Source organism: Scatophagus argus, chromosome 11 (assembly GCF_020382885.2).
Source record: "Scatophagus argus isolate fScaArg1 chromosome 11, fScaArg1.pri, whole genome shotgun sequence".
NCBI classification, from domain to species: Eukaryota; Metazoa; Chordata; class Actinopteri; family Scatophagidae; genus Scatophagus; species Scatophagus argus.
Genome location: NC_058503.1, coordinates 10,088,242 through 10,149,189, shown reverse-complemented (window position 1 = coordinate 10,149,189; position 60,948 = coordinate 10,088,242). Strand labels below are relative to the sequence as shown.

At 42.3% G+C, this 60,948-nt stretch overlaps 3 protein-coding genes across 8 annotated transcripts; 1 reads left to right on the top strand and 2 right to left on the bottom strand.

Moving 5' to 3' along the window:
- The first annotated feature begins 892 nt into the window (after window positions 1-892).
- On the top strand, window positions 893-25,048 carry bcl9 (BCL9 transcription coactivator). Of its 3 annotated transcripts, none has more exons than XM_046403296.1 (10): window positions 893-1,071; window positions 3,065-3,230; window positions 14,903-15,384; window positions 17,619-17,932; window positions 18,615-18,722; window positions 18,869-19,055; window positions 19,874-19,970; window positions 20,081-22,268; window positions 22,739-23,011; window positions 23,163-25,048. In XM_046403296.1, the coding sequence occupies exons 3-10, from the start codon at window positions 15,059-15,061 to the stop codon at window positions 24,200-24,202; spliced, it is 4,533 nt and encodes a 1,510-aa protein (XP_046259252.1). In that variant the 5' UTR covers window positions 893-1,071; window positions 3,065-3,230; window positions 14,903-15,058; the 3' UTR covers window positions 24,203-25,048. The 3 variants fall into 3 exon arrangements, with proteins under 3 accessions (XP_046259252.1, XP_046259251.1, XP_046259254.1); XM_046403295.1 differs by lacking the exon at window positions 893-1,071 and adding an exon at window positions 1,081-1,453; XM_046403298.1 differs by lacking the exon at window positions 893-1,071 and adding an exon at window positions 2,747-2,901.
- Window positions 25,049-26,337: 1,289 nt separating this feature from the next.
- Window positions 26,338-32,586, bottom strand: acp6 (acid phosphatase 6, lysophosphatidic). 4 transcript variants are annotated; one of them, XM_046403301.1, is made up of 12 exons: window positions 32,324-32,560; window positions 31,711-31,867; window positions 30,716-30,941; window positions 30,475-30,603; window positions 29,609-29,739; window positions 29,377-29,456; window positions 29,207-29,294; window positions 28,897-29,029; window positions 27,931-28,031; window positions 27,746-27,838; window positions 27,487-27,652; window positions 26,338-27,402 (listed from the first exon to the last, which is right to left on the bottom strand). In XM_046403301.1, exons 3-12 carry the CDS (start codon window positions 30,932-30,934, stop codon window positions 27,268-27,270), a joined length of 1,275 nt encoding a protein of 424 aa, XP_046259257.1. In that variant the 5' UTR covers window positions 30,935-30,941; window positions 31,711-31,867; window positions 32,324-32,560; the 3' UTR covers window positions 26,338-27,267. The 4 variants fall into 4 exon arrangements, with proteins under 4 accessions (XP_046259257.1, XP_046259258.1, XP_046259256.1 ...); XM_046403302.1 differs by having other exon boundaries at window positions 31,711-31,844; XM_046403300.1 differs by lacking the exon at window positions 31,711-31,867 and having other exon boundaries at window positions 32,324-32,586.
- A 1,382-nt stretch (window positions 32,587-33,968) lies between these two features.
- On the bottom strand, window positions 33,969-44,765 carry LOC124067441 (gap junction alpha-5 protein-like). Its single transcript, XM_046404770.1, has 3 exons — window positions 44,369-44,765; window positions 43,605-44,153; window positions 33,969-36,466 (listed from the first exon to the last, which is right to left on the bottom strand). Exon 3 carries the CDS (start codon window positions 36,386-36,388, stop codon window positions 35,237-35,239), a length of 1,152 nt encoding a protein of 383 aa, XP_046260726.1. The 5' UTR covers window positions 36,389-36,466; window positions 43,605-44,153; window positions 44,369-44,765; the 3' UTR covers window positions 33,969-35,236.
- Window positions 44,766-60,948: the final 16,183 nt, after the last annotated feature.

Here is a 60,948-nt window from a genome sequence, read left to right as displayed (position 1 = left end):
TTTTGTGTATGTTTTTGTTGCTGCTGTTTTTTAATATAGGGCCACATGGAGGACTTCACTACTACTAGAGCACAACTTACTCAAAATGTTAATATTTTATATATTAAAAAAAGTATAAAAAGACACTTTAATAAACCTGCTGCTAATTTCACAGCTTCATTAAAGCAGAAAAAATATCTGGATAAAAAAAAGAGAATGTTAATTCCACCCATGACAAATTATCAGCACAGTAAACCAGGCTGCAACTTTTCATTATTGATTCATCTGTCATTTTTTTTTATTGATGTTTATTGATACTTTGATCTTTATTATCAGAAGACATTGAAACATATCAGTCACAAATTCCATGACAGATGACCAATGACCAACACCAGCTCACTATCACATAATGCAAAGAAAAAGCAAAAAAGTGGCATTATTGAGAAAGTGAAAGTAGAGATGTTTGACATTTTTCTTAAAATAATATTTCCAATGGTTAATCTAGTACCAAAATAGCTGCTGATTATTTTCGTGTTGATCAAAAAATAAATTAAATTACCAGAGTAGTTTTTTTTGTTTATACGCTGGACTCGTATTGCCATAACTGCCTTATTTGCACTTCATCCTGTGAGAACTTCCACAAGTTTGATGCTCTACTACTTCCCAAGTTCTTTCATGAGAGGAAGTACTATGTTACCACAAAGACGAGGGTTTAACTCCGCAAAATAAAAACATAGCTGAGATGTATTTGTCCTCTGTGTAGCTGTATCTTGCATAGTGTTTACCGTGTTACGTGGAATGGACACTGGCGTCTCGATGCTGTCCGGCAGTAACATTCACACTGGCACACAGACCTGACCTAGAATTGCTACTTAGAATTCGGGCTAAACCATCGCGCTGGAACGGAGGGGGGGGGGAGACGACAGGAAATCTTGACTGGGATGTAATGGAGTAGGACCACTGGAAAGCTCGGGCGAAAGGGGGGGAGACACATTTCTATTTTATAATGTTACCGTGATAATGTTGTGATTTGATAAGTGTACGGTATGAATCAGTCGTTTGAGGAAAACGGAAGTTAAACTAGCATTCCAGGTGAGTGTTCTTTTTTTCCAATCCAGGTGGAAAGTGTAGGTTCCAGAGCTCGCCTCCTGGCAACGGGCACACGCGGGTCCTCCTCCCGGGGACATCTCACTCCGGTATCCGTTCTTCTCTGCCTCTGTCCCCGAAGGCTGGCTAGCAAACCCACGTCGTGTCTGGCCTGGCAGACAGTGAGCACCCTTTCAACCGTGAATGCCGATTTTTCGAGCGCACCAAAAGCGGATTATTCACGATGTTTTCAGCATGGTGTAAAACCCGCGGAGAAATATTGGTTTTTACCCCATTATACTGGAGGACCGCCCGTGCTTCGTGAAAATGAAAAAAGGATACAATGCAGCATGCATGTTCTGCATTCTTCGGGAGTACCACACCGCTGGTATTGTATTTCCTTCATTAAAAATGTGTGTGATATGTTTTATAAACGCGTAGCGAGATTATAGGCCTCGGCTGCTGATTGTGTCGGCCAGCCCTATCATCTGCCGAGCGATTTAATTGTTACATTGTTAACGAAGCTAGCACAACTTGAAAATGATCGTTTGCCTTGGCAGAGCCTGTATTGTTTTATTAACAGACAAATCACTTAAAATGAATCGCATTTTGTGTGTGTGTGTGTGTGTTTTTTTGTGTGTGTATGTGTGTGCTTGTGGCCGACGTCGTTGTTCTCGCTCTCAGCCGCCGTCCAGTGCCTCCCTCTTCGGGGAAGACTTTGTTTGCGCTGGCCGACGCTCCATGAATGCAAGTGCTGAAGTCCTCCCTTCCCCCCCCCAGCTCTCTGGCGAAACAGGAACAACTTCTTTTAGGAAAAAGAAAAAAAAAAGTTCCTGGAGTTTCAAGCGCCATGGAATTACTTTGTCCGCCAAGAGTTGTCCAGTGAGGCGCTGAGATTTCAGGGGGGAAGCCTAGTCTCTGTAGTCGCTGTGTGCTTTACGCTTAAGTTTTTTTTGTAGGTTTGCAGATGTCTGTATATATTTCAGGACGACTTCCTCGAGTAGGCCCGTTTGTGAGAAACTTGTGTGGCATTGTGCCGTGTTACCTTGGCAAGTCCAGGGAGCTAAACGTAGCAAAGAATATGTTCAGTCCCTTTTTTAAAAAAAATCATTTTTTCTTTTTAACTTAACTTGTGAGTGAAAGAAATCCACAGGTCTTTTGGTGGAAGTTTAGTTTAGTAAAATGCATCTGGTAGCTCCGAATTTTGTGAAGTTGCACCCATAATGAATAGAGAACTTTTTGTTTATTTAAATGCCCCTGTTTATTTTGCTTCTTTTTTTAGTGAAGCTATTCAGATCAAATTTTCAATAAATGTTTGCCCAACATCATATTAGCTTAATACTAATGCTTTTTTTCCCTCTCCCTTATAATTGTAAGGTGAAAATCGCCGTAGTTTTTGTGCTTTGTTGCAGTTTGCCTTGTAGCTCTTTAACTTATGCTGTTATCGAGAGCGACTTTTGAGCTCACAGGTAGGAGTTTGGTGTCTTGTTTGAGGATCGTTTCGAAGCATACCTGCCAGTTGCTGAGATTGAACTGCAGACCTTCCTGTTACAGGACTCTGGTCTCTTCAATTGCTAGGCAACACTGCTGTGTGCCATGAATGTGTATCTGTTGCACAGTCTTGAGGCTGTTCCATATTTATCTTTTCTATGTTCGCCACTTCTGCTTCATTTTCTTTGCATTGTTGAGGAGCAGGGGGTCATTTTTCGCTCCCGCGGTTGACATTTGGAGGGAGAAACAAGGAAGCTCTTAATAGAGTATCACACACTGTCTTGTAGTCCCTCATGTGTACATCCGTCGATAACCAAAGTATAACTGAGTGTTTGGGTTAAAAAGGTGAGTGTACACTGCTCCTGTAGCCCCTAATGACCAAAGCTTTGCACAGGTTATGTGTTTGCTACACGCTGGTCTTGTCAACATGAACAACTGAGTGCTTTTCCTTGCCTTTTGCTTGTTTGAGTTTCACCCGCTGAGCAAAGTTCTTCTTCCTCTGTTCCAGGTGTGAATGACTTGTGGCTGTAGGGTGTCGTGAGTGGGCCAGGTTCCTGCACAGCCTCTGTGGCTGACTGGGAGGAGTCGAGTGGACAGCAGACATCAGTGCCCAGGGGACCTGAGACCTGGTTCTCCATATGAGGCCCTGCTGAAAGGGCAGGGGGGCTTCTGAGGTAACCCAGCTCAACTCTGGCTCAATCTTTCTCTGTGTGTGTGTGTGTCATATCTAATCACACCGTTTCTTTCATACGCACACATCTCAGCTCTTCTCAAAAACAAACATCCGTAACAGACTGCTCGTGAAGACGATTCTCTCATCCTAATTGCTGTCCGTGAGCATGACTAGAAGAATCAAGTAGCATAAGACACAGCAGTAACATGTGAGCTGTGTATGAAATCGCTCCGTTTGCCATATTGTGCACTACATTTGCTGTCAGCCATTTTATTTAAGTGTCCATCAAGTGTCCAAATTGTGTGCGTGTTTGTGTTGCGCTTACAAACTTAACGAAGAAAGTAGTGTCCTAGCACATACAGTATGTTCTGCTAGCAATCCCACAGTGCATCGCGTCAGTTTATATACAGAGTAGTGATTTCAGACGCGGTCGAGGTGTAGCAGTAAAAGAAGCATGAGGGCTAAGTAATGCAAAATGACCACCTTTCCAGTCTTTTCTCACTAGCATTTCATACATTTTCCCGACTAAAATGTTTATTTTTCAGCCTAAGCCAATATATTTATTAAGCATGGCAGCGAGCACTTCTTTCTTGCACTCAATGACTAACTGCTTGATAGCTTAACACCGCTCTAGTGCAACTGTAACAAACCAGGCTCACGCTCTTCCTAACACTGGTCCCTATCTCTTTGACATTTATCTGCGGAGGTGCCCACATTGATAGCCGCATTCTGATGAGAGAGGCCTTCAGTTGTAGAGTAGATACCCATTCTTGATGCTCAGGGATGCGGCTCGAGGAGAAAGACCTCAGAGCTGCATTGCTTCGGACTATCAGCACAATATTTGGTCTTGCTCTCTGATCTGCGCATGCTGAGGACGCAACATGGTCAGGGTGCTCTTCCTGAGAATGCTGTCCACACTGTTTATTTATCTGCTATCTAATCCAAAGCGTGTTAACCAAAAACCACAGTGAGGTGAAGGACGCAGGGAAATGGATATTGATGTAAAGTGGCAAAGGATTTATTTTCTCCTCTGTGTATTGCCCTCTCATGTTTCCATGCGTTTGTTTGCTTCATGAGTTTTCTAATTAAAACTCGCAAGGCTTGTGTTGTGTATGACATGGAGGGATGTGCTGGAGGGGCGGTATGTCTCATCGCCTGACTGTGAAGTCGATGGCAATGGACTCTCCCCTCCTCATTCATACAGGAGGTTAGACCTAAGTCTGTATTTCTATTGCTTAAAATGTTTATTTTCACTCTGTTTGCTCATAAACTAAGGAGAAGTGACATTTAGCCAGTGTTCTAATAGGTCCATTCACAATTAATTAAAGAATTTAGTTCATCTGCTGAATGATTGTTACAATAGTCAGGTCCTCATTGTACTGTAATTATGTAGTGTCCCCAGGGAGCAAGAAAAGTACTATTTGGTTTTTAATCAATTTAGGTCCACAATCAACCTGTTTGGAAGTTTTGAGTGATGTTTGACATTCCCCGCAGTGCATGAAAATATGTTAGTGTTTTCACAAATTTGACTTATCGAGAGGATTTTCTTTTTTTCTTTTCTTTTCTTTTTTTTTTTCCAAAATGTGAATTTGTTTCTCAGTTCTAAGAAACTGTGACTTGACAGGAGGCACATTTTGTGTCTTCAGTTTGCAGAAGATAGTTTTAAACTGCTTTAATTTGCCATTTGTGGGCATAATAATATCATGTAAAGTCGATGACCAGGTATGAAGTGCGGAAACAAGTTAGAAACTGTAACGTAACATAAAACAAGATCAAATGGGAGGAGATTCATGAGAAATGTCATTACAGTTTCGAAAGCAGTGTTCAGTAAAAAATGTCCTGTTGTTTAAGGAGCACTAACACCAGTTATTTAGAACCTAATCTAGTCTCTCAGTTTTTAGTCATTCATGCCACGCAGACCTTTCAGCAAGAACAAAAATAAGTGTATCAGTTGTTTCCTTCAATTATTAATTTGGTCAAATTATACGCTGACCAATATAGAGAAATCTTCACTCAGAAACATAATACAGACAGCCTATTGTAATAACGCTAATAAATAAAGCAAGGCTGTAGAACGTAATTTTAAAACAAATCTTATAGGGCTCTGAGCTTCTAGTAAGTTTTACAGCTTAGTGCATCCATGCAAACATTCACAGCTATAAATATGAACGTGTTTTTCTCAGAGCTGCATTTTGTATCTTTTTTAGTGGAGGAGGTCTCAGTCTCACATGTGTGGGTGTGTGGTGGGATTGTTGCCCATACAGGATCCTCAGGGATGTGTCTGACTGAGCCAGACTGTACCCATAATTCTGCTCTCATGTTTCTCTACTGTGAGTGACAGTTATTGCACAGACGGACTGCTCCACCCCTGCTGCGAGGGGTGGGGTCCTCTCAAACAGGGCTGCTCTCAGGTAGAACCTGGATGACCTGCAGACACCTCAGCCATGCATGCTAAAAAGCCATCAGCCAAGGTGCCGCTGTTGTCACTAGTTAGTCTCGTCTAATGTATTAGCAGATGTTTGGAGAGCCGACGACATTTTAAAATCAGGTTTTCGGATTCCACTAAATTAGCAGTGATGGCACTCAGGAGTAATTCATATTTGTCCATCATGATCAGACTGAAGATTTAAAGGTGGAGATTTTGGCTGCTACACCTGTAGGGATTTTCATTTATATTTTCTTTATAAGAAGAAGAAAATTAAATTCCTGAAATTCTGGTCATGCACAGTGTGCATGACTCAATTCAGAGAACTTAGGTTTGATATAAAATCTGTTTGTTACATCCATCGGTCATGTCAAATCTTCATTATCAAATGTTCTTTGATTATACAGTCAGTTTAAATGAGAGCAAACTTCTGGTAGGCTGGTATGCTCTTTGGTTGAGCTCCTGCTTCGTGATGCTTTGTTTGTGTCGGTGCTTTGCCGAAAATCTTTGGTAGTGTTTCATATTAGTGTGGGTGAAAATAAGCCCAGCTTTACTGAGCTGAATGTTGGGGAAAAACAGGACCACCTCCTGTTCCAATTTAATGCTTTATTCCAAGGTAGGTTCAATCAGTCTTGATTTCACACTGTTTAAAAAGTCTAAATTAACAAATTTTAGTGTGTTACATAATTGGTGGTGGTTGTGGCTCTTCAGCCATTTTGACACCAGTTTGACACTTCTGTAGTTCTTCTCACTAAGAGAACTACAAAACTGTGTGATGCATATGTGATGATCACCACTCAGCTGCTTATATTAACAGTGTAATCAATATGATGTGAACAAGGCACAAATTACATGCAATTTATTGTGTAATATCAGTCCATCACTACAGGTAACAGTCAGCAGGGACCTCCCAATAAAATAGGATACTGAAAGTACTGCTGCTAACCAACTAACATCTATTGTGATCCCTTGTGTGCTGTGCTTTTTTGTGATTTGATAAGAATTTTCATGTTTTCTTAAATATCTGGGTTAAATAAAGTTGGTTGTGTTTTTGGAATCTGTTTGGCAGGCAAATCAACAGGTCATTTCTCATTTCTGCTTCTACTGTGTGGGTCTGGGTGGTGTTTAGCAGGATGCATCTGCATGTTGGTTGTTTAACTGCCATAATTTAATTTGTGCGCAAACGACTGTAGTCTTATCACGCCATATGTCATTTTAAAAAATCGTGACATCCGAAATAGTGCCACACCTTGGATTTCGACTGCTCAAATCTCATCCTCATCCTCCCTGTTTGTTTTTGCTCCCTGTCTAGTAATTTGAGACATCTGCTTATGCTCATAAACAACGGACGTGACTGTGTTTTTTGTGCCTCTGAATGCATCAGTTTTACCCACTTTGAATGCAGTGAAAAAAGAAATCTAGTGGAAATTTATTCTAAAGTCAGAGCAAAAAATGTTTGAAAATTTAAAATATGTAACATTATCATATCATCTTTATCGAAAAGTTGGAAGGAAGGAAGGAAGGAAGGAAGTTCATTGTGTCAGGAGTAATTGGAAAATATACTTTATGCTATCAGTATATCATGTTGTTAATGGCAGGCTGGACATGTCTTGTTGGAGAGAATTCATAGAGGGACTTGACTGAGGCTCATCTAAGCAAGCTGAGACTCATGGGAACAACAGATGCCCTTAACTTGTAGCACAATTTTCAGTCCATCTCAGACATTAGGACAGGCTTTTGTATGTGCACGTATATTGCTCTGCATCTGTATATTTAATTGGACAGGTCTTAGCCAGTGTGTTTGAAATTCCATGGGAATGACCCAAAAGCACAAACTGGGGTAATTCAGGGACACAATCTGGCTCATATTCTCTCCAGAGTCCTATTTTTGTTGTATGATAGCAGTGAGAGGAGACGGCACATGTATTGCGTACCCTGTGTGTTTGTGAGTGCTCTGCTTTGTGAAATACATGTTTTTGCCCGTTTGTTGTCATGCCAGGCCAGTAGAGATGCCTGAACTGTGTCACATGGTCTGACAGGTTGAGATGTCACTTTGTGTTTCTGTTACAGTGATTTGTAATGCAAAAAAAAAAAAAAAGACGACTCCATGGAAAAAATATTTTGAGCAGCACATCTTAAAATTACATTTCAGCCTAATGTTCTTAGTGATATAAAGTGAGGTTCTGCTCAGTGTGGGTTGTATTGACTTCAAATGCTGCTGCTTTGCCGTCTGTTGTGGGGCTTACCATCAAGACACTAGTGACAGACATGTTTGTTTTTTTAATATATTTTTAATATATCTCTACATTTTTGTTAGTTCAGACAGACAAGCGAGGAACATAAGCCGCCTTTACACTTTTACGTCTGCATGTCCTCTAAAAGGCCTGGCCGTTGGGATTTCCCACAATGCTTTTAGCCACAGGGAGACGTCCTCCCAGCATGAGCAAGGGAGGAATGTGGCCCAAGTGTGGGAGCGACCGTCAGGATGGAGGGAGGGAGTCACGGACCAGAGAGCATGGTCAAGGGAAGGGAGGAAAGAAGGGGTCTGCACAGAGGGCAGCGGAGTCTCTCTTAAGCAAATGGAGTTTCTGTTTGGCTTTTCATTTGAGCTACAAGGGAGAGAAACCTGCTGTAGGCAAAATCGTAGAGTGGGAGTGTGTTTTACTATGTACTAACTGATTTCAGTCAGAACTATTAACACAACACATTGTTTTTGCCTTAATTGGCAGGTTGATCTCGCTCAGAAACAAGAAAGTGTTCTGTTTTCAGAATTGTGATCCTATGGAAAACCTGCCATAATGCGATATACATAAATTAATGTAAAGGGTCCTGTCCAAAAGGGATCTTAAAGGATTCAGACTCGATCTGAACTAGGCCAGAGGGTAATTAGGACTAGATGTAAAATGTGGTTGGCCCCAATGGACCCCAAAAGACCCACAGACAGTTCGTTGGTCACTGGCAACATGATGAGCCACCAGTCAAAAAGCAGCTGTGGTTTAACTTTATATAAGTTTTCACTGTTTCGTATATCCTTCTGCAGTTTGACAGATAAACACAGATGATTGTAAATTTGGTAGGATCCATTCGTGCTTTAGACCCTGTAATTCAAAAACCCAAGACCAAACGTGGGCCAGATCCGACTGAACATGATTTGAACCTTGCCCAACTTGCATCCAGGATCAGGTCTCATTTATTACTATATCTGAATGGACCTATGAAGAACATCAGTTTCAGTAAAACATGCTGACTCTGAACCACCAGGGCCTGCCATCAGCCTATTGAAGAACAACCAGTTTTCCAGTTTTCAGGTGAAAAGTTCTAAAAGTAAAGAGATGTTCAGCAAAAGGGTCTCAGGGTCTTTATAGCATTTGTCACACACACCTAGTGGTGTACACTTTTACCTTTTACATCCAAGGTAGACATGGTGCTTACCTTGCGCTTATACCATTCATTATTACATCTATACTGTAAGAATTTGATACTGTCACACCCATAATTTGCACCCACGCTTGTTGTGTCAGCCAAAGAAAGGCACGTTGTTATGTTAGTTTGCTGGTCTCTTTGTCTCGTACTAAGTAGAAAGGTGAGTCTGTGTGTGTAAGTAAGACACACCCACTCGGCCAGAGATGCAGAGACTGAGGGCAGATTGACAGAGATGGAAGCGCAGGGTGAAGTGTGTGAGGCACAGCCGGCCGGAGTGCTGAGCGCCAGTCCTGCTGCTGGAGCTGGCCGCCACACATGGCACCGTGCCCAGGCTACGCCAGCAGATGTGTCACTAGTGAGTCAGCTGTGTGTGTGCGCGTGTGTGTGTCTGAGACACAGACACCCACCCGCACACTCTGCGAAGAGAGCAACTCATCTAGTACCCCCCCTCCTCCTATGGGTATATCTGTATCGCACCCCTCTTCATCCTCCTGTTTTCATTGCCACTTCCATCATTGTGATGGACATGGTGATGCTTCTGTCACCACGATATGATATGACAGAATGTGACATTACACACATGTCGCCTCCCCGGGGACGAAGGGGCATCATCCCCGACCAGAGGAAAGGATGAACCCAGGCTGGTGGAATGAGACTTTGTAGAAAGGCAGGACGGACACACCAGTGGAGACACAGCTTATGACGGGGCTAACACAGTCAGTGAGAGGGAAAGACTAAAGACGCACTCAGGTGAACAGAAGAGAAAACCTGGGTGGAGAAGGATGGAGATATGCAGCTGTTGTACTTTGCAAGCAGTTGAGAGTTTGGAGAACATGCAATGATTTCAGAGTTCATTGTAAATACTTGCGCAACTTGGTTTCAGCAGAACAGCAGCTCAGTCATACTTGCGTGGGTTGCCCTTGTTACTGGTAGATGCATTATGTCAAATGTTACGTTGGTGGTGTTGCAGCTCTGTCTTTAGTGACGGTCGGCATTCCTGGCATTCTGTATGTTCTCGAGCGTGAGTCACAAGTGCTTTCTGCAGGGTGTGGCATGTTGGGACGGTGCTCTCAGGAAGCCACCTCAACAGGTGAGCAGATGTTTCCTCAGCTCGGGTTCTGTGGGATGTCCAACAGGTCTTTGCTTGGAGATCAGTAGAAGCTGTAGCTGTTTTAGGCCTTCTTTAAGTAGCATTAGTGCTGTGTGTTCTCTCTACAGGTAGTTACTGGAGCTAATTAGTGTAAATAAAACCGGTTATATGCAAGGAAATGCTGAGTTCTTCAAATCGATTTCAAGTTTGCAAAATAAGATAAGAACTTTATTGATCCCGCAAGAAATTGTTGTGGCAAGGTTGTAATACAAAGAATGTTATCATCATATTGGCCTGTTGCTAAAATGTTTTTAGTAACAAAAAAAAAAAAAAAAAAAGAAGAAGAAGAAATTGTTCTAGAAAAAGTTAGGTTTCGGTTTTGGTTAGGTTTAATGGTTAATAAGCATCTAAAGAGTGAAGAAGTAACGCATTAATTTTCATACCAGTGAGAAGTTTTAAAGATGGTTATTTACTGATTTTATGATTTTGCTCTCTTAAAAAGAAGAAGAAAAAAACTTTATATTGTTCTATCGTAAGAATTACTACAAAGATGTTCCACACAGGAATGTTTTACACACAGGTGTCTTTGTGAAACAACCACAGTATCCTTCACACAGTCTATTGCTTGTACTCACTAAATTTATGACATCTCAGTTCTTAGTCCATCTGGGAAATAATGATAATTTATTTCACAAGAGTAAAACAGTAGTAAACACACACTGTCGTACGTTGTGGGAACCCCTCACTGTTTCCTGCTTGTGGTCCCATTACACTTCCGTCTTTCAATGCACAGATAGTAGTGTCAGTGTGACGACATTAAAGTATTGACTGGGGAGGTTTTTGGGGTTTTTTTTGTGGGGGGGGGTTATTTTTTGAAAAGTACTAAATTTAATGTGCCTTTATCCCATAATTACCACCTGTAGCTGTTTTCTTTTGAAAATTACTCTGCTCACTTTTCAGGGCTTTTTTATTCCTCATTTTGAAATCCTTGCCTTTTACATAGTTTGATTTAAAATGCAGATACTTGTCAATTAGACCATCTGACCTATCGGATTCTAAAATCCTCCTTTTCCTCTCTCTCTTTTTTTTTTCTTTTGCAAAACGTTGACTTGAGACTTAATATTTGTCATCATGATTTGAATGAATGTTGGGTATGTATAAATTGCAGCCTTTTCGTTTGAGAGAGCCAGCTGCTGCATCTTCACACTGCACGTTTCCTTGCTTACAGCTGTGTGTTTTTGCATATTCTTGAGGAGAAAACTATGAGGAGACGTGGAAATAATGTTTTGGATATTACCCTAAACAAATAACGGACTGAAGAAATTCTTGAGATGGAGGCCGAGCAGACGGAGGGGAGCTAGGGAGCGAAAAGGAGAGAGCAATACTCCATTGTGACTGAACTGCAAAATGGGATTTGCATAAATAAAGCTGAAACATCAGCAGGCCTTTTTACAGCCAACAGCAGGACTGAGATGAGGGAAGAGAGTTGGTGTGAGTGTGTGTTTGCACTTGAGTGCCCCCCCCCCATTTTAAAGTAATGTCTTGGTAGCATTGTTGTGTTTAAAAATTGAAGCCAGTGGACTAGGTTGGCAGCGAGGTCATGGTTCTTCTCCTGTTGTTGGTCCCAGTGGATACTCCTTTGGCATAGAGCCCCTCCATCTCCCCTTCAGAGGAATTTTGATGACGTAGCAGGGAAGGGTCTACTCTTGACACTGCACTCAGCAAGCGTACGATGATTGTTACATAAGCGTGAAATGAAATGCTCCCTTTTAGTGCCACCCGCATTTGAAAACCCAAATCTAATTGAATTGAACTATTTTCTGCCCTCTTTTCATGTGGAACCGCATATTTATATGAGAGGCAAAAAGCTCATTTTTAGAGCCTCATTATACTGTTTTCCCATTAACTTGCATGCACTGCAGCTCCTCGCGTGTGCTGTGATAGACAGTTCAGCATCTTTAGTGGAGATGGAGGAAGAGAAATCTCTGTGATTACCTCTAAGGTGCTTTGTTGTGCGTGTGTGGTCGGCTGCAGTGTGCACGCTCGATGTACGAGTATACGTGTCAGTGTACCCTTTATGACAGTCATGTTAGCAAGCGTCCCAATTAGTGTCTCATTAGCGTGAGATTGGAGGGAACAGGTGATTGACAGGTCCTGCTGTTTGTGTGTGTGTATGCATGCACATGCTCACATTACGGCCATTTGTGTATGATTGGAGTTTAGATTTAGATGACGCCCCTTGAGGAAATACATGCTAGTTAGGGCTGAATGAGGTACGAGGTTGGTTCTTTGATATAGTAAAATGAGAGCTCCCTTGGCAAAAAATTTTTTCCAATGGCCGATTGGCTGTCTCTCTGAGGCCCCTGTGCGGGCAATGCTCTTCTCTTTCCTTGCCCCACCATGGAGAAATAATCTCTCCACTTGAGTCAGGACAGCAGAGTCACTGCCTGTTCACATCTAACCATGCCAGGCCAAAAACCAACCTTTTTTAAACTACACCTAGACACCCAGGTGCTTTGTGTTCAGACATCGTCTTAAAACCCCCTCCCACAACACCGCTCTAATGTTTGAATAGAGGGGATTTTTGCAACTATGTGAAACTGAAAATCCAACATTCGCACCCACTTCATGCACTGCAGAGCTGAGAAAGCAAGCACGATTTCAATTTCTCTCACATGCTCTTTTTTTTTAAATGGTTCACACATGCTACTGCCTTCCTTTTTTGCGTGGAAAATCAAGTAAAACATCCTGAACGCCTTTGAATAAAAATAGAAATTATTTGCCCTTGGACCTTTATATACACTTACTGATGTCCGATTATAGAAAAATATAAGACTATAACCTGTTGTACGGTATCAGCATTTATTCTAAGTCACATCAGACAAAAGCATCTGCCTGTTGTCTGCTTCACTTTGACTAGCAGATAACATTCAACAGCAATACCAAACTGCATCTGTGTTTTTGCCACTTTTTCCATCTCGTACCCCAGACACATTGTTTTCCTGCCTTTCATGCAAACTCTGCCCCAGCCAAACCCCACTTCAAGAAATGACTGCCAATCTGAAAGTATCACTGTTACTTAGACACAGAATTTAAACTGTGAGCACAAATTCAACTCTTGTGTGAAATTCCTGTTCATTTCTGTGTGCTGTACCTCACTGTTGCATACTCTCATACTCACTCATGTATAATCGTGTGCTGCGGTCCTTGTTTCCAAAGTAACATATCCAAGTGTGTTGCATTGCAAAATGGAAACATGGAAACACTTAGAATAGAGTTTCGGGATTGTTCTGTTGTAAGTTCAGTCAAATCACTCCTTCAGTAATTACACCACTTCTCTGAAGAGCCCCCACTTCTGTGTTACAGAGTGTATTTTTGTATTTAAAAGGTTAGACTAATCAGTGTTGTTTGGATGCATGAGGCACCTCTGTGCTCCCCCCTCCTCTGTGTCCATGTGGAGAAGCCAGCCTCTGCTCGTGCGCAGTAGTGATTTGTGATGCTGATAGTTGTAAATCTCTTCTCCTGTAGACCAGCAAGAGATGAGCGTTGCTGCTGTAGCAGGAGTCGGTGTATTTGTCTGGTTCCCAGTGACACCCACCCCTCCCCCCCAAACACTCCACCTCCTTCTCCCCAGGGGAACTCTGGAGCCAGTTACAGTGTTGAGTGTTTTGGAAGAACTCCTAAATATTTTCAGGATGACAATGTAATCTGACTGACTGGGCTGCTCGCTCTCTCTCGAACAGGATTCTCATGCAATTCCCATGCTCACTCACTAACACAGACACACACATGCACACACACACACCAGCAGAAACCCACAATGGCTGGTTTGGACCACAATACTCCCTCTCCCACTGCACCACCACACTACGCTGTTGGCTGCCGTTGAAATGTTTTGCTGGTATTTATTTAGTTAACATGATACTCCCCCCTCCCGAAAATCTTTATGGTGTCAGAGACTAACCTGATAGATATGACTTTTTAAGCCAGTACTAGTATCGGTATTTTAGGTTGTAGAGGTTAAAAATCCAACAATGATCCGGACAAATAGTCTGCTTTTACTCAAATATTTTAGGGGTCCCTTAAATTTCTGTGTTTGACAATAAACCACAGTATATACCAAGTGGGGCCGCTGAAATGTAAAGTTGAAAAATGGTCAGTTCTCTCTGCTGGATAAATTATGTAGTGGTTTCTCTTTCTAGATTTAGATTTTTCTGTTACATTATCTTGTTACTTATCTGTTGATGCGATGTATCTGTGTTGACCAATTTATCGCTCTAACTCAATGAAAGGCTGAATGAAGGAGTGAAGCATCTTCGTTTTGCGTTGGCAGGACGTTACAAGCGCTCATATTTTGGTTCACTTCACGTTTTCCCTTTGTGTGATTAGCTGTTGATGCTGACCTGTCATACCGAGAAGATTTAGGGAGATTATGCTGCAGGAGAGTTTTGAGAATTTCCTTTATTATTAACACCTGTGCTTTCCCTTCTGGGACATGTCAGAATGTCTGCTGTGAAAAAGACCTATTGGAATCCATTCCAGCTGACATGAATTAAAGCTCACCAAAGCCACTGTAAAAGATGAAAACTCCAACTTTTAACACCCACCTTTCAAAGTTACTCTAGGAGATTGATGGTGAAGATTTTGGGTGAAGTGTCATTTTAAGTTTGTTCAGACTGTGGCCCCCGTTTCCAGTTTTGTTAACCATCTTTTCTCCTCTCTCCTCTCTCAACAGTGTGCCCAAGGGCCGTTGAAAGCCCCCTTGGGGGGAGTTTCATAAATACACGGTGAACAAGAAAAGACTCCTGGACTATTGTTATTGTTTTTACACACTCTCTCTCTCTCACTCACACACACACACACACACACACACACACGCACACACACACGCATGCACACACACACTCACACAGACAAGGACATAGAGAGAATGTTGGAGGTCCAAGAGGAGAGGCCAGCGGCGGCAGGTACAGCAGCGACACATTTCAACAAGAAGGAGCGAGGGAAGAAAGAACGAGAGGAGGCCAAGGACAGTCGTGGAAACCTCTCAAACATTGGGAATCCTGTTCCCGGCTCCAGGAACGTGCGCGCCAAAGCGCCACTCTCCCACACAGGCAGTCCTCACCAGCTCATCACTCCACCCTGTTCTGTCGTCCTGGGAGCCCCATCAATGCACTCCAATAGGCTAAAGAACTCCCCATCCACCAACACACAGAGGTGAGTGGTCTCACTGACCTTTAGGCGGAGTGTTGTGATCCACTTATGCAGTGCTGTGATGGTAATAGTAAGCAAGCACTGGTTTGAGCGTGTATGTGAGATCCTGTTGATTGCTTAACAACGTAATCAGCCATAGACTGATCCAAATGATAATTAAAATTATGCATTTAACTTTGTACTTTCTACAACTGCACAGCAAGCTGAAGTACCATTTCAGCTACTCCATTGTTTTTATGGCAGCACAGCATTGTTGAAGTCAGTAAGAGACACTAAATCACGTTTTTATTCAAGGCATTGTTGTTATGCACTGATGGGGGGAAGTGCTCTAGTCTATGCGTCTCAACTACATAAACAGGTTTTACTGGAGAAGCACAATCTTCATTCCATAAACCTGTTTCAAATAGTTGTTATTAATTAATTAAAGAAGAAACTTTGTCTGCCTGTTTATTAACACAGAGAAGAGGAACAAGGACTCAACTCTTTGCTCAAAAGAGAATTAAGTAAAAAAAAAAACATCTCTGTAAAAACAAAGACTAAGGCTGCTTGTATGTATCGACTCATTTTCTGTAAAAATACAAGACCTCTGCAGTTCAGCCAAGTATAGATGCCAATTTAAGCAGACTTTTGGCTGATGTGATTGGTCTCAAGGTGATCAGTGCATCCCTCATCCCTGTGTTTGGTATGTTGTGAAACTCTTATATTTCACCAATTACAAGGTGCATAGTTTGCTGAGTTTTGAATTTTGAAAAAGCTGATCAGGAGCAAGTTTACCGATAATTTGAGTCATAGCCCTTAAACAGTATTTTTTTTTGTACTTTATTAATACCTCAGGGGAAATGTGACCCATCCCAAGTATTTAAATACAGTGAGCAACCATTTCTCAGGCCAGTGGCTTGGTCAGTAGCAGAAGGCTTTTATATTATCTAACATCATGCACTTTTTTAATGTGGTGAGGAAATCTGAGGACCTGGAGGAAACACATGTAGAAAAGAATGTGCGATCTCCACTCACAAAGGGCCAAGCCTGAGACTTCCTTCAGTATCGTGTAACCATGTAGAGACTTTACCAAGTGTGTGTACATGGTATGTGAACTGTAGTGAAATTGCGTCTTTGCAGTGGTGGACTAAAACCTGTACAAGTCACACTGGACTTACCCATCCTGTTCAGAGAGCCAGAGTGCAGGTAGAGTCTGTTGCAGATCTATGATCAGATTCCCTGCTCCATTCTTTTACCTGAAAGGTCTTGATGTGTGATCCAGAGCTCTTCCAGGGTCAGGGAGTACACTGAGCTTGGAAGTTTTCCCTGCTGACTCATAGTTCTGGAGCCTCTGGAAACGACTGTCTGGACTGCCAAAATTCGGGCTTTGCCTTCTTTTTCTGCTGCTGTGTGTCTGTGTGTATGTACATAAAGTGTGCAAGGCTGTGGTTGTGCTTTTTGAACATGTTGGCATTTGTTTCATGCTACTTGTACGTGTGTGTGTATGTGTGTGTGTGTGTGTGTGTGCATGAGGGAGAGCGAGACAGAGAAAGAGATTAGGGTGTGGTAAGGGAATTCTCTGCCATTTGGATGTGTCCTGCTTGCCTGAACTGAGCTGCTCTCATAACTAGTAAGCAGCAGTCATTTGTAGATGGCCTGTGTCTCCACAGTGTTGAACTGTGTGCATGAACTTCAAACTACCAGTCACCTAATCTTGTGTTAATACACATCCGTACCAAATGCGTAATGCCATATCATCGTGTTTAGCAATTGCAAAGGGGGGAAAAAAATGATGCTAAAAAAAGAACAATCACGTTTTCCTTCCTGTCTCCTGTGGGGAACATGGGAGCATGTTATAGCGGGAAGCTGGGGGATATTGGACCTCACGTCCTCATGGTCAGCGAATTGCCGGGCTATGCACCGCTCCTCTCATCTGGTCTGTGTCCAATTCCAGAGCATGAGTAGTGGATAACCTAACTTCAGGCCCCAGGCTTTTTGTTTGATATGCCCCATTTCTCCGTTGTGTGTGTTTCATAATCGAAAACAAGGTCACAAATATAAGTAGGAAGACATAACATGACATTTTGGAAGTCTGCAGAATGTCTTGTTGCACACTTAAATAGATCATTATAATACAATTTGTAACACATCTGTTATTTTGTGCTGTTTTTATAAAATGGCAACCAGTCTTGTTCTTTTCTTAATGCACATTGTAAGTGTATTACTTATACCTGTTATCTTCCCCTGTCTTTTATCAGCCCTAAACCTAAGACGGAGGCCATGGTACGCTCACCTCCTGTCATGTCCCCCTCAACTGCCACCCAGATGGACTCTAAAATGCCCAATCAGGGTAAACCAGGGAGTACCGGCAGCCAATCACAGCCCTCGCCCTGCGACCCCAAGACCCTGGGTGCAAAGGGGGCTCAGAATGTGGCAGGGGGCATGGGGCTGAAGAACGGCCAGGGTCTGACCTCTGGCCCAAGCTCCAAGGTTAAAGTCAAAAGGGAAAGAAGCACCTCAGTGGAGTCATTCGAACAGCCAGAGAGCGGCACACCCACTAGTGAGGAAAAAGGTAAGAACTGTCCGTAGCCTGTACTCTGTTGTCAGAACAACTAACTTCCAGGAAGTGGCTGTCGGTCACAAATTGTCAATAGACTACTGACTTAAAGTGAAGAGCTACGAGTTTGACGGTTTAAACTAAAACCTCTGAGACTTTTTTAAATGTTCTTCTTATTCTCACCAGAATGATAAAATAGTTGAACCAAGGTAAAGTGGACAAAGTGCATAAATTTGTCTTTTAGGAGAGCAATTAGCAGCTGTACTTTTATAATTTGTTACCAAAGTTCTCTGTGTGCTCTGCTCAGTATGGATAGAATACATACAGTGCGTTAACAATGCCAAGTCCATAGTGCTTGTGTTGTGATTGTTCCTATACATCTGGTAGTTTTACACATCAGTTCCTGTAGAGGCAGTTTATATCAAATTTATTTAGCATTGATTAATGGAGGAAATGGCACACATTCTCTACATTACATTACATGGTTGGCTTGTTGTGTTCCTCTTACCCATACCACTGTTTAACTTAATTTAGGAAAGTGCTGTTCATGTAGTTCTTTATTTTCTCTAGGGTATACAACACTGTCTGTCCAGAGAGAGCAACACTGTGGACATCTTATAAAATTCACTTTGCAGTCCCTCGTTGTCATTTACACAGATCAACCCAAGCCCACTGATATTTGTGTGTGTCTTTACAGACAGCAGCAGGGTGAAGAGGATGTGTGTGGCAGAGAGGAGGCAGCCATACAGTGGAGCTGACTGGTGTTCTGGGGGAGAAAGTGACGAAGATGACAAAGGATTCTTCAGTAAGTGTGTTAAGTTGTGCATCCAAGTATGTGGTGCAGTCCCTCCACTGATCAACTTGACTCATGACAGTTACTCAATAGAACTACAATCCCCATAAGCCTGTGCTGGTCCTAAAGCCATGGTCTTGCCTGTCGTCTCCCTGTAGACTGCAACTCCAGTGACGTGAAGCCCCAGGACTCGGTCACACATTCTACCTCCAATGCCGGACTCAGTCGTTCCTCCACACCCTCCCACAATACAATGGGAGGCCAGGGATCCACAACAGAACCTCCTACTGGCCAGAAACCAGGCTCAAAACTTGTTTATGTCTTCACCACAGAGATGGCCAACAAGTAAGTACACTGAGTTACTTTTCATACATATATGTCTGTGGTGGCCGTTGTGTTCCATGCATTTGTAGCTCTGAAATCTTGCTCATTAGCCATAATTTAATATCCAAATATGAAATTTTTAGTACTTATTTTACACGTGTAATTACTGCAGTTATTTAGTTGTGATTTAGTGATTAGTATTTATGGTTAAAGCTTATCTCTTCATGTTTTTAATATTAATGTGTTTAGACAGGATAATTAAATCATCATCTCAATACTCAGGCCTTTTTTTACATAAGCAAAATATACACCCACAATGAAACCCTTAGTGCAATTGCAGTTCAAAACTAAGTGGAATTACATTAATTACAGTGCCGATTGCCTGAAGTGTATCTCTGTGCCCCTGTCATCAATGGTTGTTGTTGTCTTTGATGTTGTTGTTGTTTGTTGCAATTTTTGTATGCACTAAGATACTTGCCTCTTACTTCTTACTCCTTTTCTTCTTTCCCCCAACTTTCCCAGTTGTAGCCTAAATCCATTGTATGTATCTGCTCAAACATGTGTGGGAGCATTCACTTGGCTTAGATTAACACACTTTATGTGAATTAGGTATCAAAGATGTAGATGCTCAGTGGAAGGTGTGTGTGTAGAAGTAATAGTTTACTTTGTCTGTTGACCTTGGTTTTACCTTCATGGTCCCATCTAGTACTCATTCATCCGGTTCTCTGTCTCTCAAATGCGCACACATACACACACACACACACACACACACACACTGACACACACATATTTATTGTGTCTGATGACTGATATCTGACTGTCTGCCTTCTTGTCCTCAGGGCAGCTGATGCAGTTCTAACTGGCCATACAGAAAACATCATTGCCTTCCACATGAAAAACATCTCCAACAGCAAGGACAAAGCTCACCTCCTCCTGGTAAAAACAGAGTCTCTTTTTCATCATTCACATTCACATTGCTTTCATACGGCAACATGTCGCATGAGCATGTTAAAATTTAATCTGATTTCTGTCCCTCTCTGTTAAAGAACAATGCAGCAAGCGCCCTCCGAAATGACCCCAAGCCTCCCCAGCAACCCCCTTCCCATGGTCAAGATCAGAGTCACCAGCCTGGAGCCAAACCGTCCTTACCTGGCATAGCAGAGCCAGCCCCACCCCAGCCTTCAACACAGGGGACCCAGTCTGGTGTTCTTTCACAGGAAGGGTCCTCCTCTGCAGGCTTGGAATCCAAGAATCTTCCTGGCAGTAGCCCTAGTAACACTGCTGCGCCAGTTGACCAGGCCCCTGTCACGCAGCCTGAGGCAGGCCTCAATCCCCCAACAGCAGGTGAAGGAGGGCCGGGTGGAGCTTCTGGTGGAGCGGGTCTGACACCACAGCAGCAGCAACAACAGCAGCAACTGGCCCAGGAGCTGTTGAACATGGAGGCCAACACAGAAGGTCTGTCCCAAGAACAGCTGGAGCATCGCCAGCGCTCTCTGCAGACCTTGCGAGATATTCAGCGTATGCTTTTCCCTGATGATCGTGATGCCCCTCCAAGTGGTCCCCCACAGTCCCATGGGGGACCCCATGATGGAGGCCCTGATGGTGCACCCCGTAGGTCTGAGCAGGGCCCCCTACAGGCTATGATGGCACAGTCTCAGAGCCTCGGCCCACCAGGTGGGCCTGGGGGACCTCGTCCTCAGGGTCCGCCCTTTGGCCCACCACATGGTCCCAGGGACATGCCTCCGTTTTCACAAGATGAAATGGGTGCACACATGGGTGGCCCAGGGGGCTGTGGAGAGGGAGATCAGATGACTCCTGAACAGGTGGCATGGTTGAAACTACAGCAGGAGTTTTATGAGGAGAAGAGGAAGAAACAAGAAATGCAACATCGGCCACTTCCTCCAGACATGATGATGCACCCCCATGGTCCACGTGGCATGATGCGAGGGCCCCCGCCTCCCTATCAGATGGGCCCAGGAGAGATGTGGGGAGGACCTGGTGGTCCACCAGAGCACTACCAGGAGCGCATGGGCATGGGCCCTGGCCCTGGCCCCAGGGGTATGCCTCCACATATGCAGAGGATGCCTGGCTTCTCTGGTATGATGAATCCTGAAATGGAGGGACCTCCAAGGCCTGGAATGGGTTGGCCTGATGATATGCCTCCCCGTATGGGAGATGCACGAGGCTTCCCTGGAGGACCTGGAGGAATGTTTGCTGGTCCAGGGGGTCGGGGTGAGCGTTTCCCAAATCCTCAGTCAGTCCAAGAAGCAATGTTCCACCAAGGTATGGGTGGAGAGAAGGGCCTCCCTCCTGCGATGATGATGGACATGCAAAGGATGATGGGGCACCAAAGAGGTGGCATGGAACCTGGTAATGGTATGGGTATATTTCCCAGAATGCCCGGTGATGGTCCTATGAGTCCATCCTCTAGGCTCCAGGGAATTGGGGGAAGGGAAATGGGGCCTGAATTTGCCATGGGGCCTGGTCCTGGACCAGGACCTCATATGCATCCTTCCAAACTACGAGATCCTGGGATGAATATGAGTCCTGATGAGATTATCAGAATGAGAGGAGGTGCAGGACCTCCAATGGAGAACATGGGTCCTCAAGGCAGACCCATGCAGGGGCCTCCCTTCCCTGAGCAGACACAACCAGGAGACTTTCCTATGGGGCCTGGGCGGTCCTTCCCAGGAGGGCCTGGAGGGATGAGGGGTCCACATGGAGACCAAGCCTTCGGTCCAGAGCACAGATCTACACCAACAGGAGGTAATGGCCGTATTAACCACCTCCCCTCTTCTGGTGGCCCTTCACAAGGTCAGAGGGGCCGTAAGCCAGCAGATCTGAATGTCCAAGCAGGAGGAGGTAACTCTCCAAGTGTCAACCCTCTCAAGTCTCCTCCTTTAAGGCAAGTGCAGTCCCCCATGATGGGCTCTCCCTCCGGAAACCTTAAATCCCCTCAGACACCGTCCCAGCTGGCTGGCATGCTCACTGGTCCTACAGGCCCTAGTGCCCCTCCGGCCCCGCCAGCTTCAGCACCAATGAAGTCCCCCCACTCCATGATGGGATCAGCTGGTGCCTCTCCTGTTCATATGAGGTCTCCTTCTCTTCCTAATCCCTCCCCAGGATGGGCTTCCTCACCAAAACCACCAATGCAGAGTCCTGGAGTACCGCCTCAGGGTGGCAAACCTCCCCTCAGTATCACCTCACCAAATATGATGGGGAGCATGGAGCAAGGTATAATAATCTCTCCCTTTCTTTCTTGTTATTTATCAGCACTTGTGTGCCTGCTTCTTCTTAGTGTTTAATCTTTATTAAATAGCATCCACTTAAAATTGGGACTTGTTGTGAATGGTTGCATGCTGAATTTTATTTGTATTGCATTTTTAGTCAAATGTGTTATTGATTGTTGTTTAGTTCTTTGAAATCAGAAGTAGTTGACAAAACTGAAACCTGAAATTAAAACAGATGTGGTGGCTCTCAAATGCATCACTCATTCAAGTTAACACATCTGTATGAGGGGTGGGGTTGGGTTGGTTATGGTACAGTGGCTCCCTCTTGTGGCCACATAATTTGGATTTCACTGGGTGCCACACACTATTGCTGATGTCATCACAGATAAAAACAGTTTGCCAGGGAATGAAAAGTCAGAACTCTTTTATCATGTTTTTGTCATGTCATCTCTTTCTCATCATGTCATCCTCTAGGTGGAAACGGCCCTCCCTCTGCACCGCCTTCATCAGGGGCTCCATCTGGCTCCATGTCCCTCCCAGGCAACGTTCCGTCTGGCAGTCCATATACCATACCGCCTGAGCCAACTCTATCTCAGAACCCTCTCTCCATCATGATGTCACGCATGTCCAAGTTTGCAATGCCCAGCTCCACCCCACTCTACCATGATGCCATAAAGACTGTTGCCAGCTCAGATGACGACTCACCCCCAGCTCGCTCCCCTAACCTGCCATCAGTGAACAATAATGGTAAGACATCTGAAATATCTTTTGTTTGGTGTTCAAGTTGTCATTTTAATTCAAGCCATCATGGGCTGTATTTACACTAGATGTCCTCTGACCTGCTTCACAGTGGTTTGGAGTGAATACATAATGACTTCTTTTTGTCTTGCACGTACAGGTATGGCAATGAATCACCAAGGTAATCCACGTATGATGGGACCTGGAAATGCTGGACCCATGTCTGCTCTCAGTCCTCTTGGTATGAATCCAATGGGATCCCAGCCCCTCTCCCATGGCATGGCCCCACAGATGCCCTCTCCCAATGCCCCTAATATGGGCCCTGGCATGATGCCTCATGGCATGATGATACCACCAAATCCCCAAGACCCTGGTATGGGAAACCCTCAAATGATGCCCCAGGGACGCATGGGTTACCCTCACCGAAGCCAGGCATACCCCCTCACCCAGTCACCTTCCCAGCAAGGCCCTTTCTCCCCACACAACGGTCCTGTTCCCCAAGGTTTCCCTGGCCATTCCATGGGCTTCCAGGGAGAGGGAGGGCCTATGGGAGGACGTATGGGGAACATGCCTCACGGGGGAGGGGGTGATGGGGGTATGTGTAAGCCCAATACACCCGGAGGGCCAGAGTTCAACAACATGCAAGGTGGATTCAGTGATGCAGACCTTCACGAGGTGATGCGGCCAGGAGCATCTGGCATTCCTGAGTTTGACCTGTCCAGGATAATCCCATCAGAGAAGCCCAGCCAGACTCTGTCTTACTTTCCCCGAGGTGGAGGAGACAACCCAGGGGTAAAACCACCACACCCCTCTGGCTTCCCCATGCAGGGCATGATGGCTGATGGTCCACCGAGGATGGGGATGTCCATGCAGGGGATGGGGGGGATGCCAGGGGGGCCTGGTGGGGGAATGGGCCCCCAAGACATGCCAATGGGCAACCCTGGCCACAACTCAATGCGTCCCCCAGGATTCATGGGCCAAGGCATGATGGGCCCCCAGCACCGGATGATGTCTCCTGGGGGTCCAGGAGGAATGATGCAGGGGAGACAAATGGCCCACCCAGGCCCTGGTGGCTCACCTAACATGATGATGTCACTGCAGGGCATGGGTGGCCCCCCACAGCAGACAATGATGATGGGAGGTCAGATGAGGCCACGTGACATGGACATGGGGTTCAGTCCGGGCCCTGGAATGTTCTAATCCAACAGAAACCTTGTATCTAGAATGTTGTTTGACAGTACGCAAAGATGGAGTAAAGGTCATGGTGTGTGGAGAGTATTCAGAAAACTCTGGTGGACTCAAGTAAAGGAAGTATATACAAGAGAGAGGATGTACCCAGAACTGAACAGAATGGAGCTAACCAGTCACCTAGTAATGTCCTGTGGGAACTATTCCAACGGAGACTCGGACAGGCCCAGATTGGAGTACTTTAGCCACAAGAACATTTAATTTTGACTCATGAACTTCAGAATGTATGGGATTGTTGTGCATCAATTTCGCAAAACTGTTCTTGTGTTTTTTGATTATCTGACTATTAAGATGACTTCAACATCAAAGAGGAATCAACCTAACAAGTCAGCGTGGAGATGCTACAGTATATGTCTACTTTTTTCAAATTTAAAAAAACGAATTTGTCACGAAAGCGGTATGGAACCAGAGAAAGGAATGAGAAGAATTTGTGTTTTGTGAAGACTTTAGTGGAACACCATCTTGTCTCTCGCTCCATTGTTTTGACTGTTTCTGTACAGTATATACGTGTGAGAGTGTGTGTGTATGTGTGTGCGTGCGTGTGTGTGTCAGACTGTATGTTTGTGTGGTATGTATGTATGTGTCTGTATGTATAGGCATTCTATCAGTGACCTCTCAACTCCTCTTACCCAACTTTCATTGGGGGGAGGAATGCCCCCTAAAAATACTGTACTGTTTACCATTGGTGGGCTATTCGAATTTTAGTCTATTTTAATTTCCTTTGTAACTCCAGTGTATAACAAACCAAACTATGACCTCATTAAGATAATAGTATTATTAAAAAAGCACAAACATGGACCGTTTGCAGAAAGCGTCTTCTTTCTCTATTTTTACCATTGAGAGCAACACATTAAGTGTGAGGATCCTGGCAGCTTTGCAGCACGTAATCCCCAGCCCATTTCAAGTTGTGGATGACATTTGGCTTTCAGTGCTCCAAAACTTTCAGGACTCAACTTTCGCCAGCGTGAATAATACTGCTAATACCCAGATGTGCTATGTGTCTTCTTGTTCCTGTTGTGTTCCTGTTTTGTTTTGACTCTCTTGTTGACTCTGGGTAATAATCATTCCCACAGCAATAATCCCCAAATGGCCCGCAGAATGGGACAGGAGTGGCTGAGTGCCACAGCAGGTATGCCAGGTATTATAGAACTAGAGCTAGGTAGATCTGGTTAAAAAATAAATTAGTAAGGCAGGTGTGGTGTCCAGAGACACAGAAATGTAAACACGTACTGCTTACCATCCAGTTGACTTCCTCTCTTTTCTCTATTGTATAAGCTTGTCATGTGTTTCTCCATTGGCTTTGGTGCAGAATAGCCTACCAGGGCTGTGGTGATGGACTACAAATAAAAGATATTGTTTTGGTATATACATGTTGTCTATTAAGTGTGTGTGCATGTGTGCACGTGTGTGTGTTCATGTGGCTCTTGACTATTCACATCTAGTCATTTATGTGGACCAGGTGGTGTCTTTGTCATTCTACACATCAAACCAGCTTACCAACATTTAGCTTGAACAAAGAGAGCAAGTTTTACCAAGAAGCAGCATAGCCAAATTGAGGAAGTACTTACTGAAAGCTATTTTCAGAGGACGTCACACTTCCAAAATAGATGCAAGCATGCTGAAGCATTGCATTTGAAGTTGGCTAAACTAGTTGTGCTGTCTAACTGGTGTTTTGAAGTTTTATTTGGGGTGATGGGAATAGTAGAGCCCCTTATGTGACATGAGCCAAAGAGGCGGACATAGCATTCATCAAAACCTTTATTAATGCCTCACCAATCTAAACCAGACCTTTAACTTTTGAGCAGTAGTTCATAGGGAAGTCCCTCTTACCAGATATAATGTGTTACTGTAACACAGTAACTTGTGTGTATATGATCGGCATGTATTCATGCCTATGTCACCTTGGGCCAATACTACCAACAAATCCCCACAGAAGACAACCTAGTGTGTCACTCTTCAAACATGCTGTAGCAGAATTATTCCCTTTTGCAGGTACCACATGATTATGAAGACATTCAGCTACACACTAATGTACAATTCACTGTCTGCAACCCTTTGTTGAATATTTGATATAGTACATGAAATGCTTAGTATTCCCCTGAGAAGGAAATGTTTTAATATGACAGATTTGACTGTGAACACAACCAGATGGGAAAAATAATTGCATCAGCAATCAAATACAGGCACTGATGATACCATATTTGTCAACACTGCAAGATGTCCCTATTTTAATTCAACATCGATCCACAGTTTGAACTTAAAAGGAGAAAACTGATAATACTCTGTATTTTTCCTGTCAATGCCTAACCAATACTGTAGGGGAGAGCAATGTAGTTTAACCCTCTGTACCACATTCCCCTAAAAACTAACTAAAACTACAACATAAAGGAGCCACACTTTCACCGGGTGACATGTTCCTTGATTGCAGTGAACACAAAACGTACTTTACTGTGTCAATCAGACTTGCCGTACATAGTCCTGGTGTCTTAAATACTCACTAGTACATCAAATTTTGTAGTTAAGCCAGAACAACAGCCTACATGTTTCTGAGCTGTTTTCAGAGATTTTTGAAGCTGCTGGAAAATGGGCAGACAATGTTGATGTTAGTTGACAGTAAGAAAGACAAGGAATGATGCCAGCCATCATTAAGCCAAACAGATGAAATGCATGCAAATGGACATCTATGCAACTCATTATCCGATAATCAGTCATACACTGTATAGCAAACTTATTAAAAACATACATTTGTCAATATGCCATAATCATTAAATTAATTTACCTATATGGAACAATTTACTGCCATGGTTACATGGAGATGAGGAATCCTGAAATTAAATGTCTCATTTCTCCCACTGCAGTCCCATAGGCGGGTATCATGAATAGGGTGGATGGATGGTTTGACAAAAAATAAAACAACCCAAAAACACAACAAAAAAAAAAACCATGATGTGTGGTTAACTGTGAGAGTCTACCGTTGTGAGGCGTACTGTGTTGAGATGTGAAGGTTTGTTGAAGGTTCAGGGCTCAGTCAAGCCCTCGGTGTTATTACAAAGTGACTTGTAGAGTTCAGAGCTGAGCGAGTATGCTGACAGGGCCTGTTTGAACTCATCCAGGGGGCAGTAGACTCCGCTACAACCTGGTATAAGTTGATCCTACAGAAAGACAAAGAACTTAGAGAAAAACTCAAGGGGGAAAAAAAATGCAACAGCTTAGCAAATAAACACACACATTCTCACCTGGCCTATATATGACACTTTGACAAAGGCCTCATTGGTCTGCTGGTGTTGGTGCAGCTCCAGTGTGATATCGGCGGCATACGGTGGCCATCTCATGTCAAAAATTCCCAGAGCCATCAGACAGGGGATCAAAGTTGTGTCATGTGCAGAATACAGAAACAACTTCCTGTTTGAGAGACGAGTTTAAGTGTACCATTTAAAGACCAAACACAATCAAGTCTGAGCAAGACACGGGTGTGTCCATCCCGGGGTGTCCAACCTGTTTGGCTCTGATGAAGTGCCCTGTAGTTTCTCTTCGACGTTGGTTAACAATATGTGCAGGAGGGGTCCCACACACAGCTGCAAGTTCTCCCTGCCAAAAACACAGTGGAAGAAATAAATGTGGTCTGTGAAAACAAAAGGGTTAGGTAAGATCCCTCCTATGATGACATTGTTTAATCTAACCTCTTGCTGGGTTCATACACATGGCACATCATGTCCACTGCTCTCTGCTCCACTTTATTCCTCCAGGTGTCCAGTGCTGGTGGGCAGGGCAGGCCATGGGTCTGTTAATGTGCAGAGACTTGACACGGTCAGCATCAGCTCAACACAAAACTTCAAAAGGAAACTAGCATGACTGAAGGTTTTACTCACTATTTTACAGAGCTATTTACCATTTTTTTTCCTTCATCATAGTTATTTTCTAAAGTGGCATTTATATGAGCAACTAGTAGTAAAGACAGTGTCAATTTTAAGATGTGACAGTAAAATGTACTGGTAGTTTTATTTTCTATTGAAGTGGATTCTAGCTGTACTGAAAATATGTGACTGTAATTCAGTTTGAATGAGTTGATGACAGGTGGATCCGAACATCATCAGAATGAGGAAGGGCTTCAGTATCAGGCTCTGGCTGGTGAATGAAAAGGAAAATTCAGCAAAGTCCAATAAAGACGCCCCTTCGGCCTTGTTTCAGATCTTTTAGTGGCCCCAATGTGCTCATTTAAAAGATGGTTATTTGAAGATCCAACAAAAAAAATGCTCCTCCAAAATCTGATATTACCCTACAAATTCAGCTATGCAAGAAAAGATCTTTGGTTTCTGTTCCAGCAATGCATTTCTTTCACTGACTGAATTAGAAGTGTTTGGATTTGCCAATCTATGCAATCACGGGTTCCAAACTTATTTAAAAATCAACAATTACAGCAATGAGTACACATTATCAGTATTTAGACTCAAATCATGCTGAATCTGTTAGCTTGGTAATCTCCAGAAACTTCATAAACTCTGTTATAGAGTTTTATCTTACATAACTAGCAGCTTGCTAGTTTTCTGCCTCTGGCCATGCTAAGTCTTAATAAGAATGGTATGTATTCTGATAGCTAGTGGTGAGACCTAATAAAAGTCATATGAATCATGATGTGGCAGTGTCACCTCTCTGGCAACCATGTCGTCCCTAATGAGGATGAAGTCGATGTGCTGGTGAGCAGCAATGCCCAGCGCGCTCTGGATGCTCTGCAGGTCTGCTGCGATGTCTGGCAGAGTGGACGACTCTGCCCAGCGGTGGCTGCAGAGAACACACAGTGTCAGCCACAAAACACAGACACACCATGACAACCTGTCAGAGGCATCTCAACACGGCTTATAATTTTGCACAACACATTATTCAAGATTCCGGTTTTTGGGTAGCGACTGCATGGGCTTGGTGTGACTTTTGCCTGGTATTAAAATAAACTCTACATACCTGCCAAGGATTTTGAGCATCTTGCATCCGTGGTAGTTAGGATACAGGATTTCAGATTCTGCTTCCGTTGTTAATATGGGCACAATGTCTTTAAGTGGAACAGAAAATTACAAAAACAGATTAGATGAGATCCAGAATAGATTAAGTTAACATGTAGATTACTGCCTTACCTTTTTGTTTCTGCTGGAAGAGGCCTGCTACCAGGCACTTGGCAGATTCAATGGTCCTCACAATGTTAGTGGAGCGCACACTAAAAATGGATAATATAGGTCATGGAAGGCAACTAGCTTGAAAATAGTAAAGCATCTAGGTTGATATCCTTTGTACTGTGCCCATATACCCGATGTATTAAAACTACACAGAAAAGTGTTTTTGATTCCCACGATGAGGTGCAACACTTACTAGACCTCAGCAGGACTAAAGGTGGAGCTGAGGAAATTGCTCTCCTCAATGTATTTCCTCCGCAGCCTCTTGCCCAGCTCATACAGCTGCTGCATGCCCAATGTGGTCAGCTGACCGGGGAACGTGCCACCCTGCAACAAACCGGGCAACAAGTTTTACTCACTGATGGGGCCAAACAGACACACAAACCTGCACTGGCACGCAGGAATCCAGAGTGAATGTGGTACAAGGATGGCAGGAGTCCATATTGTGGGATTTGGTTTTCTAAGCTAAATCCAGAGCAGTAAACCTGTTTAGAAAAGCAGCTAACTCAGAACAGAAAACTGTCATTTCCATGGACACTGTGGCTGGCAAACAGGACACAGTCTCTCACCGGGCAGCTCTACATGCAGTTCAGTAGCATTACAGACAGGAGGTAAATGAATGAACTGGCTTTAATGTGATCTGTATGGCTTTGTAATGAATCCTAGAGGCCACTGACTGAATAACTTTGAGAATGAGGTGCACGGAATCACCAAGGTTCTACACATCTATAAAATAAACAGAATCTATAAAAAAAAATATTTAATGGAAAATCACTTGGCACAATTTGATAACACACAGGTGATGATATAACATCTGACACACCAGTGTTTTACTACAATATGTTAACTTGTCACAACAAGAAAACACAAATAATGATGAAACATAACAACACTGTGCCTAAGTAAACTAACAGATTGCACAACGTCGAGCAGAGGCAGACCTATGTGGAATGAGTGACACATTACTGATTACACCTGTGCCTTTTCAGAGTCACTACATGCCTACATTTTCATTTATTTCATGTCTGACTGCTTTCAAAACCATAAAACACACCTACTCACGGTCAGTACGTTTCTTCTATAGCTGTCTTCTACAGGAGCCGGGGGCTTCGGGCCACCATTAAGATCTGTCACTACATAGTTGATGTGGGTGTGCGCTGGAGGCTCCAAGAGCGTCGGCACCCACTGAACCTTGGACAGGACAAACATGCCCACACAAGGAATTACATGGTGGTTTTTATACACAGACATTAGTAAACACTAAACTAAATGAGTTGATGAAACACAGAAGAAAAAGTTTTACCTCCATCACATCAGGTATGGACTTTAGTGGCGTTCGAGCACCATGTCGGAACAGGACTTGGACCAATTTTAGTTCGTAGGGAGAACTTGGGTTCGTGTCAGCAGAGGTGCAACTAGAAGCAGCCTGGTCTGATTCAGTCTTCTTCTGGGACCACAGCATTGAGCCAAAAGCCATCGACACAGAACCTACAACACCTGCTTTGGTCCACAGATTCATCATGGCTGTGCTGTGGACAATACAGACCAACTGCTTTTAGCGTGTTTGAATTAACTACACACACACACACAAAAGTATATGTTAAGAGAAAGATCAAAAGGTCTTTTATCACAATGAGAGAAATGAAAAGAAGTAAAAATATTGCAGGTGGCATTAAGAAAAGCCTGCCTAATGTGCAACACACCAACACAAGCTTCCTTTTCTCTGGAGTGAGACAGCAACTACCTATGAGTTTCACTATCAGGTAGTCTGACAATTGTGTCACAAGGAAGTGATTCATTGTTTGGTCTCTCAAATACAAAAAAATATCAAAAAAAGTAGAAGTTTCCTGAATAACAATTTGACATATTAATGCCTTTTGTTTTAATGACTACTCAGTCAGTCAGTTCTGAAAACTGATTTCCGTCAACACACTAACCAATTAGTTAATCAATTAATCAGTTCCGTTAGGGTGAGCTCGCTGCAGCTAATGATGATTTCAAAGACTTTCTCGATTAACTGATTAACTGCTTGGTCTAGGACACGTTGAAAAATGCGTTCATTATAATTTCTGAGAGCCCAACGTCTGCAAATGTCTTGTTTTATCTACGAACACTTCAAGACCTCAAAAAACTCAGCTTACAATGAAAACAAAACAAAACAATATTCTCAAAGATGATACTGAAATCCGGTAATTTTTTTAGTATTTTGACTTTTTTGGGGCATCGTTACGCATTCAGTCGACTAATTTAGTTTGATTTTAGGTTTTCAGTTATTCCAGCTGTGTATTATACACCAACCTGCGTTATTCGATCAAATTAAACTTCCTGCCCAAGTCCAATGATGTCAAAATGATGATGGTGATGATGTCGTCGATCTTGATGATGATGATGATGATGATGCAGTAAGAGTAACGTTAAGTTTACTCTTCTGGCTGAAGTAAGGCAGAGCAATCACCTGGACAAGGTCCACCAACATGAAGACGCTTCATTTTAAATCTTGATCATATGTGACGCCAGGTGTGATACATTAAGTTAGTAAAAGGCCAAGAGCCTCAGCTGTAGTGCTGGGCTGTTGTAACGAGCTCTTCAGGAGAGTAACGGCTTTTTTACTCAACTCTATCCTCATTTGTGTCATACGTAGTTATGCAACCCAGCTCACAAATACCGCCAGAGTAGGACTATTCACACGACGGATAAGCCGAGTTAGCCAACACAATTTGCTTAACTCTTGTCAACACAAAACACGCTGCTAACTGAACCACGTTAAGAAAACACTGCTTGGCACAAAGCTAATATTAACTCTTTCAAAACCAGCCAGTTGCGACATGAAGTTTAACCTCAGCCTCAACAGTCAGCCTAGCAAACTGTACTATGACCAGGACACCGGAGCACGAAAGGAACAAGTACTTACTTTCTGAAACGAAGTTCTTGGGCTACTCTCGATAGAAAACACTTCTTTCAGTGAAGGATAAATGTTCTTGTCATTCGCATTGGTGTATATATAACGTTACATTCATTGTCATTCGGCAACTGTAGCCGCTGACAAATCCAAAGGAGATGTCGGGAACTGTAGGGCAGCAGTCGCCGCACTACAATAAAAATAAACGCGATAGCTAAGAAGATGTGACTACATTTCCCGACATCCACATTATAGGCCAACTTTCTTCTTCTTCGTCTTCTTCTACTTCTTCTTCCTTTAAAAGTTTTGTGGTGGAGGAGATGCTTGGAATTGTGCTGCTGCCCTCTGCAGGACATAAGTGTTTCTACACGTCAAAGTGCTCCAGTGCTGAAGTTTGTTATCCCAAACAGGACGCAATCTCCTGTCCTCAACTAATGTAATCTTTAAGAACATACAATAACACGTCCGCTTCTTGACTCTTCATACAAAACAACAATCCGGAGGAAACCAGAGGATTATTTTGTTCATCAGAGAAATCATACAAGTTGGAGGCTATGAAAATAAAAACCATAAAATATATTAATTTGATTCTTTAAATTTAATCATATTCTGAAAGAACTATCTAAATCAAACAACAGTCTGATAATATATGTAACAGTACAAAACTCTGAATGGTGGCATTCAGTGTAACGAGTACTTTCACTTTGGATACTTTTACTTTAACCTGCTGCTTATAGTCAAGCGGAATATTAATTGACTTGTAAGTTATCTGAATGCTTGTTTCATCACTGAATGACACTCACATTCCATCCTGAATGGATATTCAACTTAGTGCCAAACCCTGTGGTGTCAGTCAAGTGAGATAATTCTCATACAGGGTTCATTGTTCAAATTAAGTCTGCCTGAGAGACTGAAAGCTGAGAAGCATATTCTAATTTTAATGTTAATCTCAGTTTTAAATAAATTAAGAGAGCAGACAAAGAAGAATACCAGTACCAGTGCCTAAATCATCACCTCAGCTTTGCCCGTGACTGATTTGCGGAGAAACAATCTTATTGAAGAGCAACATGGAGTCATCACCCTGGCTAAAATACATTCTCTGTGAGGTGTAACCTTACATAGCTATGATGGAGTGATGGTAACCTTGCTGAGGTGAATCTGATCTGCATCCAACAAACAAAATGGCAGCATTTACTGCAGCTTTCAACTCAGCCGCAGCTTGTGACAGACCGAGTTGGATACTGGCGCTCAGCTTGCTGGCAGAGGAGGCGAGACGGTTTTTGTGTAAATACTGTACATCTTCCCCAGTGTGTCTCTTGCAGGTCCTTTCTTGTGAGCGCAGGCAGAAAAATACAAATGGTGATAAGATACTGATTTAAAAATGCTGGAAATCCTTCATTTGAGTATGCCCTTCATAAGTGTATGGCTGCTAATAATCTCCCTTCTTCATTTCCACTTATCCTTCAGGTGACAGCATTTCTGAATTAACCACAAGGTTTCTAATTTGGTGGTAGTTGATCTAAATATAAACTCATCAGTGTGAGACATTCAGTGTGTTTACATCTACATTTAATATATCATTTACCAGCATAAATCTGTATCTTTTATTATCTGTGAAGTTGAATAAATCACACAGTGTGAGGACAAGAGAGCAGATTGTACAGTTGATGGTTTATTAATGATGACATTTATTGCATAAATGTTTTTTGTGAAAGGACCAGAGACTGCAGTGAATGCACAGTAGACTGAAATTATTGCTGTGGGAAATATGAAGGATTAAACTTCAAACCCCTGGAACTGCTGTCACACACAACATGTAAAATTACTCAGAAGAAAAACGAAATGCTGAAAATGAAAAAAAACTTCATTCAAGAACATCAACTGAAACATATATTAGATTGGAACAAATTCACTATTTACACAATGGCTCCAGGAGAGGAAGTGAAAAACGTTAAGTGCAATGCTGCCACCTAGTGGCTGGATCTCCTCATGACTGCATCCAAGCAGGACCACATCTTTTTCCTTTCCCTTGAATCCCTCTCAAAAATAAAATCCCGAAACAGGCGAGATTCTCCCATCACTTCTGTACACAAAGGCTGCTGTCAAATATATAAGTAATGAATACAGTTTCAGTCGCACAGTTTTAGACTGTAGAGTGATAAGTCGAGTTGCATTACATGTTTGCTGACCTTCAGGCGTAGTGCAGTCAGACTATCAAGTCAGCAGATGCCTTACTTTAGTTTTACAGTCTTTTTCCATGGCTTTTGGAACACAGAATATATAGAAAACGTGTTATAGAAATGTATTTTCGCACTTGTTAAGGCACTTGAATTTGATTCACTGAAAATATGCTGCATAAAAACATTTGCACATTTCCAATTTATATGCCAGCTTGTGTAACAGTTTATTGCATATTATGCATCTCTTATTTATTCGCAGCAGGATAATGAAATGATTCACAGTCATCTCATACAAGCGTTGAGCATCACATCGTTCTCTTTATCTCTCTTAGTTTTTGGCTTTAACTGTTCAACTTAAACATAAAATGTGCAATAATTAGGCATCACACCTGTTACCCTGTTCTCTCAAAATTATTTTTCTTTTGCAGTTTGGTTGTCAGTTTTTCAAGCTCTGGGACAGATTAGTTCACAAACACTATCTGCTCACAGAGCTCATATGTATCAAGTTTGCTTATTCCACTCACAGACCTCAGTGTCTTTTTCTAACATGAACTTTCGATCCGTCCTCTAAAGCCAAATGTCAGGTTTCGACACCATAGTTTGCATAATAAACCTGACCACTTCTCTCAGATTCTTCTTTGTCTTGATGTCTTTGACTGATCTTTCTCTCCCTCCTCTTCGGCTCTGAACATCCAGCCTCTCCACCTCCTCTCCCCCCTGTCAGCCACTCTTTCTGGTTGTGAGTCTATACTGCCAGGTCGTCTTGGCGAGCCCGGCTGCTGGTCCCACTGGTCTTGCTTAGGCGGCGTTTGTCCCTCACGCAGCTGGAGTGCAGCAGGGGTGATGGGGAGTAGCTATTGGGCAGCTCTGTGGGTGCTTGGTCGTATCTCATCCTCAGGAAGTCTTCGTCATCCTCCATGTTGTCGCAGCTGTGATGCCGCTCGGTGGCAAAGTTGACTGAGTTCTGCTGCAGTGCCATCCTGTCGTTGAAGGGATGAGAGGCCATTGAGGTCATGGGATTCATGGAGCTTGGGGTTGCCAGGCACTGGGTGAAGTCAGGGGGCGGGGTGCAGGAGGCTGGGGGCCGAGGTGGGCTGTTTGGCTCCAGGGCTGCGGACACAGCCACTGTCACAGCTCTGTTGTTGCTCCTCTGTATCATCTTGTTACGTACACACCTCTTGATGCTCTTCCAAGCAAGGTGGTAGAGCTCCAGCACAGAAAGCAGCAGAGAAACACCAGCCACCACCAGCATGAAGATGATGAAAACGTTCTTCTCTGTGGGCCGGGACATGTAGCAGTTGACAGGGTTAGGGCAGGGCCAGGCCTTGCACAGGTACAACGCCTTGAGAAACACTCCATAGATCAGGTACTGCACCACAATAAATGCCACCTCCATCACTGTGCGAATGATGATGCTCAGCATGTAAGTCTGCAGCAGCGCTCCTTTCAGGCGAACACGACCAGTCCCTTCAGATGTCATTGCTCTTTCCTTCTCCTTCTGCTGGAGGTACTCCTTTTCCCCGTCCAGGTCTCCTCCGCCTTCCCCTCTTGCCTCCCTCTCTTCCTGCTCCTTCTTCCGCTGCTTCTCCTCCCTGCGTACCGTATGCATGGCGTGGCCCATGTAGATGAGAGACGGCGTGGAGACAAAAACAATCTGCAGCACCCAGTAGCGGATGTGGGCAATTGGGAAAGCGCTGTCATAACACACGTTGGTGCAACCAGGCTGCTGAGTGTCACACAGGAAATCGCTCTGCTCGTCGCCCCAGGAAGACTCAGCTGCTGTGCCCAGCACCAGAATGCGAAAGATGAAGAGGACGGTGAGCCAGACCTTCCCGACCGAAGTGGAGTGTTCCTGGACCTCCTCTAGGAAATTCCCCAGGAGACTCCAGTCCCCCATCACTGCTCACAGGCCAAGCGCACACCTGAGACACAAAGACTGGAGGGTGGGTGCAGTACAGGTGAAAAGGTGGAGAAACTGAGAGGTGGAGAATGAACAGAGAAGAGAAGAGAGTGGAAAAAAAGAGAAATAATCAGTCAGACAGCTGTAGGTCCTCTATACTCGTGCAGATGAAATGACCTGGGCGTGTGTGAGGCATCATAAGCATAAAAATAGCCTCTCTGCCTGTGAATTGCTTGAGGACTGGACACTGGCATGAGAACAACCATTTTCCCATGACAAAGAGACGCAGAGAGAGGGGGACAGAGAGGAAGTTTGGGTAGTCATGAAAAAATAAATAATGAGGTTGTTTTAAGACATATGATTCAATATTAAGTTATGTATGTTTACATTCCTCATGTCCATTTCCAAATTATGCATGACAAACAGAGACCACAGGCCACCGCGGGGCAAGTCAAAGCTAAGAGGCTTTGTCCTTTTAATGCTGTGACCTGGACTGAGCTGCACGGTCCCCATCTCGCCTGTGGACCATGACCTGCAGACACTGTCCTCTGTGCAACAATGCCTCCTACACTAGAAGCGTCAATCATATCTTTCCAACTGTCCATTGTGTGTATGTGTGTGTGTGTGTGTGCCTCTGCCTCTTGACTCCAGCATTAGTGAGAGTTTAGGTAAGACCCAAACATGGCAGTGACTGGCTGGCAAATCTCAGCCCAAGAATGACCCTATAAGGCAGTTCACCAGACAGCTTTAAGGGTGCAATAAATGACCTCTGTCATTGAGGGGTTAACAAAACCCATCAAACTCCATCAAGAGGTGACCTCTGATGGCTACATGTGCCATTTATATGCCTAACTGTCAGCTTTTACTATGCAATTAGAGATCAAGGTCAGATGACATAGAACATAAGAAAAGAGGGCTGAAAGTTTGACGTTTTTTCCGACGCGTCACCCATCTGAAGTTTCTGCCCTACTTGGCAAGGTAATAGAAAACGTATACATTCCTTAAAAGCTGTGTGTTAAAACAAACTGTCATTTTAATGGCGTGCCTTGTAGAACATACAATATAATCACTACAATCACAGAGAGCGACAAGAGCCAAACAGGGAGTTAATATTATCTCTTACCACCCTTCATCTCCCTCCAAGTGTAATCCAAGAGCAGCTGCTTCCATAATAAGTTATTCCCATTGTGTAGTCCACTGTGCAGGACTTTGAATTGCCTGGCTGTCACTGGTTATGTGTGTGAGAGAAAGAAGGTCTAAATGACCATGACCATCTGTCCCTCCGTCTCTCCCCCTCCCTCAGTGTCTCTATGAAGTATATATATGGCAATAAGATGGAAAATCAGAGCCTTGTGCTCTTTATCTGTAAAAAAGGGAGAGGCGAGAAACAAAACACACACCACGTGGGAGAGGAAAAAGTTAAACCTTTATCCAGGCTGATACACCAGTGCATACCAAGGAAAAGTTTGTGGTTTGACATTTGTTTTCCAGTATGCATCTAATACCCGCTAACGTCAGAACGGTCACAGTTGGAGACCAGTTGGGTCATCAGTTAGTGTAGCAAGTCCCACTCAAAAAACTGGCTCAAATCCCTCTTGGGATGAAATTGGTGATGTTTACTCGAAGTAAATCACAAACAGGCAGAGAGCTGGAGGAGGCAAGGAGTGAGAGTTTAGCCAGAACAATAGCAGGAGGGACACACTACAACAGCCATGTTCTTATCAGCTGATACTAACAACAGGCTTTCCTCACCTGTGCAGACCCTGGTGACAATACATCTCCACATGGACTAAAACAAAGTTCACATTTGTGGATTGTCTCCTATTATTATGAACCAGTATCATGACTCTAAATAAAACAACAACAAACAGCGATAAACAACAAAAATCCTTTTGTAAAATGTTGTGTTTTGTGTTTATTTGCAGTGTGTTCCTTGAGTGTTAAAATGTGAAAATTAGAGTTTGTTGTTCTGTCACTGGTGTAGTACCATGATGCTCAGATCCCCTAGCAGCAATACAGCTACAAAAATATTGAACTGGTCAACTCCGTCATGTTCGGTGTTCTTGTGATGACTTCCCTTGAGCATTAAACTCAAAGCATTGCTGTGCCTGAGCTAGCATACTAACATACTAACAATGAGAGAGCTAACCTGCTAAAGTTATACAGGTAGAAGCTAATGTTACTATATTCACCATCTCTTAACTTAGATTGTGAGCATGCTAATATTTAATAGTTATCACCAAATGGTCCAGTCATTTGTTTTATTTTGATAATATTTGGTAAACCAAATATATCTGCAAATGCGATGCCAACACAAACTTTTTAAGATATTTCAGTCTCGACCAAAGTGGTGGAACAAGTCATGTTGCTAGCAGGGCTAAAAATAACCATATTTTGGAAGCTGATGCTTTGCATGTTAATTGTTAGCTTAATCTGCAATGAAACTAAGCACTTAAATTTTCAAAAACATTTCATTGAGAAAATGTAAATGTAAAAAAGAAATTCTCAAGTACAAATAACTCAACACTGTACCTACAGTACATCAGTAAGTTGGTTGGTGTAGTAATTTGGTCTGACTGTCTGGGAATATACATATAAAAATACATACAGTACACAGTACTAGTATAAACACACAGTGTTGGGAACTGTTCCTTTTCCTTAGTCATACTTAAATTCAGATGAGGACAGGCAGCAGTCTTAGTCTCTTTGTCCTTTCACTGACTACCTCTTCCTGTTCTTAGCGGAAGCAATCTCAAACAATATGATTTCCGAAGGACAAAAGGAACAAGGTATTAAAAGGAGTGGGAGGCAGGGGGGGCAGAGAGGATAAGAGCAGAGCTTCCACTGATCTTCTCTGGTGTAACAGCACCGTTTGCTATTAGTTGTCTATCATACCTGCACTTCTGTTGGCTCTCTGGAAGCCTGGCAATAACCATGGATTTACTGTGATACCTTGTGCTCTTTACTGGGCAGTCTGCTTTGCCTGTACACCATCATGGCTGTCATATTTGTTTATAATCTCTGTGGCAGAGCAATGGAGAAGTAATGGACAATCTGGTTATAAGGTATTCAGAAGGGTGAACTGCGCAAATGGGGTATTATGCACCTCCGAGCTATTTCAGTTTGACGTTGATCGAAGCGTCACAGGTGACCTCTGAGTCTCCCTCTCTCCTTATGATTGTATGTGTGAGGAAGCATATCCAAGAGTTGAAAGAGTTCCATGGAAAGACATCTAGGATAGGTGTTAGAAAGATATTATGATAAACTAAGCAAAGAAAAAGAATCTGTATGAACTGCTGCCAAAAAGTAATTTCACCACTTTAATGTCAACTCAAACTGGACAAACCAACTGTATTTAAACTTCCAGTCAGACGTGCATGCCCTGATGCTGAGTTGGTCTGGATGGCAGCCAGGCAGCTGAGAAAGAAATAGCAGCTACTAAAGCGCATCACTGTGAAATGAAGGCCGCTGCTGTGACGCCATGCAGAGAAACAGGAATAAATGCTGTGCGTTTTCTCTACCCTGCAACACAACAGTAAATCTTCCAATCTGTTGGACCAACCTCAGTTTTGCCTTAGAGGGCAGCAATTCTGGACCAGGAATCAGTCAGGGCTGTGGCAGCACCTTGGGCAGGAAAAACCCCTGGATGGAAGTTTTATGGGGCCATCAGGTCATGCAGAGATAGACATCATTTATCAGACTTTAGGTTTTAACACTCAGAACTACTGACAAGCTGCCGATGATTACATTTTTCCTTTCTACTTTAGTTTACGAGTTTCCAGACTCTTATGTCCCTGCCAGTTTTTATCCGTTATCTTCCAGCACTTGCTGGTTTCCCTCAGGCTGCAGTGTAGCCACAGGCCAAGAACAACAGGGGGCAGGGTTGATTTAAACATTCCTTCAGTGATCTGCACTTTCAGCGCTAAGCCATGTTTGACAGACTCCGGATCCTCATAGAGGACCGGGATACGCTGCCTGCCCCATGCCGTCGCCATAAACACACAGGCAATTAGATGGTGAGGTATACATTTCCTTGGCTTCCTTTTAATGGGGCTTGTTTAGACTAATATCACTGGAGGAAAGAATTTTTACAGAGTGCTGTGCACTAAGTACAACTGTGCTATTACTTGTGTCTGAGACAATTTGCTCTCATCTTAACATGCTGGCTTAGCAACCACATGCCTGTCATTTATCATTTTCGTTAAAAAGTAAAACACAGTAAGAAAACTTTTTCCCAATAGTATCCACAATATTTGACATTTTCTATAGCGACAAATTTGCCCACACATACTCATGCCGGAGGGCCCCAAGGCTCTAAAAGTATTGTGGAGAACCAAATGTGGCCGGTGAGTGTGTGACATACTTAGACCTACGTGGCCGCCTATTTGTTCTAGATCAGAAAAACACAACACATTTGGACTTTATGGCTACATTATCTCCACATAGATCATTCCATTGCTAAATGCTTAATGTCTAGAGGTGTATGACCAGACACATTTCCTAATTTTTCATGCTGAGGTGTGCTATGAAGTGTGTTAACCACTGCCCATGTTGCCATGTGGCACCCCCTGTGCCAGGAGTTTGGTCACTGCTGTGGTTCAGATATCGTTATTTTAAGGCAAAATTTTTAAGGGAAGATCCTAGTGTTTATTTGACTATATTAAAAAGACCAAAAAAGTCTCAACTGGTAAATAATTTTTTTGACATTTTTCTCTTGATGACTACTTAACCTTAAATATTCCATCTGCATATATTCATCTGGGAAGAAATTCTTTCAGGTAATCCACCTTTTAAGTGGAATGAACAGCAAACTTCCCTCCAATTACACTCCCCTTTGAAATATTAATCATCTGAAGTTTTTTTGTGACTGATGTAAATGACTGAGCGAAGTTACCAAGGGAGAAAAAAAGCCTCTGCCAGGAGCTCAACAGCCTGAGCAAACTTGGCTGCAGAAGTTCACTTTGACAGCTCAGTAATGTTTCAGTGAAACAGCCACAGCAGAGCACGAGAAAAATGTCACACTAACTACACAACTGCTGTGCGCTACCACATTTATACACAAGCTTCATCAGTCTTACCTGACATCAACAGACCTGCATACAGGATGCCAAACATACCCAGGCTGCAGATATTCAGCTCAGGGAGTGTTATTTTTACTTTCTGGGTGACTGAAACTGTTTGATGAGGTTATATAGGTATAATAAAGGAAATAAATAAGGATTATTTGTGTTATTAGAACGACTGCCTGCACATACATGTCAAAGGTCAAAAGACGCGTGTTATATATGAAGCATGGCAAGGATTTCAGCACGCGTGGAGGGTCAGTCCCATTACGCATTGCTGCAGCTGTTTAGCAGCAGGAGTGCTGGGGTGGCGTGCATATCACTCCCCTGAGTGTCAGGCTTACGATCAAGAATGACCATGTTTAACTTTAGCTTTACTGGCTCAGTGTAAGGACGAGTTAGGGATGGTGTGACCTGCAAAGTGGATCTGATGCGGGATGAAGGGGGAGAACACTTCCCACTCATGTGAGTCACCTGTTGCCACCACTTTCAGGTCTGCATGGATGTAGGCTGCCATATATCAGTCACACCAGGAGAAGCCAGCGGGGCCGATGTGCTGCCTGCTACCTTACATGGCTGTCTGGCTCTTCATGTGCCCAGTGCTGTACACAGACCCACAGCCCTGTTATGATCTGTTGTTTGGCTGCGTAGGGCATTACGCTGGAAACTTCAGGCCAGACAGCTGCAAGGTGTTTCACAGAGGAAAATTCTGATGAACACACTCCTGATAGAAATTCCTGAATAGCTGTTATTTCTGGGAGGTGACATCTTTTGTTTATTTTGGTCTGTTTTTTTAATTTGGAAGACTGTCTTTATAGTAAGAAAGTTCATCCTTGAACTGACTGAGTCTGTTGTTTAGCTTTTTATAGTCCACTCAGATAAGAAGTCTGTTTCTTATGACTTTTATGACTCACACTAATGTCACAGTGTTGGTTACTTTTCAATGTCGACTGTGTCTTCAGTTTCAAACAAAAAGCACTGCCACATAACTTGGTGCCACTTTGTCTGAGGGTGTGCATAACAGATTTGTTGTGGATATTAATTTTAGTGACGACACTTTTCTGAATTTTTACAAATTTTGTCTAGACTTACATAGATCAGTCTACCTTTGCTCAAGCACTGCATTTAGATATAACATAATTCTAAGGTACATTGTTGGAGTATTTTTAATTTTGGCTACTCTTCCTTTGTACTCATTTCCATTTCACAGGGAAATACCATGATTTTTTACTATACTACATTTATTTGATAGCCGTAGTTACTTCTTATTGTTCAGATTAAGATGTTAAATATCTATAATGAACATATGAATTAAATATTGTTGCTTATGCACAGTGAAGTAAATCACCTAAGGATATACAAGAAGAATAAGCTCCACCACAGCCAGCTACAATGTTAAAAAAGTTCTACCAAGTTAATGCGTAGGCGTAGGCTACATCACCTGCGTTCATATCTTTACTTTTGTCCTTGCAGTACAGATTGCTTCTGCTCGTGCCTCTAAACTTTAACTGAAGTAACATTTTGATTAGAAGACATTTACTCGTAATGGAATATACTGTGATACTGATACTTCTACTGCAGTAAAATATCGGACTACTTCTTCTACCACGCCTGTTACAGAATCTGAAATAAAATCTGCATCAGAAAAAAATTAAAACTGCCCACACTCATATTTTCTTTCAGTTATTTCTGTGTAGATACAAGAAACAGTGGAGGGAATTTGAAACAGCCTTAAATCAAAACTTCAAGGATTTGCCCCTGAGACACCACAGAGATAATAACTCCTAAATGTTTTCAGACAGTCTGTACACATTGCTGGTGGCTCTACTTTCTTAAGGTCTCCAGTGTAGCACTTTGTTTGAATATATGTGTCTCTTCTGCGAGTTATGAGCAGAAGGGAGGAAGAGGGAGAAAGATGGAAGGAGTGAGAGCAAGTAGGGTGACAACTGTACCTGCCAGGGAGGACAGGAACTCTAATGCACGCCAGGCCTCCCTACCCATTGCTCCAAAGATACTCTCTGTTTCCCAGAGACTTCAACAGCCTACATCTGTAGTTTTGAAGTAGGATGCTCACATTGTTTACCCAAATATCTGCATTCTTCTGGTTTGGTAATGAAGTTGTTCTATCTGATGTTCATTTTGTGGCTTACCTGCTTTTCCTCCTGTGGTTTGTAAGAATATTTCTAATCGAGCAGAGGCTCCTTATCAGTGCCCCCGGTGAGACAGGTCTTCCTTTAACTCAGTGGATGCAAAGATGAGCAGACGACCACAGGCTCAGCACGACGGTGGGACTACTTTTCTTCTTTCTGTGAACATCAGTGGGAGCTGGCGTTCTCGTGGATGGCGTCTGAGCCTCGTGTCGTCCCAACACCAAACTGTGAGTCTACACAGGGGGGCATGAGAAGAAAAGCAGGGGCATCATGAGAGAGTGTTTCCCTTCATGGCCCTCCCTTCTGTCTCTCCTCCTCCTACTCCTCTTTCTCCCCCCCCCCGCTCCCCCTTTCTTCTTACATCCCTGGTGCTCTATTTTTTGCTGGGAAGAATTCTTCGGCAACGAGAGGGGAAGTGGAATTGTTTTCTGGGATCAATGGCAATTCCGCTCAGAGTCAACTTCCAGAGCGCTCTTGTTTACTGTGTGGTCCTTCAGGTTTACAGCTCTGTTGTCTGTGCTGTGTTCAGTACAAGGCACAGTGAGATTCCTGTAATGAAATATTTATATTAAAATATCCAGTAAACTACTGTGTTTACTCTTCAAACTTGTTCAAGCAAAGACAAGAGATGAATGAATTTAGATTGATTAAAAATGCAATTTTAGCTTTATTTTGGTCAACCATAGTTCTCACAAATCTGGATTTACTGAAACTAAAAACCAACCAGTGGACACAGAAGAACTAGTCATAAAATCAGCTCTTACCTTAAAGGCTTTGGTGGAAAAACTGTATCCACTTTGTTCATCTGTGCGTCTCTCTGGCCTTACTCCTCCTCTCACCAGCTCATGCTGGTCTGAAACCACTTGCTGAACTTTATGATGCAAACAAAGAGTCACAGACAAAACTAAAAGAGCTCATCCTCCTCTTTCTTTCCTTCCTTCCCTTTGTTTTTCTTGGTTGCCATAGGAGGTGTGAGTTATATCCTCGTACAGTCTCCGTGCAGCCTGCCTGCTAATACATGCTGCATTATATAATGGAATCTTTTAGGTTTGATTTCTCCTTGCTGAAGGGCCAACGCGCATTCAAAGGCATTCAGATAGCTGTAATTATGTGGCGAGGGCACAGGGTATAGCACCCCACACACAGACAGACAATTCTAATAATAGTCCTTTCACTAACAGATGTAACTTTAATCCTACATTCGCATCATTCTTTCACTTGTTACATTACATCTATCATCTCTTTAACATTTGTCATATGCACTCTTTCTTTCTATCTCCTTGAGAGAAAAAAAGCCCTTTGAGGCTTTCTTGCTAGGAGTTAAATAAGACGTGAAGCTACTGCCAGTCAGTAATAGTTTAGCTGGTTAGCTTTGCTAAATTAATTCACAGTGACTAATAAATAAACAAATATTTTATTACTGTGCTGAATTTGTTACTTTTATACTTGTTCTTAAGACAAGTTTAATGTTTAGGATCAGTGACGCTGTCTTGTTGAAAGGGGCATCTGCCATTCTGGAGGGCAAGGGCCAAGGATGTATTTTATCATTTAATTTGAAGGCTCATCAGGATTTTATTACAGGTTGTTTCACCTACAGTCTCCAATCTTTGTAGCTAATCAGCCTCTGTTGGCTTCATATTCAATGAACCACAATGTTTTTCACATTACTCTTCCAGTAAAAAGTGAATAAACAATATTATCCATAACGTCAAACTATTCAGCTAAAGAGTTGTTTCCATTTGTCCTTTCAGTAAACTGGTACTTCAAAAACTGGTAGATCAAAAAGATCATTCTCAGTCTTGTTCATTTACAGAGTTATCATCTCCCCGCCAAAGTTAATCAGTGATCTGAATGGTTAAATTCTCCTCTCCAACAACTGTTCCTTTCACTTCAGATCAGAGAAAATGTTTTTTGCATGTATAAATAGCAGGGGAAACCAAGTGATTAAGATCTCATGACAAACCCTGCCAGACCTCTGGCCAGGAGATGTGACCCTCATATCTGCTGAAACCCTCCAAAAATAGTTCATCTGGTTATTTGTTGTACTTGCATTAATTCTGATCTTTCTAGCTCATGCAAGACAAAGCAACAGTCAGCATAATTTGTCAACTTGGGATAATTCTAGGACTAAGAGCCGCCAGACAGCAGTTAGAATCTCCTACAATTTCTGAGTTTCCTTAAACAAAAGCCAACAGAGCATCTAACATTGCTCCAGGCCTCAGTCAGTTAAACTCCAGTGAAGTGCTGCAAAAGCTGTTGCTAATTCCCAATTACGTAGCCATCCTCAGTTTAAAGTCTCCTCTGACATTTCCACTGGGCTGCTCATCAGGGTAGCTTTAGAAGGGGAACAGTATTCACACAGGATAACAGCTTGAAGTGATTTGTAACAAAGAAGTGATGTTGCACGACTTCACTTAATCTCATCACTTACAGCCTGTCGGCAGCGCCTGGACAAAGTCTGAATGTGAGTGTGTTTTGGAGAGATCAAGAGCAAGAGAAGTGAGACGACAACTAGATCTGTTTATGCGGGCCCGTGTGTATGTGTGTGTGTGTGTGCATTGCACGTGTGCTTGAGCATTTGATGGAAAAAGCCCACAGTGCCAGGATGCATTAATGTAACCCACCCCACCCGCCCACCAGCCTGACCTCAGCCTGCCATTCTGTTCGCGACCCAAACCCACTTCAGCCCTGCATAACCCACGTCCGAGGGAAGCCAGGCTTGATGGACACGTGCTCCTGAACGGCGATCACAACCTCGTATACGCCCTCCAACTAATCTCTGCAGCCCACTGGTGATGGTCGGGGAATATGACAATACAACACAGCATCAAACTCTGGAGCTGGAAAGGTTGAGAAGAGAAACTCAAGGTTGTTTTAGCTGAGGCCAACACACACATGCACAAACTGTTACTGACTGGTATGTGTCAGCACTAACTTTATGTCACTGACAGGTGTGATCCACAGCAATGGCATGTTGTTGTGGCAGACTTCCTGTCAATCAGACTCATTTACTGTAATTTGCGTTTACTGGTGACATGCAGTCATCGTTCAGAAACATCCTGATGCAGTATTTGTGAGACTTCCTCTCTCAGTCATACCTTTGTTTGAGTTTTATTCATTTATTCTGGCCTTTTTGCTTTTTTTCTTTTGGATGTTTGTCTTGTTGTAGCCTGTTGTAGCCTGTTTCTTCTTTTCCCTTTTTTGTGTATATTAATTTGTTTAATCATCAGTTTTTTGCAGCAGCTTTAAGTCATAATAATCTGCAGTTTGTGCAAAGCTGTGGAGCATCTGGAGTAAAATTCATTCATTCACATCTTATTTATAACGTATAACAATGAATATTTTGGACTTTAAGATTATTTGAGACTCTAGAAAGTGAACTATGAAAGTGTCTTCCTGAAAAACGAAGGTAAGGTGGGAGATATTTTCTCATGCTCAATATACCTCCAAATCCAAATGAACAATGCATCTATCTCTGTGTATTGGCTATACTGAAGAAAGGAACTTGATCACATGTAAACTTGATGGCTGTAATAAACTGTAACAGGCAATACATGTTAGTGGGATCGGTTATTGTCAACTTTAAATTTTGTTTGTTTTTGTGTTCTTTATCCATAATGCTTTAATTAATTATTAACAAAAAAAAACATTTAAGAATGAATATTATAAAAATTTTAGCACGATACCCCGTCAGTCCACACTCTCATCTCATCAGCTTCTTCACCAGTGAAACCGGGTTATTATTAAACCGGTGCTGCTGTGCTGACAAGCCGAGAAGAGCCTTCATGGTCACGGGCAGTGAATGATTATCTGTGATGTTTGCTCATGTAGGGTGACAAAGCTTTGAGCCAACAGGTGAGGGATTGAGAGAAACTGACATGGCCGATGGTCAGTGGTTTGTTGTGTATTTTAGACTTGTGTCACTGAAGGCTCCACATGTTCCCAACACTGTTTGCGTCTACAGATTTAGACCGATGCTATTCTTACCAGCTGATCCCTGACCCTGCCGCTGACTGAAATGCTGTCTGGAGGCATCGATGATTCCACATATATGGGTCACACATGCACCGCTATGCGTGTCAAGGATGACCCTTTCTGTGTTTGGCTCTTGTTTACTTCTCTTTTTCCATCTGTCACACGTTTGTTTGTGTGTGTGTGTGTGTGCGTGTGTGTGTTCGACCGCTTGAAGATATTACAGATTATTTAACTTATCTTGAGTGTTGAGTTGAGTTAAGAGTTGAATTAAGTACATTATTACAACCTTGATATGAAATAAGTTGGGATGCTGTGCATAAATATAAACCTGTTGACCTGTGTTCAGTTGGTGTTATAAAGAACAGGTTTGTATTCCCCCCAGCTGAGCTCTCTCCATACACACCAGTCAGAGGTATTGTCATTCACATGCACAGTTCATTGTTCATCCAAAGTTTCAGTATTTATTGTGTGTGTGTGTTTGTGTCCGTGTGTGTGTCTGTCTGCAGCTAACCTCACAAGCCATCAGTCTTGTATTTATGACTGTTTGCTCACAAGCCTGTTGTGGTGATTTACATTATTTTCTTTTATCAATTGCTGCATTTTATACCAACATTTACTGCTGACTCCTCTTAACTGGCTTGGAGGAGCCGCAAATGTTCAACAACTGCCTCAGTTTGGAATCATGTTCCTGCTAAGGTCACTCAGTACTTCTGAAGGTTTATACTACTGAGGAGATTAGAAACTGCAGAAACAACAAAGGTGTTTCCAGAGGACACTAATGCTTAACACAGCTCATACACTCTTGTTTCTATGGTTTGTGATTTGTGGATCATTCATTTGTGTTTGCTATGGACTGACATTGTGCTTCTTTTTTACCTGAAGGATGTTGAAACCTCTGCCTTTGATTAGTTTACTCTGATAACCCCTGACTAACAAACACGGTAAATGTTATCCAATCAGAGACAGTGTAGGGCGGGACATTCCCTTGCCTTCTAAGGACAAGAAAATTGGCACTTGCCAGACTTCAATAACTTTAAAAGTCACAAATTATAGCAACAAGCATATACAAACTGTCTTCAGTGCTTGTGTTGTTGTTGTGTGTGTATTTCTGTGTTGTGTGGTATGCATGTGTTGTCGCAATGATGAGATTTTCTTAATTTGCTTGTGTTTTGTCTCTTTGATTTTGTGTTCCTACCTTGCAGTACATCAAACTCTCAAAACCACCGTGCAAAAGACATTTCTGGCAAGAGCTAAAAACAAAGCTTAGCTTCTGTTGCAGGCCACGTTTTGATCCTGTCATGGCTCAAAAACTGACATGCATAGAAAAGTTTGGGCTTGTTTTAAACCAGAGCATCTGCAGATTGATTCCATACCAGATTTATTATGATTCATGACAGTTAAATGTCCAGAATGTCAGTCAGGCCTTTAAACCCTGTAATCAACATTTTTAAAAGTTTTTATAAGATTACTGCATGTTTCTTTGTTGAAAGTCAATAACTGATGGGCTAACAAAATGAAAGCAAACAAAGCTCATGCTGCAGACCTTGTCAGTTCCTCCTCCGCCCTACTAAGACCAAGGTTATCAAGATATGGAGAGAGCCGGAGGAAACATGGACCCTTAGTGCCATATTTTGACCCCTGGCACCACTGTGGAGTTACAGCATCCCAGTGTGCAGTCATGGAGAAGGGGCAGCCTAACAAATACAGGAAGAGGGATATCTACAAAACCCCTCACCCAAGACAGCCGACTAACTCAGACATGAGGACAGACGGGTGCACTGTGTGTGTGTGTGTATGTGAGAACAGACTGACTTTGTCCAGCATATATGCTTTATGTGTGTACGACGACTGAGACGAGGGGTGTATGTGTGTGTATGTGCACACCATACATCCCTGAAAACAAACACTGACTGAAAGGATGGTATTGTTCATCAGGTCCTGCAGACGTGCGACCTGCAGTCACCAGCCAAAGGCAACGAAAAGGCCATTCAGGCTTAAAGTACAGCCTCTTCCTCCCTGCTCAACCTTCAGCTGGAATTATTATAAGTCAAAATCAAGGGTCAGTTTTACATCTGATCTGACAAATTAAATAAAATTATGAATGGATGTTTTGTAATTTTGGGGGGTGGGGGGTGGGGGGCACTTAGCTTGCTCTCTGTCTTATACCCTTTACTATGGCAATGTTTTATGACTTCCTGTTTGTCCTGGTCATTGTTAAAGTGACTTGGCTTCGTTTGAGGAAACAACATTAAATTATAAATCATTTCTCTCACCCGCTGAATGTGTGTGAGAAAGCCTTGTGAGTGTTTGCCGGTGGATGGTTGACCATGTGTGCTGGCACTCCTATCCGCAGATAACATTGTGTTGGGCGGCTGGCTGACTGAGGGGACCTGGAGGCATGAAATCATCCTGTGTCGGGCCATGTGTTCCCCTGATAGAGACAGAGAGGGTGTTACCCTCCCCTGAAATCTACCTCCAGTCCTTCAAGCAGCTCTTCCTGCCCCACACCCACAGTGTTCCCTCTTACACTGCATTTCTCAGAGACCTTAGTCAACCCTCATGCATGTTTATCAAAAACTTCCCAGTTACTTTCACCCTCCTTTTGTTTTCTTTCCTCGCAAGTTTAAATGTCCATTAACAACTTCTGACTGATTCCCAGGAACAATGAGTAATAAAATGTATCTTATTAAAGCACCTTAAACTTCCTCTCAAATCTTAAAACTTTTCTAATTAATATTCTTTTACTAACAACGTGTCACATCACTACTCTTATGTGTAACGATCTCTATTTGGCTCACTCTCACTGGTGCCATTTTCAGTCATTCAGACCATAAAAAGCTGTACTGTAGTCACAGAGCATTAGTGAGGTCAGATAATGATGTTGGACGAAAAGGCCCAGCTTGCAATGATGATGGGGTTGAGGCTTTGAGCATTGGGGCGCATTCATGCCTGCACAGAAAAGGGCCTTCCCCACACTGTAGCCACAAAGTTCGAAGCATAGCATTGTCAAAAATGTCTCGGTATGCTGAAGCGTTAAGATTTACCTACGCTGGAAGTAAGGGGCCCAGTCCAACTCCTGAAAAACAGACCCATGAAGAGGTGCGTCTGAATACTTTTGTCTATATTTTCAATTTTTAAATCATTAAATTCTAATTGGTGCATGGAAATCAACTTAAAAAAAGCACACTTCCTGTGGCATGGGATCTAACGAGGAACTGAAGCAGAACTGGCTAAAACATGGCAAGGCAAGGCAAGGCAAGGCAAGGCAAGGCAAGGCAAGGCAAGGCAAGGCAAGGCAAGGCAAGGCAAGGGTAACCTGGCAAGACATAGAAGACAAACTAAAGGTAAAGCTAACGCTCAGACCAAGGTGGCTGGGAAGACAAGGACTAAATAGACATGACAACGAGACGCAGGTGACACACATTAGGAGGGAGAAAGCAATCAGGAAAACCAAAAGCAAAGCTACATGAAAACAGGACACACATGGGAAGAGACGCTTTCAAAATAAAACAGGACGTGACAGAAACCTTGAACATAAAACACGAAAACACATGAGAGACAAAAATGGCACATGGGCTCAAACATAAAACATGGAAACACATGACAAGACAAACGTGAAACATGGCACATGGACTGAAATCAAAAGACAAAGCATAACAAAAAACACCAGGCATGACAGAAAGCAGATATTTCTCATGTGAAATAATCTGAAAAAGTTGTTCAAGAGCAAGAAACAAAGGCAACTGGATTTCTCTTCAGTTCATGAAGTGAAGAAGCCTTTCGGATGAGAGGCGAAATGTCTTCAACAACCTAAAAGAAATCCAGCTGCCTTCGTTTCCAGCACTTGAACTACCATGACTCAGATTACTGAGAACCTACACAGACACAATAATCACAATTGTTTCAGTATTAATAGTGTGTTAATATGGGACCCCACCATTCATTCATTAACACAGAATTTGGTATTTATTGAGCAGCAGACAAAAGGCTTTCTTCTAAGATCACCAGTTTGTATTATTTTTCATTAATACATTGAATTCTTCATAAAAAAGTCTGAGATGATTATTTCATCAGTGTTAGTCTACATTTAAAATTAATGCAAGGCAGCCATATGGTGTTCCATTTGAAGATTAAGGATATCATTATGACACGGGTCATTATGGGAAACATTAAGGACATCACTGAATTGATGAGGCAAGTTGTGGGAAAGTGACAAACAACAAAGAAACACAACACAATAAGTCCGGGGTGGGGGGGGGATCCTTCTACTTCCTGTCTGTCTCCAATCATCATCTCAACTCCTCGACAGTCATCCTACACTTCACTCTCTCTCATCCAGCCCCTCATATCCAGGCACACACAGCACTTACATCCTCCCTCCATTAACACCTCCCGTCTGCCCTCCACCCATCCCTTTTTCATTGTGTGTGCTTCGATTCTCCTCTCCCTCCCATGGTGCCTGGGGTTGCACAGAGAGGAAGCTGGCCTTCCACTTCCTTCTTTATCGGTGAGAACAATTCATGCCTTGACTCTCACCCCGTGTCTCTCTGTCCTCTCTCTTTCTCTTAAAACCCAGACTGCATGAAGCTGCCAGGTTGCTTGGTTTCCTGGTCTGGTGTGGAATTCAATTACAGACCTCAGACTGTTGGTCACATGTACATCCACTATGACTAAGAGACAAAATAGTTTTGGCAGAATTGCAAACTGGGAACTAATTATAATGTGTTAGACCAATTATAATGTTTCTAAAAGTGTTGTTGGTTGTATTTTAGAGCTGCCTTGGGGTATACACAAACTAATAAATTAACAAATAATAAAATAAACTTTTTTTTTATAAAAGTGAGCGTGGTGAACCCCACTCCACGACTGAGTGAGGTGACGACTGAGCCTTTCGAGCTCCTTTCATACGCAGTCATGACACTTTCACCTGTTAACACTGGACCTGTTTACCTGTGAAAGGTTCCAAACAGGTGTTTTATGAGCAGTACACAACTTTTCTTCAAAATACATGACTGATCTAGAATGAATAAGCAAAGGCTCAGTGCTTTTCTTTTACATGGATGCACGTAATGAACTGGTGCTAGAGCCTCAAAACTGGCACACAAGGCGACTCGGAAGTATGCACACCATGTTTTAATGATTCAGGTTGAACTTTTTTCCCGCAAACCAGATGTCAGACAAAAGACCAAACACAGGTGGCAGCAATACACACTAAGTGACCTGATTAGGCAGCAACACACATCCGGTGCAATCAGCAACAAAAGCATCAGGAAATAGGATTGGAAAAAAAAGGTTTTATAAATAAAGGTTTTCGTGACTCTTTAATGGCATATAATAAATAACTAACTCATATGAGTTTTGAGCAGTTCAAACAAAAAAAAGACCTAATTAGGCTCCCCAGTGATTCTAATGTTGTCTTGGTTTTACCAACAGAAATAAAAGTACATTATTATAACAAATAACTGGAATATGCAATGTAGGGGTGTTATTGTAACCTTTAGGGTACGTATATTGTGGGTTCCAAAACCTAACTGGCTACTCTACATTGCCCCTACGTGTGAGTGTGTCGGTGTGTGTCGGCCCTGTGATTGACTGGCGAGCAGTCCAGGGTGAAGCCCACCTGTCATCCTTTGCCAGCTGGGATAGGCTCCAAACCCTCTGCGACCCTGATGGATAAAGCAGGTACAGAAAATGTGTGGATGGATGGTCTGTGGGACATGGTCTGTGAATAATGAGTCAGTATCAGAGAGGTGTTGAGGTTCTGCCAGGTTCTTCACCATAAACTGATGTTACTGTTTGGCAGTGATGACGTGTCAGAGTTTGTGTTTCAGATATTAGAATGTGACACAAAAAGCAAGAACCAAATCATAATAAAACTTTCCCAGAGGAACAACTTGAGATCCGAACACCAGACTCACGCACCCAAACATATGATGAAGACAATAGTGGCCCCTTTAACAACCGAGGACCCTCACAGACACAGGAGGGTAGTTTGGTTTGTTCTAACAGGACATGGCAGGGGAAACCTTAAGTACAAATGCAGGTGGTGAGTACAAACAGTCCAGTCTTCTCACCATTTAAACACACCATACTCTCTTTTGTAATCTTACCAACGATCACTCTGTATTTAACTCTCCAACAAACTGTCGCACAATAGCCGGTGAAAAATATTTACAGGGGAACAAACTTTAATTTTTGAGCACCACTTTGTCTTTGTAGTGACGCATTTCAATTTTATGTATGTGACTTTTTGTGTGCCAGATCCTGTAGTAAAGTTTGCTCACTACACAGGCCTGGCTGTGCATTTCCACGCTTTAAATGACCCCGTCTCACGAGGCTGCCGTCTGTGTGAGCTGTTGAGGATAGGAGAGACCATGAGCTCGTCCAAATTCAACAAATCTCACCTCCTGAACACAATGGTCGAACCCAAGTCCAGCTGGGCGACAAGAACTCTGCCCTAAAAAACACAATGCTGTGGTCCTGGACCAGATATGAGATGTAAGTGCAGGGGTGTGTGTGTGTGTGTTTTTGCAAGTGTGTATTCATGTAGCTTATAAATGGGAAAACTGAAACTCATTCTGACTAACTTCTCACCAGCTTCCGTTGACTAATACTGAAGCGAGTGGCTTCAGTGTCACTGCTGTTTTCTCAGTGAATTTTGGATGCCTTTTTTGGATGGTTTCTCTGGTTTCTCAGGAAAGAAATGACTGCTTGGTTTTCAGAGGAAATGAGAGACTGCCAGAGAATAATGTTCACTCTTGAAAGTGAGAGATAACAAAGAAAGCTGCTGGCATCTTGACGTCTAATGGCTCCATTGAAAAACAAAACATGTGGCTCTAAACGGATGACTCATGAAAAAAACAACAAAAAGAAAAAAACTTACTGAGAGGAAAAAAAAAATGAAGGCTTTGTCACCAAGGCAGCAGGTCACTAAAACACAAAGAGAAATGATGGGACTCACAACATACATATGTATGGACTATGTTTGCACGCTGAACAAACAAGTATTTAGAAACAAGTGTATCTCTGTCTTTAAGCATAAGCCTTACGCCATTGAGGTCTTAGTGTTGTGCTATGTCATGGGACTCAGCGCTGCCCCCAGGTCATGTTGTATCTGCGAAGGGCATCGCTGATACCATCGCTTTAAACCCACTGTGAATGCCTCCTTTCTGTCTATGTGAGACTATGTTTGACACAGACAATTCATGAGAAGTTCATGAGCTTAAAATTGTGAGTGAGAGAAGCGACACAGAAAAATCACTGGCTTGGAAATATTTTTTCATCTAAAAGCTGGTGGTCATCTCAGTTTTGAACACTGTCATTACAAATGCATGATAATATAATATAATATAATATAATATAGCTGGACTGTAAGTTTAAGATAGCTCTAAGTAAGAGAATCTGTCTTTCAAAGATGTTCTTTTGCTCCACAATTACAGTAAGTTTAAGTAAGTAAGTAGTTAAGTAGTTTCAGCTCTGTGTATGTGCTTCCTTGTTCTTTTTTTTTTTTTTCTATTTATTTCTATATTTTCCTGATCTTTGCTCTTCCTCCACTATCAAAAGTTTTGCACCTCTCTCATGTCTGTACTGGCAAGACCGGCATAAAGGCATAAAGCCTAGCATAAAGACTGGGAACAGGGAAACACTCCGGTCGTGTCAGAAGGTAACTGTCTACCACCACTATTTGGTCTTGTACCTTGTTGCTAAGGCTAATGTTAACTAATGTATAAAGGCCTTCTGCTGGGTGGAGATGTTTTCTTTGTAAAATCTTGACAGAACAACAGGTATAAGCACACAAGAGTAAATAAAAGTATGAGTACTAAGTAATAAGTTATAAGTACTTCATGTTTGTTTTTAATGATCCAGTGTGTAACTGTCTGATGCTCAAGAGAGGAGTTTGTATCGACAGGCTTATATGAAATATATAGAAAGTTTAATGAAATGTTTGGAATATAAGCATAGCCTAGTATAATATTGAGTGAATCCTAGCTAGTCTTGCCATGTCAAATGCAAAAAGTTTCTTTTGCAATGTTAATGATATATGATAATGGATAATGAAAAAGCAAAAAGTGATGATGATATTGGCCATAACACACACAGTATGGTTTATTTGCACTGCTGTGCCAGCATTCATTTAATTGCAGTTGATTGTATGTACTGCAGTCTCCTTTTTCTAGCTCGGCTCAGAGGATAAGAGTGTTTAGAAACTTAAATGAAAGGCGAGGAATCACTTTGACTTAAGTCATCTCAGTCTTACTAAAAAACCTTAACTCTCACTGTGGGAGGGCTCTAAATAATTGCATGAAGTGTGAGCTTCAGCAGATTATTCAAATCAAGTTTAAAGTGTGTAATGTATGAAGACTGTGCGCTGTATGACCTCAGCATTTTCAGCTGACAGTAAAACTTTAAGTCTCGGTCAGTACACCCTGAAAAAAAGTACCTCAGGATGGCACTTTTTGAGATTGTGCAGTGGATGGATCAGTATCTTAAAATAAAGAATAAGACTGGCATATTTTTCATATAGCCAATACATTCCATGAAGATACCAAAACTAACACTACTTCAAATCACCTCTTAATACACAGGATGCACTCAGTCTGACTGAGAATATACAGTGTACCTTAATTTAAAAAAACAGATGTTGAACAATATTAGCATGCACTTGCGGTCTTGTTCCTATCACCTGTTGAATGTATGTTCAACACTGCTCACCTTTCAGCTCTGTTTTGGGCTCCACCAACCCATGATTAGAATATCTGACTTTAAACCACTAAATGCTTCATTATGTTGTCTAGTTTTTCCAAAAAATAAAGTTAAACGCCAGAAAATGAGAGACTGAGCGATACAAACTCACTACAAGCAAAGGAGCTTAAATCCTGTAAGATAATTCGGTTCTGGTTCGTTATTATCTTGTGTGCAAAACAGAACTTACACAATGTACACATAAAGATAAAAATATAACCTTCATCACAGCTGGAAATATTGAGAAAAACAGTGGGCTTCTTTTCAGTTTTTATTTTTTTAGCTTTTTGTCTTTTGTCTCTTGCTTACCTACAAACTAAAGGTGGGCAGTTTGCTGTTGTGCTCCTGGTAAGCCAAACTGTGTTAAAACCTAGATGTTTTCTTCAGCTTTCTCTCGATTTCATACACTGCACCCGTAAGTCTGCTTCTGTTTATGTATTGTCTTTTTTGTCCGCTTAATCTCCCCCCTCCCCCCCATAAAGCATGTTGCAAATTCCATCTCAAAGGTGCTATATAAATAAAGTTTTCCTGCTTGCTTGCAGTTTCGGCTGTGACAGCCGTCTGTGTTGTAGTCTTTGCTGCTGAGGACTCCCACTGTTGTCCAGAGAAGAGTGCAGATGGAAGGAGACAGACCAACCATGTGCTGCAATGAGGATGGCAGTTACATGCTCGTTTTATGGCACATGAGTGAAAGAAAAAGTTATTTTCAGCACAAAAACATGCTGGTGTTGTTGTTCAGGGAGTGGTGGGAGATGTTCATTGCGCGAAAGGTAACTAGGAGGCTGTAAATCAAACCACCCCCTGCCAACATGCATATTGTATTGTATATTGTTAGATCAAATACATATCTAAAATTGCATCGCATTTATAAGGGTGTTACAAAAGTAAGATTTCAGTTACTTCCTGTCTTTCAAAGGCCCTACGAGCAGGAAGCGCGTGGCACCATCGCGCCGTAGGCAGATCGCCGTACGATATGTTTGTTAGCGTGTTAGCATTCTGATTAACGGCCAGTTGGTGCCCTGCTTCGAAGGTTTAATCTGACCTCACGCCTCACTGCACAGGCTCAATAGAGTCCGCACCCTGCATCATGACATCATGTCTTTGTGTAAAATCCCGGTGCCATTCACTCACCCACCGTAGGGCTTAGCATGCAAGCGTCCACTATACCAACACACAGCTCTTTAAAGGGAGTCCCCTGGTCCCCCTAGCTCAGTGGATACACCCTGATGCCTCCACAGAGCTCTGAACATGGCCTCTATCTTCCCACACAGCAGGCTGAGCCCATATGCCATCCAGAGGAGAGCGAGTATTTGAGCTTTTCGTTGGGGACATTTCCATATGAGAAGATATTACTGCTCCTGGATATGTGGAGACTAGCTCTAGCTACCCAATCAGATCGCATACACTCTGGTGTTCCTGGAGGCCATGTCATTCAGAGAGAAACAGTAGCAAATGATTTGGGGACATTTAACATGGCAAGATAGTGCCTCATGCTGGTTTTTTTGCTCTTAGATTACATCATCCATTTGTGAAAAGCTGTGGGATCAGAGGAGCTCAGTGTGGAGGCCAAAAACTGCCACTAACCAACAGATCAGAGAGCAGAAGATCAAGAGGTGGACTTTCTAGTTCACCAGCCCAGTGATGTCACCCTGGACAGACAATGCTATTGGTTGAGAGGCAGCAAGGGCTAGCCTTAATCAGATGGGCAGAGTGGAGATAGATCCACAAAAGGAGCGATGACTTGTGTCGGTTGATGCCTGCTGATTTTGTCCACCGATATATGTTACATGTGGCCTGTATGAGCTCACCACCACTGTCCATCTGAGAAATCAATTCAAATGAAAATTGAAAAAAAAAGTCACTATTTTGTTTTAATTATTATTTGTCACTCGAAAGAGAGCAGAGATCCAGTGATCCAGATGTCCAGTGATGAACTAAATGCAGTTTCACAAGTTTTCTATTCGGACTAAACAATGAAGAACAAAATACTTATTTCTAATTTTTAATAAAAGATTAAAGATTAAGTATTACACATAAGTTTTTTGAAGGGATTATCAGCAGTGACTTCAAAGAAAATGGCACAGTTCAAACTTCATTGGGTCCTGGGAGTATGAAACAATTGTTGAACCTGGAAATTAGATTGTGCAAAGGGAAATGAGTTGTGTAACTGACTGTTTCAGGCTGCCATGTAATTGTTTTGTTCCTTCCTTTAAATTGGTGCATCAGTAGTTTACAGAGGAAACAAATTTTCAACAGTTTAGATTACTGGCAAACAAAAGTTTTCTTCAAATAAACTTTTCCACAGTCCAACTGTGGTCTATAATGAAAGTATTAAATGTTGGCTCAAAGAAATCCCATAGTTCATATACAGCAGGTCTTAGAGTTTCACAAGTTTTAGATTCTGCCTTTCAGCATGTGTACTATTCCAATGAATGAAACTTTTGTTGAACATTAATAAAGGGACATGTTTCACATAAACAAGAACTATTTGAATTCTAGAAACATTACAGAAACTATTTACCCAGTTTATAATAATACAGTTAAGTTATAGCACCCGTAAACCTCCAACACACCTGCCTGAGCTGTTCTCAGATATGATCTTCAGTCTTTTGTTTTCAGTGAGGCTGATGAACGGCTACGTTATTAGATGCAACAAGTGCAGCGAGCTTCATTTTCATTTTTATAAAACAAACTAAATGCAGTTCATTTAAGCTAAAAAAAATGTAAAAACTCAAAAGTTTAAGAGGTAAACAAAATCATAACTTAAAAAACCTAATTAGGACTTTTTAATCTTACTAAAACATCAAAATACAAATCAAATCATTTTATTATCATTTTAAAAATAATACTTGCTGTTGATTATATTACAGTGATTATGACTGCAAGTCATTTGTAACCCCCTAAAAATGATACTTTTTTACTATAAAATCAAAGATTTCTTCAAAGTGCAAAAGAATAAAATTGCTGTGTGTGTGCTCATATCTTTATGCACACAACTTTGTATTTAAATATATTTGTGAGGTGCAACATGTGGTCAACAGTGTGGTCCATCGTTAAACTGTGGCTGTGCTACATCAGAAGGTCACAGCTTTCATTTTATTCTGAATATTGTCAGTTGTATAGAGTCTCATAAAGTTACTGATTGTATTTGTGCAAATGAGATATTCAAGATAATCAGGCAGTGGAAACAACCCTCTTTGGGCTCTGTGGTGTAGCTTTTTCCCTGTTCAAACGTCTGTGGAATCGTTGGGAGATCAAAGATTGCTGCTGAATGTTTTTCTTCCCCGAGCCGGGAAAGTTTTACTAACCTCCCTAATAGAGAGATTTCAGCGTGTCCTTTCACTCAATGGTTCACATTCTTCTCATTCCAGCTAAGTGACACAGTTATGATGATACACACAGCCAAGCGCAAAAACACAGAGGTGGACTCAGTTATCTGCTATGTTAAAAATCACTTCTGATGACAGAGATGCTTTAGTTAAAAAAAAGAAAGCTATATAAGTGTATTGTAGCCTGTTAGAAAAACAAAAACAGATCAGTATTACATTATAATGTGAAAACTTTGTTGTTATAACAATGTGGCGCTGTTTTTTTTTATTTTTAACTTAATAAGATATTTTCTTGTTGTTATGAGATATAAACTTACCACATCATTATGCTTTTATAAGGTGAAGGGTTTTATATTACAATGTGATAACGTTATGGTAGGCGGAGAACAAATTTTGAGGAATATGGCTCATTTATATAATCTAATACTTGTTTTGGCGAAATCGTGCCATGTCATTGCCATTGAATACGGTGGGTATTGTGACATGGATGTGTACGCTAAGAATCCAACAGCTGGTTCACAAGAGGCGCACAGATCACAGGGACTAACCCTAACCCTAATCTCAAATCTCAAACAAAATGTTGTTTATGTTATATCAGTAATTTAACATGTAATAACATTAAACATTTGATGTAGTAACAAGATAAACAGTACATTGCTATAACAAGGTTCCTGGTTATAATGTTATAAGTTTGCATGTTGTAATAATGTGAAAATCTCTTCCCACGTTACAACACAAAGTTGATCCATTTTTCCTATGTTGCCATGAGAAACTGCACAGTTTAGTATAGCATATGTCTCTTCACATCAGCGCAAGATCACGTTCAACAACGAAATTCAAAAACAAGCACAGCAAAACGTGTAAATGTGATTTTCATAGGAAAACAACAACAACAACAATAAAAGTTTGGTCCTGAATCATAAATTACATTTCGCCTTAAGTTGCCGCACTGTGGTTCTTCATGTGGCTATTTGGATATTTATGAGGAAAACAGAAAATGTGAGCTGTGTGATTTGGGAGAAGAGAAAATTTCAGGGTCCTGAAATTTTCTTTTCTCCCAAATCACATATAATAATCAAAAATTGTGATTGCTGTTTAATTAACTTTGTCTCAAAAATCAAGAAAAAAAGTGAGATGGACTATTTCTTGTACTATTTACTCTTACAAAAAAATGTTTTTGTCAGTGATTTATCAGTTTTGTTGTGGATACAAAGGTATAGAAACCTGTTTATGAAAATTATTCCATTCCTTATAATTATTCCTTTTTCATAGTATTTAAAAATCCATGCATTCTGGAT

What these genes read in the sequence shown, in the direction of transcription:
- bcl9 (XM_046403296.1), top strand. Translation starts at nt 15,059, where the DNA reads ATGCACACACACACTCACACAGACAAGGACATAGAGAGAATGTTGGAG. An exon ending in ACCACAGAGATGGCCAACAA is followed by an intron (nt 19,056 to 19,873) that starts GTAAGTACACTG and finishes TCTTGTCCTCAG; the next exon opens with GGCAGCTGATGCAGTTCTAA. An exon ending in GATGGGGAGCATGGAGCAAG is followed by an intron (nt 22,269 to 22,738) that starts GTATAATAATCT and finishes GTCATCCTCTAG; the next exon opens with GTGGAAACGGCCCTCCCTCT.
- acp6 (XM_046403300.1), bottom strand. Translation starts at nt 30,934, where the DNA reads ATGATGAATCTGTGGACCAAAGCAGGTGTTGTAGGTTCTGTGTCGATG. An exon ending in ACGACATGGTTGCCAGAGAG is followed by an intron (nt 28,032 to 28,896) that starts GTGACACTGCCA and finishes GCACATTAACAG; the next exon opens with ACCCATGGCCTGCCCTGCCC. An exon ending in AAGTGTCATATATAGGCCAG is followed by an intron (nt 27,403 to 27,486) that starts GTGAGAATGTGT and finishes GTCTTTCTGTAG; the next exon opens with GATCAACTTATACCAGGTTG.
- LOC124067441 (XM_046404770.1), bottom strand. Translation starts at nt 36,388, where the DNA reads ATGGGGGACTGGAGTCTCCTGGGGAATTTCCTAGAGGAGGTCCAGGAA.